The sequence below is a fragment of the Salvelinus alpinus genome, chromosome 25, assembly GCF_045679555.1.
Source record: "Salvelinus alpinus chromosome 25, SLU_Salpinus.1, whole genome shotgun sequence".
NCBI classification, from domain to species: domain Eukaryota; kingdom Metazoa; phylum Chordata; class Actinopteri; order Salmoniformes; family Salmonidae; genus Salvelinus; species Salvelinus alpinus.
In genome coordinates, this window is record NC_092110.1 from 16,298,455 (window position 1) to 16,363,315 (window position 64,861).

Genomic DNA, 64,861 nt, shown 5'->3' on the forward strand with positions numbered 1-64,861 from the left:
GCATTTCAAAGCAACAAGAACAAAGACTTATTTCAGGAAATTGCAAACATGTCCAAATTAACTGAGTTTATGAAATTAAACGACCACGAAGGGACTCGAACCCTCAATCTTCTGATTCGAAGTCAGACGCCTTATCCATTAGGCCACTCAGCCTGTTTCATCTACTCATATATGACATCATGCAGACGTTGTTTTGCCACAATAGACATGAAAATTGCGAACCTGTCCGAATGAGGAAAGCTAGTGATATTGAACAAGTACGAAGAGATGCTATCCCTCAATCTTGTGATGCATAATCAGACACAATATTACTCAGGCCTCACACTTTTAGATTATTAAATATTATAACAATGTCCTAGCTTTTCAAAGCAAGAAGAACAAAGCCTTATATCGGGAAATTGCGAACATGTCCAAAATAGCTGAGCTAATGAAATTAAACAACAACGAGGAGAGTCAAACCCTCAATCTTCTGATTTGAAGTCAAACACCTTATTCATTATGCAACACACTCTACTCCACATAATCCTATATGACATCATTCAGACGTTGTTTTGCAACAATAGACATCAAAATTGTGAACCGGTCCGAATGAGGAAAGCTAGTGATATTGAACAAGTATGAAGAGACGCTATCCCTCAATCTTGTGATGCAGAATCAGACACAATATTTAACGGGTCTCGCATTCTTAGATCATTGAAGTTGCATAACAATATCCTAGCATTTCAAAGCAACAAGAACAAAGACTGATTTCAGGAAATTGCAAACAAGTCTAAATTAACTGAGTTTATGAAATTAAACGACCACGAAAGAACTCGAACCCTCAATCTTCTGATTCGAAGTCAGACGCCTTATCCATTAGGCCACGCAGCCTGTTCCATATACTCCTATATGACATCATGCAGACGTTGTTTTGCCACAATAGACATGAAAATTGCGAACCTGTCCGAATGAGGAAAGCTAGTGATATTGAACAAGTACGAAGAGACGCTATCCCTCAATCTTGTGATGCATAATCAGACACAATATTACTCAGGCCTCGCACTCTTAGATTATTAAATTGTATAACAATGTCCTTGCTTTTCAAAGCAAGAAGAACAAAGCCTTATCTCGGGAAATTGCGAACATGTCCAAAATAGCTGAGCTAATGAAATTAAACAACAACGAGGAGAGTCAAACCCTCAATCTTCTGATTTGAAGTCAAACACCTTATCCATTATGCGACACACTCTACTCCACATAATTCTATATGACATCATTCAGACGTTGTTTTTGCCACAATAGACATGAAAATTGCGAACCTGTCCGAATGAAGAAAGCTAGTGATATTGAACAAGTACGAAGAGACGCTATCCCTCAATCTTGTGATGCATAATCAGACAAAATATTTCACGGGTCTCGCATTCTTAGATCATTGAAGTTGCATGACAATGTCCTAGCATTTCAAAGCAACAAGAACAAAGACTTATTTCAGGAAATTGCAAACATGTCCAAATTAACTGAGTTTATGAAATTAAACGACCACGAAGGGACTCGAACCCTCAATCTTCTGATTCGAAGTCAGACGCCTTATCCATTAGGCCACTCAGCCTGTTTCATCTAATCATATATGACATCATGCAGACGTTGTTTTGCCACAATAGACATGAAAATTGCGAACCTGTCCGAATGAGGAAAGCTAGTGATATTGAACAAGTACGAAGAGATGCTATCCCTCAATCTTGTGATGCATAATCAGACACAATATTACTCAGGCCTCGCACTCTTAGATTATTAAATTGTATAACAATGTCCTAGCTTTTCAAAGCAAGAAGAACAAAGCCTTATCTCGGGAAATTGCCAACATGTCCAAAATAGCTGAGCTAATGAAATTAAACAACAACGAGGAGAGTCAAACCCTCAATCTTCTGATTTGAAGTCAAACACCTTATCCATTAGGCGACACACTCTACTCCAAATAATCCTATATGACATCATTCAGACGTTGTTTTGCAACAATAGACATCAAAATTGTGAACCGGTCCGAATGAGGAAAGCTAGTGATATTGAACAAGTATGAAGAGACGCTATCCCTCAATCTTGTGATGCAAAATCAGACATAATATTTCACGGATCTCGCATTCTTAGATCATTGAAGTTGCATGACAATGTCCTAGCATTTCAAAGCAACAAGAACAAAGACTTATTTCAGGAAATTGCAAACAAGTCCAAATTAACTGAGTTTATGAAATTAAACGACCACGAAGGGACTCGAACCCTCAATCTTCTGATTCGAAGTCAGACGCCTTATCCATTAGGCCACGCAGCCTGTTTCATCTACTCATATATGACATCATGCAGATGTTGTTTTGCCACAGTAGACATGAAAATTGCGAACCTGTCCGAATGATGAAAGCTAGTGATATTGAACAAGTACGAAGAGACGCTATCCCTCAATCTTGTGATGCAGAATCAGACAAAATATTTCACGGGTCTCGCATTCTTAGATCATTGAAGTTGCATGACAATGTCCTAGCATTTCAAAGCAACAAGAACAAAGACTTATTTCAGGAAATTGCAAACAAGTCCAAATTAATTGAGTTTATGAAATTAAACAACCACGAAGGGACTCGAACCCTCAATCTTCTGATTCGAAGTCAGACGCCTTATCCATTAGGCCACGCAGCCTGTTCCATATAATCCTATATGACATCATGCAGACGTTGTTTTGCCACAATAGACATGAAAATTGCGAACCTGTCCGAATGAGGAAAGCTAGTGATATTGAACAAGTATGAAGAGACGCTATCCCTCAATCTTGTGATGCATAATCAGACACAATATTACTCAGGCCTCGCACTCTTAGATTATTAAATTGTATAACAATGTCCTTGCTTTTCAAAGCAAGAACAACAAAGCCTTATCTCGGGAAATTGCGAACATGTCCAAAATAGCTGAGCTAATGAAATTAAACAACAACGAGGAGAGTCAAACCCTCAATCTTCTGATTTGAAGTCAAACACCTTATCCATTATGCGACACACTCTACTCCACATAATTCTATATGACATCATTCAGACGTTGTTTTTGCCACAATAGACATGAAAATTGCGAACCTGTCCGAATGAAGAAAGCTAGTGATATTGAACAAGTATGAAGAGACGCTATCCCTCAATCTTGTGATGCAGAATCAGACACAATATTTAACGGGTCTCGCATTCTTAGATCATTGAAGTTGCATAACAATATCCTAGCATTTCAAAGCAACAAGAACAAAGACTGATTTCAGGAAATTGCAAACATGTCCAAATTAATTGAGTTTATGAAATTAAACGACCACGAAGGGACTCGAACCCTCAATCTTCTGATTCGAAGTCAGACGCCTTATCCATTAGGCCACTCAGCCTGTTTCATCTACTCATATATGACATCATGCAGACGTTGTTTTGCCACAATAGACATGAAAATTGCGAACCTGTCCGAATGAGGAAAGCTAGTGATATTGAACAAGTACGAAGAGACGCTATCCCTCAATCTTGTGATGCATAATCAGACACAATATTACTCAGGCCTCACACTTTTAGATTATTAAATATTATAACAATGTCCTAGCTTTTCAAAGCAAGAAGAACAAAGCCTTATATCGGGAAATTGCGAACATGTCCAAAATAGCTGAGCTAATGAAATTAAACAACAACGAGGAGAGTCAAACCCTCAATCTTCTGATTTGAAGTCAAACACCTTATTCATTATGCGACACACTCTACTCCACATAATCCTATATGACATCATTCAGACGTTGTTTTGCAACAATAGACATCAAAATTGTGAACCGGTCCGAATGAGGAAAGCTAGTGATATTGAACAAGTATGAAGAGACGCTATCCCTCAATCTTGTGATGCAGAATCAGACACAATATTTAACGGGTCTCGCATTCTTAGATCATTGAAGTTGCATAACAATATCCTAGCATTTCAAAGCAACAAGAACAAAGACTGATTTCAGGAAATTGCAAACAAGTCTAAATTAACTGAGTTTATGAAATTAAACAACCACGAAAGGACTCGAACCCTCAATCTTCTGATTCGAAGTCAGACGCCTTATCCATTAGGCCACGCAGCCTGTTCTATATACTCCTATATGACATCATGCAGACGTTGTTTTTGCCACAATAGACATGAAAATTGCGAACCTGTCCGAATGAGGAAAGCTAGTGATATTGAACAAGTACGAAGAGACGCTATCCCTCAATCTTGTGATGCAGAATCAGACACCATATTACTCAGGCCTCGCACTCTTAGATTATTAAATATTATAACAATGTCCTAGCTTTTCAAAGCAAGAAGAACAAAGCCTTATCTCGGGAAGTTGCGAACATGTCCAAATTAGCTGAGCTAATGAAATTAAAAAACAACGAGGAGAGTCAAACCCTCAATCTTCTGATTTGAAGTCAAACACCTTATCCATTAGGTGACACACTCTACTCCACATAATCCAATATGACATCATGCAGACGTTGTTTTACCACAATAGACAGGAAAATTGTGAACCGGTCCGAATGAGGAAAGCTAGTGATATTGAACAAGTATGAAGAGACGCTATCCCTCAATCTTGTGATGCAGAATCAGACAAAATATTTCACGGATCTCGCATTCTTAGATCATTGAAGTTGCATGACAATGTCCTAGCTTTTCAAAGCAACAAGAACAAAGACTTATTTCAGGAAATTGCAAACAAGTCCAAATTAACTGAGTTTATGAAATTAAACGACCAAGAAGGGACTCGAAACCTCAATCTTCTGATTTGTAGTTAGACGCCTTATCCATTAGGCCACGCAGCCTGTTCCATATACACCTATATGACATCATGCAGACGTTGTTTTGCCACAATAGACATGAAAATTGCGAACAATTCCGAATGAGGAAAGCTAGTGATATTGAACAAGTATGAAGAGACGCTATCCCTCAATCTTGTGATGCATAATCAGACACAATATTACTCAGGCCTCGCACTCTTAGATTATTAAATTGTATAACAATGTCCTAGCTTTTCAAAGCAAGAAGAACAAAGCCTTATCTCGGGAAATTGCGAACATGTCCAAAATAGCTGAGCTAATGAAATTAAACAACAACGAGGAGAGTCAAACCCTCAATCTTCTGATTTGAAGTCAAACACCTTATCCATTAGGCGACACACTCTACTCCACATAATCCTATGTGACATCATTCAGACGTTGTTTTGCAACAATAGACATCAAAATTGTGAACCTGTCCGAATGAGGAAAGCTAGTGATATTGAACAAGTATGAAGAGACGCTATCCCTCAATCTTGTGATGCAGAATCAGACAAAATATTTCACGGATCTCGCATTCTTAGATCATTGAAGTTGCATGACAATGTCCTAGCTTTTCAAAGCAACAAGAACAAAGACTTATTTCAGGAAATTGCAAACAAGTCCAAATTAACTGAGTTTATGAAATTAAACGACCACGAAGGGACTCGAAACCTCAATCTTCTGATTTGTAGTTAGACGCCTTATCCATTAGGCCACGCAGCCTGTTCCATATACACCTATATGACATCATGCAGACGTTGTTTTGCCACAATAGACATGAAAATTGCGAACAATTCCGAATGAGGAAAGCTAGTGATATTGAACAAGTACGAAGAGACGCTATCCCTCAATCTTGTGATGCATAATCAGACACAATATTACTCAGGCCTCGCACTCTTAGATTATTAAATATTATAACAATGTCCTAGCTTTTCAAAGCAAGAAGAACAAAGCCTTATATCGGGAAATTGCGAACATGTCCAAAATAGCTGAGCTAATGAAATTAAAAAACAACGAGGAGAGTCAAACCCTCAATCTTCTGATTTGAAGTCAAACACCTTATCCATTATGCGACACACTCTACTCCACATAATCCAATATGACATCATGCAGACGTTGTTTTACCACAATAGACATGAAAATTGTGAACCGGTCCGAATGAGGAAAGCTAGTGATATTGAACAAGTATGAAGAGACGCTATTCCTCAATCTTGTGATGCAGAATCAGACAAAATATTTCACGGATCTCGCATTCTTAGATCATTGAAGTTGCATGACAATGTCCTAGCATTTCAAAGCAACAAGAACAAAGACTTATTTCAGGAAATTGCAAACAAGTCCAAATTAACTGAGTTTATGAAATTAAACGACCACGAAGGGACTCGAAAGCTCAATCTTCTGATTTGAAGTTAGACGCCTTATCCATTAGGCCACGCAGCCTGTTCCATATACACCTATATGACATCATGCAGACGTTGTTTTGCCACAATAGACATGAAAATTGCGAACAATTCCGAATGAGGAAAGCTAGTGATATTGAACAAGTATGAAGAGACGCTATCCCTCAATCTTGTGATGCATAATCAGACACAATATTACTCAGGCCTCGCACTCTTAGATTATTAAATTGTATAACAATGTCCTAGCTTTTCAAAGCAACAAGAACAAAGCCTTATCTCGGGAAATTGCGAACATGTCCAAAATAGCTGAGCTAATGAAATTAAACAACAACGAGGAGAGTCAAACCCTCAATCTTCTGATTTGAAGTCAAACACCTTATCCATTAGGCGACACACTCTACTCCACATAATCCTATATGACATCATTCAGACGTTGTTTTGCAACAATAGACATCAAAATTGTGAACCGGTCCGAATGAGGAAAGCTAGTGATATTGAACAAGTATGAAGAGACGCTATCCCTCAATCTTGTGATGCATAATCAGACAAAATATTTCACGGATCTCGCATTCTTAGATCATTGAAGTTGCATAACAATATCCTAGCATTTCAAAGCAACAAGAACAAAGACTTATTTCAGGAAATTGCAAACAAGTCTAAATTAACTGAGTTTATGAAATTAAACGACCACGAAGGGACTCGAAACCTCAATCTTCTGATTCGAAGTCAGACGCCTTATCCATTAGGCCACGCAGCCTGTTTCATCTACTCATATATGACATCATGCAGATGTTGTTTTGCCACAATAGACATGAAAATTGCGAACCTGTCCGAATGAGGAAAGCTAGTGATATTGAACAAGTACGAAGAGACGCTATCCCTCAATCTTGTGATGCATAATCAGACACAATATTACTCAGGCCTCGCACTCTTAGATTATTAAATATTATAACAATGTCCTAGCTTTTCAAAGCAAGAAAAACAAAGCCTTATCTCGGGAAGTTGCGAACATGTCCAAATTAGCTGAGCTAATGAAATTAAACAACAACGAGGAAAGTCAAACCCTCAATCTTCTGATTTGAAGTCAAACACCTTATCCATTAGGCGACACACTCTACTCCACATAATCCTATATGACATCATTCAGACGTTGTTTTGCAACAATAGACATCAAAATTGTGAACCGGTCCGAATGAGGAAAGCTAGTGATATTGAACAAGTATGAAGAGACGCTATCCCTCAATCTTGTGATGCATAATCAGACACAATATTACTCAGGCCTCGCACTCTTAGATTATTAAATTGTATAACAATGTCCTAGCTTTTCAAAGCAAGAAGAACAAAGCCTTATCTCGGGAAGTTGCGAACATGTCCAAATTAGCTGAGCTAATGAAATTAAAAAACAACGAGGAGAGTCAAACCCTCAATCTTCTGATTTGAAGTCAAACACCTTTTCCATTAGGTGACACACTCTACTCCACATAATCCAATATGACATCATGCAGACGTTGTTTTACCACAATAGACATGAAAATTGTGAACCGGTCCGAATGAGGAAAGCTAGTGATATTGAACAAGTATGAAGAGACGCTATTCCTCAATCTTGTGATGCATAATCAGACAAAATATTTCACGGATCTCGCATTCTTAGATCATTGAAGTTGCATGACAATGTCCTAGCATTTCAAAGCAACAAGAACAAAGACTTATTTCAGGAAATTGCAAACAAGTCCAAATTAACTGAGTTTATGAAATTAAACGACCACGAAGGGACTCGAAACCTCAATCTTCTGATTTGAAGTTAGACGCCTTATCCATTAGGCCACGCAACCTGTTCCATATACACCTATATGACATCATGCAGACGTTGTTTTGCCACAATAGACATGAAAATTGCGAACAATTCCGAATGAGGAAAGCTAGTGATATTGAACAAGTATGAAGAGACGCTATCCCTCAATCTTGTGATGCATAATCAGACACAATATTACTCAGGCCTCGCACTCTTAGATTATTAAATTGTATAACAATGTCCTAGCTTTTCAAAGCAAGAAGAACAAAGCCTTATCTCGGGAAGTTGCGAACATGTCCAAATTAGCTGAGCTAATGAAATTAAAAAACAACGAGGAGAGTCAAACCCTCAATCTTCTGATTTGAAGTCAAACACCTTTTCCATTAGGCGACACACTCTACTCCACATAATCCAATATGACATCATTCAGACGTTGTTTTGCAACAATAGACATCAAAATTGTGAACCGGTCCGAATGAGGAAAGCTAGTGATATTGAACAAGTATGAAGAGACGCTATCCCTCAATCTTGTGATGCATAATCAGACAAAATATTTCACGGATCTCGCATTCTTAGATCATTGAAGTTGCATAACAATATCCTAGCATTTCAAAGCAACAAGAACAAAGACTTATTTCAGGAAATTGCAAACAAGTCTAAATTAACTGAGTTTATGAAATTAAACGACCACGAAGGGACTCGAACCCTCAATCTTCTGATTCGAAGTCAGACGCCTTATCCATTAGGCCACGCAGCCTGTTTCATCTACTCATATATGACATCATGCAGATGTTGTTTTGCCACAATAGACATGAAAATTGCGAACCTGTCCGAATGAGGAAAGCTAGTGATATTGAACAAGTACGAAGAGACGCTATCCCTCAATCTTGTGATGCATAATCAGACACAATATTACTCAGGCCTCGCACTCTTAGATTATTAAATATTATAACAATGTCCTAGCTTTTCAAAGCAAGAAGAACAAAGCCTTATCTCGGGAAGTTGCGAACATGTCCAAATTAGCTGAGCTAATGAAATTAAACAACAACGAGGAAAGTCAAACCCTCAATCTTCTGATTTGAAGTCAAACACCTTATCCATTAGGCGACACACTCTACTCCACATAATCCTATATGACATCATTCAGACGTTGTTTTGCAACAATAGACATCAAAATTGTGAACCGGTCCGAATGAGGAAAGCTAGTGATATTGAACAAGTATGAAGAGACGCTATCCCTCAATCTTGTGATGCATAATCAGACACAATATTACTCAGGCCTCGCACTCTTAGATTATTAAATTGTATAACAATGTCCTAGCTTTTCAAAGCAAGAAGAACAAAGCCTTATCTCGGGAAGTTGCGAACATGTCCAAATTAGCTGAGCTAATGAAATTAAAAAACAACGAGGAGAGTCAAACCCTCAATCTTCTGATTTGAAGTCAAACACCTTTTCCATTAGGTGACACACTCTACTCCACATAATCCAATATGACATCATGCAGACGTTGTTTTACCACAATAGACATGAAAATTGTGAACCGGTCCGAATGAGGAAAGCTAGTGATATTGAACAAGTATGAAGAGACGCTATTCCTCAATCTTGTGATGCATAATCAGACAAAATATTTCACGGATCTCGCATTCTTAGATCATTGAAGTTGCATGACAATGTCCTAGCATTTCAAAGCAACAAGAACAAAGACTTATTTCAGGAAATTGCAAACAAGTCCAAATTAACTGAGTTTATGAAATTAAACGACCACGAAGGGACTCGAAACCTCAATCTTCTGATTTGAAGTTAGACGCCTTATCCATTAGGCCACGCAACCTGTTCCATATACACCTATATGACATCATGCAGACGTTGTTTTGCCACAATAGACATGAAAATTGCGAACAATTCCGAATGAGGAAAGCTAGTGATATTGAACAAGTATGAAGAGACGCTATCCCTCAATCTTGTGATGCATAATCAGACACAATATTACTCAGGCCTCGCACTCTTAGATTATTAAATTGTATAACAATGTCCTAGCTTTTCAAAGCAAGAAGAACAAAGCCTTATCTCGGGAAGTTGCGAACATGTCCAAATTAGCTGAGCTAATGAAATTAAAAAACAACGAGGAGAGTCAAACCCTCAATCTTCTGATTTGAAGTCAAACACCTTTTACATTAGGCGACACACTCTACTCCACATAATCCAATATGACATCATGCAGACGTTGTTTTACCACAATAGACATGAAAATTGTGAACTGGTCCGAATGAGGAAAGCTAGTGATATTGAACAAGTATGAAGAGACGCTATTCCTCAATCTTGTGATGCATAATCAGACAAAATATTTCACGGATCTCGCATTCTTAGATCATTGAAGTTGCATGACAATGTCCTAGCATTTCAAAGCAACAAGAACAAAGACTTATTTCAGGAAATTGCAAACAAGTCCAAATTAACTGAGTTTATGAAATTAAACGACCACGAAGGGACTCGAAACCTCAATCTTCTGATTTGAAGTTAGACGCCTTATCCATTAGGCCACGCAGCCTGTTCCATATACACCTATATGACATCATGCAGACGTTGTTTTGCCACAATAGACATGAAAATTGCGAACAATTCCGAATGAGGAAAGCTAGTGATATTGAACAAGTATGAAGAGACGCTATCCCTCAATCTTGTGATGCATAATCAGACACAATATTACTCAGGCCTCGCACTCTTAGATTATTAAATTGTATAACAATGTCCTAGCTTTTCAAAGCAACAAGAACAAAGCCTTATCTCGGGAAATTGCGAACATGTCCAAAATAGCTGAGCTAATGAAATTAAACAACAACGAGGAGAGTCAAACCCTCAATCTTCTGATTTGAAGTCAAACACCTTATCCATTAGGCGACACACTCTACTCCACATAATCCTATATGACATCATTCAGACGTTGTTTTGCAACAATAGACATCAAAATTGTGAACCGGTCCGAATGAGGAAAGCTAGTGATATTGAACAAGTATGAAGAGACGCTATCCCTCAATCTTGTGATGCATAATCAGACAAAATATTTCACGGATCTCGCATTCTTAGATCATTGAAGTTGCATAACAATATCCTAGCATTTCAAAGCAACAAGAACAAAGACTTATTTCAGGAAATTGCAAACAAGTCTAAATTAACTGAGTTTATGAAATTAAACGACCACGAAGGGACTCGAACCCTCAATCTTCTGATTCGAAGTCAGACGCCTTATCCATTAGGCCATGCAGCCTGTTCCATATACTCCTATATGACATCATGCAGACGTTGTTTTGCCACAATAGACATGAAAATTGCGAACCTGTCCGAATGAGGAAAGCTAGTGATATTGAACAAGTATGAAGAGACGCTATCCCTCAATCTTGTGATGCAGAATCAGACAAAATATTTCACGGGTCTCTCATTCTTAGATCATTGAAGTTGCATGACAATGTCCTAGCATTTCAAAGCAACAAGAACAAAGACTTATTTCAGGAAATTGCAAACAAGTCCAAATTAACTGAGTTTATGAAATTAAACGACCACCAAGGGACTCGAACACTCAATCTTCTGATTCGAAGTCAGACGCCTTATCCATTAGGCCACGCAGCCTGTTCCATATACTCCTATATGACATCATGCAGACGTTGTTTTGCCACAATAGACATGAAAATTGCGAACCTGTCCGAATGAGGAAAGCTAGTGATATTGAACAAGTATGAAGAGACGCTATCCCTCAATCTTGTGATGCATAATCAGACACAATATTACTCAGGCCTCGCACTCTTAGATTATTAAATTGTATAACAATGTCCTAACTTTTCAAAGCAAGAAGAACAAAGCCTTATCTCGGGAAATTGCGAACATGTCCAAAATAGCTGAGCTCATGAAATTAAACAACAACGAGGAGAGTCAAACCCTCAATCTTCTGATTTGAAGTCAAACACCTTATCCATTAGGCGACACACTCTATTCCACATAATCCTATATGACATCATTCAGACGTTGTTTTGCAACAATAGACATCAAAATTGTGAACCGGTCCGAATGAGGAAAAATAGTGATATTGAACAAGTATGAAGAGACACTATCCCTCAATCTTGTGATGCAGAATCAGACACAATATGTCACGGTTCTCGCATTCTTTGATCATTGAAGTTGCATAACAATATCCTAGCATTTCAAAGCAACAAGAACAAAGACTTATTTCAGGAAATTGCAAACAAGTCTAAATTAACTGAGTTTATGAAATTAAACGACCACGAAGGGACTCCAAACCTCAATCTTCTGATTCGAAGTCAGACGCCTTATCCATTAGGCCACGCAGCCTGTTTCATCTACTCATATATGACATCATGCAGATGTTGTTTTGCCACAATAGACATGAAAATTGCGAACCTGTCCGAATGAGGAAAGCTAGTGATATTGAACAAGTACGAAGAGACGCTATCCCTCAATCTTGTGATACATAATCAGACACAATATTACTCAGGCCTCGCACTCTTAGATTATTAAATATTATAACAATGTCCTAGCTTTTCAAAGCAAGAAGAACAAAGCCTTATCTCGGGAAGTTGCGAACATGTCCAAATTAGCTGAGCTAATGAAATTAAACAACAACGAGGAGAGTCAAACCCTCAATCTTCTGATTTGAAGTCAAACACCTTATCCATTAGGCGACACACTCTACTCCACATAATCCTATATGACATCATTCAGACGTTGTTTTGCAACAATAGACATCAAAATTGTGAACCGGTCCGAATGAGGAAAGCTAGTGATATTGAACAAGTATGAAGAGACACTATCCCTCAATCTTGTGATGCAGAATCAGACACAATATGTCACGGTTCTCGCATTCTTTGATCATTGAAGTTGCATAACAATATCCTAGCATTTCAAAGCAACAAGAACAAAGACTTATTTCAGGAAATTGCAAACAAGTCTAAATTAACTGAGTTTATGAAATTAAACGACCACGAAGGGACTCGAACCCTCAATCTTCTGATTCGAAGTCAGACGCCTTATCCATTAGGCCACGCAGCCTGTTTCATTTACTCATATATGACATCATGCAGATGTTGTTTTGCCACAATAGACATGAAAATTGCGAACCTGTCCGAATGAGGAAAGCTAGTGATATTGAACAAGTATGAAGAGACGCTATCCCTCAATCTTGTGATGCATAATCAGACACAATATTACTCAGGCCTCGCACTCTTAGATTATTAAATTGTATAACAATGTCCTAACTTTTCAAAGCAAGAAGAACAAAGCCTTATCTCGGGAAATTGCGAACATGTCCAAAATAGCTGAGCTCATGAAATTAAACAACAACGAGGAGAGTCAAACCCTCAATCGTCTGATTTGAAGTCAAACACCTTATCCATTAGGCGACACACTCTACTCCACATAATCCTATATGACATCATTCAGACGTTGTTTTGCAACAATAGACATCAAAATTGTGAACCGGTCCGAATGAGGAAAAATAGTGATATTGAACAAGTATGAAGAGACACTATCCCTCAATCTTGTGATGCAGAATCAGACACAATATGTCACGGTTCTCTTATTCTTTGATCATTGAAGTTGCATAACAATATCCTAGCATTTCAAAGCAACAAGAACAAAGACTTATTTCAGGAAATTGCAAACAAGTCTAAATTAACTGAGTTTATGAAATTAAACGACCACGAAGGGACTCCAAACCTCAATCTTCTGATTCGAAGTCAGACGCCTTATCCATTAGGCCACGCAGCCTGTTTGATCTACTCGTATATGACATCATGCAGATGTTGTTTTGCCACAATAGACATGAAAATTGCGAACCTGTCCGAATGAGGAAAGCTAGTGATATTGAACAAGTACGAAGAGACGCTATCCCTCAATCTTGTGATACATAATCAGACACAATATTACTCAGGCCTCGCACTCTTAGATTATTAAATATTATAACAATGTCCTAGCTTTTCAAAGCAAGAAGAACAAAGCCTTATCTCGGGAAGTTGCGAACATGTCCAAATTAGCTGAGCTAATGAAATTAAACAACAACGAGGAGAGTCAAACCCTCAATCTTCTGATTTGAAGTCAAACACCTTATCCATTAGGCGACACACTCTACTCCACATAATCCTATGTGACATCATTCAGACGTTGTTTTGCAACAATAGACATCAAAATTGTGAACCTGTCCGAATGAGGAAAGCTAGTGATATTGAACAAGTATGAAGAGACGCTATCCCTCAATCTTGTGATGCAGAATCAGACAAAATATTTCACGGATCTCGCATTCTTAGATCATTGAAGTTGCATGACAATGTCCTAGCTTTTCAAAGCAACAAGAACAAAGACTTATTTCAGGAAATTGCAAACAAGTCCAAATTAACTGAGTTTATGAAATTAAACGACCACGAAGGGACTCGAAACCTCAATCTTCTGATTTGTAGTTAGACGCCTTATCCATTAGGCCACGCAGCCTGTTCCATATACACCTATATGACATCATGCAGACGTTGTTTTGCCACAATAGACATGAAAATTGCGAACAATTCCGAATGAGGAAAGCTAGTGATATTGAACAAGTACGAAGAGACGCTATCCCTCAATCTTGTGATGCATAATCAGACACAATATTACTCAGGCCTCGCACTCTTAGATTATTAAATATTATAACAATGTCCTAGCTTTTCAAAGCAAGAAGAACAAAGCCTTATATCGGGAAATTGCGAACATGTCCAAAATAGCTGAGCTAATGAAATTAAAAAACAACGAGGAGAGTCAAACCCTCAATCTTCTGATTTGAAGTCAAACACCTTATCCATTATGCGACACACTCTACTCCACATAATCCAATATGACATCATGCAGACGTTGTTTTACCACAATAGACATGAAAATTGTGAACCGGTCCGAATGAGGAAAGCTAGTGATATTGAACAAGTATGAAGAGACGCTATTCCTCAATCTTGTGATGCAGAATCAGACAAAATATTTCACGGATCTCGCATTCTTAGATCATTGAAGTTGCATGACAATGTCCTAGCATTTCAAAGCAACAAGAACAAAGACTTATTTCAGGAAATTGCAAACAAGTCCAAATTAACTGAGTTTATGAAATTAAACGACCACGAAGGGACTCGAAAGCTCAATCTTCTGATTTGAAGTTAGACGCCTTATCCATTAGGCCACGCAGCCTGTTCCATATACACCTATATGACATCATGCAGACGTTGTTTTGCCACAATAGACATGAAAATTGCGAACAATTCCGAATGAGGAAAGCTAGTGATATTGAACAAGTATGAAGAGACGCTATCCCTCAATCTTGTGATGCATAATCAGACACAATATTACTCAGGCCTCGCACTCTTAGATTATTAAATTGTATAACAATGTCCTAGCTTTTCAAAGCAACAAGAACAAAGCCTTATCTCGGGAAATTGCGAACATGTCCAAAATAGCTGAGCTAATGAAATTAAACAACAACGAGGAGAGTCAAACCCTCAATCTTCTGATTTGAAGTCAAACACCTTATCCATTAGGCGACACACTCTACTCCACATAATCCTATATGACATCATTCAGACGTTGTTTTGCAACAATAGACATCAAAATTGTGAACCGGTCCGAATGAGGAAAGCTAGTGATATTGAACAAGTATGAAGAGACGCTATCCCTCAATCTTGTGATGCATAATCAGACAAAATATTTCACGGATCTCGCATTCTTAGATCATTGAAGTTGCATGACAATGTCCTAGCATTTCAAAGCAACAAGAACAAAGACTTATTTCAGGAAATTGCAAACAAGTCCAAATTAACTGAGTTTATGAAATTAAACGACCACGAAGGGACTCGAAAGCTCAATCTTCTGATTTGAAGTTAGACGCCTTATCCATTAGGCCACGCAGCCTGTTCCATATACACCTATATGACATCATGCAGACGTTGTTTTGCCACAATAGACATGAAAATTGCGAACAATTCCGAATGAGGAAAGCTAGTGATATTGAACAAGTATGAAGAGACGCTATCCCTCAATCTTGTGATGCATAATCAGACACAATATTACTCAGGCCTCGCACTCTTAGATTATTAAATTGTATAACAATGTCCTAGCTTTTCAAAGCAACAAGAACAAAGCCTTATCTCGGGAAATTGCGAACATGTCCAAAATAGCTGAGCTAATGAAATTAAACAACAACGAGGAGAGTCAAACCCTCAATCTTCTGATTTGAAGTCAAACACCTTATCCATTAGGCGACACACTCTACTCCACATAATCCTATATGACATCATTCAGACGTTGTTTTGCAACAATAGACATCAAAATTGTGAACCGGTCCGAATGAGGAAAGCTAGTGATATTGAACAAGTATGAAGAGACGCTATCCCTCAATCTTGTGATGCATAATCAGACAAAATATTTCACGGATCTCGCATTCTTAGATCATTGAAGTTGCATAACAATATCCTAGCATTTCAAAGCAACAAGAACAAAGACTTATTTCAGGAAATTGCAAACAAGTCTAAATTAACTGAGTTTATGAAATTAAACGACCACGAAGGGACTCGAACCCTCAATCTTCTGATTCGAAGTCAGACGCCTTATCCATTAGGCCACGCAGCCTGTTTCATCTACTCATATATGACATCATGCAGATGTTGTTTTGCCACAATAGACATGAAAATTGCGAACCTGTCCGAATGAGGAAAGCTAGTGATATTGAACAAGTACGAAGAGACGCTATCCCTCAATCTTGTGATGCATAATCAGACACAATATTACTCAGGCCTCGCACTCTTAGATTATTAAATATTATAACAATGTCCTAGCTTTTCAAAGCAAGAAAAACAAAGCCTTATCTCGGGAAGTTGCGAACATGTCCAAATTAGCTGAGCTAATGAAATTAAACAACAACGAGGAAAGTCAAACCCTCAATCTTCTGATTTGAAGTCAAACACCTTATCCATTAGGCGACACACTCTACTCCACATAATCCTATATGACATCATTCAGACGTTGTTTTGCAACAATAGACATCAAAATTGTGAACCGGTCCGAATGAGGAAAGCTAGTGATATTGAACAAGTATGAAGAGACGCTATCCCTCAATCTTGTGATGCATAATCAGACACAATATTACTCAGGCCTCGCACTCTTAGATTATTAAATTGTATAACAATGTCCTAGCTTTTCAAAGCAAGAAGAACAAAGCCTTATCTCGGGAAGTTGCGAACATGTCCAAATTAGCTGAGCTAATGAAATTAAAAAACAACGAGGAGAGTCAAACCCTCAATCTTCTGATTTGAAGTCAAACACCTTTTCCATTAGGTGACACACTCTACTCCACATAATCCAATATGACATCATGCAGACGTTGTTTTACCACAATAGACATGAAAATTGTGAACCGGTCCGAATGAGGAAAGCTAGTGATATTGAACAAGTATGAAGAGACGCTATTCCTCAATCTTGTGATGCATAATCAGACAAAATATTTCACGGATCTCGCATTCTTAGATCATTGAAGTTGCATGACAATGTCCTAGCATTTCAAAGCAACAAGAACAAAGACTTATTTCAGGAAATTGCAAACAAGTCCAAATTAACTGAGTTTATGAAATTAAACGACCACGAAGGGACTCGAAACCTCAATCTTCTGATTTGAAGTTAGACGCCTTATCCATTAGGCCACGCAACCTGTTCCATATACACCTATATGACATCATGCAGACGTTGTTTTGCCACAATAGACATGAAAATTGCGAACAATTCCGAATGAGGAAAGCTAGTGATATTGAACAAGTATGAAGAGACGCTATCCCTCAATCTTGTGATGCATAATCAGACACAATATTACTCAGGCCTCGCACTCTTAGATTATTAAATTGTATAACAATGTCCTAGCTTTTCAAAGCAAGAAGAACAAAGCCTTATCTCGGGAAGTTGCGAACATGTCCAAATTAGCTGAGCTAATGAAATTAAAAAACAACGAGGAGAGTCAAACCCTCAATCTTCTGATTTGAAGTCAAACACCTTTTCCATTAGGCGACACACTCTACTCCACATAATCCAATATGACATCATGCAGACGTTGTTTTACCACAATAGACATGAAAATTGTGAACTGCTCCGAATGAGGAAAGCTAGTGATATTGAACAAGTATGAAGAGACGCTATTCCTCAATCTTGTGATGCATAATCAGACAAAATATTTCACGGATCTCGCATTCTTAGATCATTGAAGTTGCATGACAATGTCCTAGCATTTCAAAGCAACAAGAACAAAGACTTATTTCAGGAAATTGCAAACAAGTCCAAATTAACTGAGTTTATGAAATTAAACGACCACGAAGGGACTCAAAACCTCAATCTTCTGATTTGAAGTTAGACGCCTTATACATTAGGCCACGCAGCCTGTTCCATATACACCTATATGACATCATGCAGACGTTGTTTTGCCACAATAGACATGAAAATTGCGAACAATTCCGAATGAGGAAAGCTAGTGATATTGAACAAGTATGAAGAGACGCTATCCCTCAATCTTGTGATGCATAATCAGACACAATATTACTCAGGCCTCGCACTCTTAGATTATTAAATTGTATAACAATGTCCTAGCTTTTCAAAGCAACAAGAACAAAGCCTTATCTCGGGAAATTGCGAACATGTCCAAAATAGCTGAGCTAATGAAATTAAACAACAACGAGGAGAGTCAAACCCTCAATCTTCTGATTTGAAGTCAAACACCTTATCCATTAGGCGACACACTCTACTCCACATAATCCTATATGACATCATTCAGACGTTGTTTTGCAACAATAGACATCAAAATTGTGAACCGGTCCGAATGAGGAAAGCTAGTGATATTGAACAAGTATGAAGAGACGCTATCCCTCAATCTTGTGATGCATAATCAGACAAAATATTTCACGGATCTCGCATTCTTAGATCATTGAAGTTGCATAACAATATCCTAGCATTTCAAAGCAACAAGAACAAAGACTTATTTCAGGAAATTGCAAACAAGTCTAAATTAACTGAGTTTATGAAATTAAACGACCACGAAGGGACTCGAACCCTCAATCTTCTGATTCGAAGTCAGACGCCTTATCCATTAGGCCATGCAGCCTGTTCCATATACTCCTATATGACATCATGCAGACGTTGTTTTGCCACAATAGACATGAAAATTGCGAACCTGTCCGAATGAGGAAAGCTAGTGATATTGAACAAGTATGAAGAGACGCTATCCCTCAATCTTGTGATGCAGAATCAGACAAAATATTTCACGGGTCTCGCATTCTTAGATCATTGAAGTTGCATGACAATGTCCTAGCATTTCAAAGCAACAAGAACAAAGACTTATTTCAGGAAATTGCAAACAAGTCCAAATTAACTGAGTTTATGAAATTAAACGACCACCAAGGGACTCGAACACTCAATCTTCTGATTCGAAGTCAGACGCCTTATCCATTAGGCCACGCAGCCTGTTCCATATACTCCTATATGACATCATGCAGACGTTGTTTTGCCACAATAGACATGAAAATTGCGAACCTGTCCGAATGAGGAAAGCTAGTGATATTGAACAAGTATGAAGAGACGCTATCCCTCAATCTTGTGATGCATAATCAGACACAATATTACTCAGGCCTCGCACTCTTAGATTATTAAATTGTATAACAATGTCCTAACTTTTCAAAGCAAGAAGAACAAAGCCTTATCTCGGGAAATTGCGAACATGTCCAAAATAGCTGAGCTCATGAAATTAAACAACAACGAGGAGAGTCAAACCCTCAATCTTCTGATTTGAAGTCAAACACCTTATCCATTAGGCGACACACTCTACTCCACATAATCCTATATGACATCATTCAGACGTTGTTTTGCAACAATAGACATCAAAATTGTGAACCGGTCCGAATGAGGAAAAATAGTGATATTGAACAAGTATGAAGAGACACTATCCCTCAATCTTGTGATGCAGAATCAGACACAATATGTCACGGTTCTCGCATTCTTTGATCATTGAAGTTGCATAACAATATCCTAGCATTTCAAAGCAACAAGAACAAAGACTTATTTCAGGAAATTGCAAACAAGTCTAAATTAACTGAGTTTATGAAATTAAACGACCACGAAGGGACTCCAAACCTCAATCTTCTGATTCGAAGTCAGACGCCTTATCCATTAGGCCACGCAGCCTGTTTCATCTACTCATATATGACATCATGCAGATGTTGTTTTGCCACAATAGACATGAAAATTGCGAACCTGTCCGAATGAGGAAAGCTAGTGATATTGAACAAGTACGAAGAGACGCTATCCCTCAATCTTGTGATACATAATCAGACACAATATTACTCAGGCCTCGCACTCTTAGATTATTAAATATTATAACAATGTCCTAGCTTTTCAAAGCAAGAAGAACAAAGCCTTATCTCGGGAAGTTGCGAACATGTCCAAATTAGCTGAGCTAATGAAATTAAACAACAACGAGGAGAGTCAAACCCTCAATCTTCTGATTTGAAGTCAAACACCTTATCCATTAGGCGACACACTCTACTCCACATAATCCTATATGACATCATTCAGACGTTGTTTTGCAACAATAGACATCAAAATTGTGAACCGGTCCGAATGAGGAAAGCTAGTGATATTGAACAAGTATGAAGAGACACTATCCCTCAATCTTGTGATGCAGAATCAGACACAATATGTCACGGTTCTCGCATTCTTTGATCATTGAAGTTGCATAACAATATCCTAGCATTTCAAAGCAACAAGAACAAAGACTTATTTCAGGAAATTGCAAACAAGTCTAAATTAACTGAGTTTATGAAATTAAACGAACACGAAGGGACTCGAACCCTCAATCTTCTGATTCGAAGTCAGACGCCTTATCCATTAGGCCACGCAGCCTGTTTCACTTACTCATATATGACATCATGCAGATGTTGTTTTGCCACAATAGACATGAAAATTGCGAACCTGTCCGAATGAGGAAAGCTAGTGATATTGAACAAGTATGAAGAGACGCTATCCCTCAATCTTGTGATGCATAATCAGACACAATATTACTCAGGCCTCGCACTCTTAGATTATTAAATTGTATAACAATGTCCTAACTTTTCAAAGCAAGAAGAACAAAGCCTTATCTCGGGAAATTGCGAACATGTCCAAAATAGCTGAGCTCATGAAATTAAACAACAACGAGGAGAGTCAAACCCTCAATCTTCTGATTTGAAGTCAAACACCTTATCCATTAGGCGACACACTCTACTCCACATAATCCTATATGACATCATTCAGACGTTGTTTTGCAACAATAGACATCAAAATTGTGAACCGGTCCGAATGAGGAAAAATAGTGATATTGAACAAGTATGAAGAGACACTATCCCTCAATCTTGTGATGCAGAATCAGACACAATATGTCACGGTTCTCGCATTCTTTGATCATTGAAGTTGCATAACAATATCCTAGCATTTCAAAGCAACAAGAACAAAGACTTATTTCAGGAAATTGCAAACAAGTCTAAATTAACTGAGTTTATGAAATTAAACGACCACGAAGGGACTCCAAACCTCAATCTTCTGATTCGAAGTCAGACGCCTTATCCATTAGGCCACGCAGCCTGTTTCATCTACTCGTATATGACATCATGCAGATGTTGTTTTGCCACAATAGACATGAAAATTGCGAACCTGTCCGAATGAGGAAAGCTAGTGATATTGAACAAGTACGAAGAGACGCTATCCCTCAATCTTGTGATACATAATCAGACACAATATTACTCAGGCCTCGCACTCTTAGATTATTAAATATTATAACAATGTCCTAGCTTTTCAAAGCAAGAAGAACAAAGCCTTATCTCGGGAAGTTGCGAACATGTCCAAATTAGCTGAGCTAATGAAATTAAACAACAACGAGGAGAGTCAAACCCTCAATCTTCTGATTTGAAGTCAAACACCTTATCCATTAGGCGACACACTCTACTCCACATAATCCTATATGACATCATTTAGACGTTGTTTTGCAACAATAGACATCAAAATTGTGAACCGGTCCGAATGAGGAAAGCTAGTGATATTGAACAAGTATGAAGAGACACTATCCCTCAATCTTGTGATGCAGAATCAGACACAATATGTCACGGTTCTCGCATTCTTTGATCATTGAAGTTGCATAACAATATCCTAGCATTTCAAAGCAACAAGAACAAAGACTTATTTCAGGAAATTGCAAACAAGTCTAAATTAACTGAGTTTATGAAATTAAACGACCACGAAGGTACTCGAACCCTCAATCTTCTGATTCAAAGTCAGACGCCTTATCCATTAGGCCACGCAGCCTGTTTCATTTACTCTCATATGACATCATGCAGATGTTGTTTTGCCACAATAGACATGAAAATTGCGAACCTGTCCGAATGAGGAAAGCTAGTGATATTGAACAAGTACGAAGAGACGCTATCCCTCAATCTTGTGATACATAATCAGACACAATATTACTCAGGCCTCGCACTCTTAGATTATTAAATATTATAACAATGTCCTAGCTTTTCAAAGCAAGAAGAACAAAGCCTTATCTCGGGAAGTTGCGAACATGTCCAAATTAGCTGAGCTAATGAAATTAAACAACAACGAGGAGAGTCAAACCCTCAATCTTCTGATTTGAAGTCAAACACCTTATCCATTAGGCGACACACTCTACTCCACATAATCCTATATGACATCATTCAGACGTTGTTTTGCAACAATAGACATCAAAATTGTGAACCGGTCCGAATGAGGAAAGCTAGTGATATTGAACAAGTATGAAGAGACACTATCCATCAATCTTGTGATGCAGAATCAGACACAATATTTCACGGGTCTCGCATTCTTAGATCATTGAAGTTGCATAAAAATATCCTAGCATTTCAAAGCAACAAGAACCAGGACTTATTTCAGAAAATTGCAAACAAGTCTAAATTAACTGAGTTTATGAAATTAAACAACCACGAAGGGACTCGAACCCTCAATCTTCTGATTCGAAGTCAGACGCCTTATACATTAGGCCACGCAGCCTGTTTCATCTACTCATATATGACATCATGCAGACGTTGTTTTGCCACAATAGACATGAAAATTGCGAACCTGTCCGAATGAGGAAAGCTAGTGATATTGAACAAGTACGAAGAGACGCTATCCCTCAATCTTGTGATGCATAATCAGACAAAATATTTCACGGATCTCGCATTCTTAGATCATTGAAGTTGCATGACAATGTCCTCGCATTTCAAAGCAACAAGAACAAAGACTTATTTCAGGAAATTGCAAACAAGTCCAAATTAACTGAGTTTATGAAATTAAACGACCACGAAGGGACTCGAACCCTCAATCTTCTGATTCGAAGTCAGACGCCTTATCCATTAGGCCACGCAGCCTGTTCCATATACACCTATATGACATCATGCAGACGTTGTTTTGCCACAATAGACATGAAAATTGCGAACCTGTCCGAATGAGGAAAGCTAGTGATATTGAACAAGTATGAAGAGACGCTATCCCTCAATCTTGTGATGCATAATCAGACACAATATTACTCAGGCCTCGCACTCTTAGATTATTAAATTGTATAACAATGTCCTAGCTTTTCAAAGCAAGAAGAACAAAGCCTTATCTCGGGAAATTGCGAACATGTCCAAAATAGCTGAGCTAATGAAATTAAACAACAACGAGGAGAGTCAAACCCTCAATCTTCTGATTTGAAGTCAAACACCTTATCCATTAGGCGACACACTCTACTCCACATAATCCTATATGACATCATTCAGACGTTGTTTTGCAACAATAGACATCAAAATTGTGAACCGGTCCGAATGAGGAAAGGTAGTGATATTGAACAAGTAAGAAGAGACACTATCCCTCAATCTTGTGATGCAGAATCAGACACAATATTTCACGGGTCTCGCATTCTTAGATCATTGAAGTTGCATAACAATATCCTAGCATTTCAAAGCAACAAGAACAAAGACTTATTTCAGGAAATTGCAAACAAGTCTAAATTAACAGAGTTTATGAAATTAAACGACCACGAAGGGACTCGAACCATCAATCTTCTGATTCGAAGTCAGACGCCTTATACATTAGGCCACGCAGCCTGTTCCATATACACCTATATGACATCATGCAGACGTTGTTTTGCCACAATAGACATGAAAATTGCGAACCTGTCCGAATGAGGAAAGCTAGTGATATTGAACAAGTATGAAGAGACGCTATCCCTCAATCTTGTGATGCATAATCAGACACAATATTACTCAGGCCTCGCACTCTTAGATTATTAAATTGTATAACAATGTCCTAGCTTTTCAAAGCAAGAAGAACAAAGCCTTATCTCGGGAAATTGCGAACATGTCCAAAATAGCTGAGCTAATGAAATTAAACAACAACGAGGAGAGTCAAACCCTCAATCTTCTGATTTGAAGTCAAACACCTTATCCATTAGGCGACACACTCTACTCCACATAATCCTATATGACATCATTCAGACGTTGTTTTGCAACAATAGACATCAAAATTGTGAACCGGTCCGAATGAGGAAAGGTAGTGATATTGAACAAGTAAGAAGAGACACTATCCCTCAATCTTGTGATGCAGAATCAGACACAATATTTCACGGGTCTCGCATTCTTAGATCATTGAAGTTGCATAACAATATCCTAGCATTTCAAAGCAACAAGAACAAAGACTTATTTCAGGAAATTGCAAACAAGTCTACATTAACTGAGTTTATGAAATTAAACGACCACGAAGGGACTCGAACCCTTAGTCTTCTGATTCGAAGTCAGACGCCTTATACATTAGGCCACGCAGCCTGTTTCATCTACTCATATATGACATCATGCAGGCGTTGTTTTGCCACAATAGACATGAAAATTGCGAACCTGTCCGAATGAGGAAAGCTAGTGATATTGAACAAGTACGAAGAGACGCTATCCCTCAATCTTGTGATGCATAATCAGACAAAATATTTCACGGATCTCGCATTCTTAGATCATTGAAGTTGCATGACAATGTCCTCGCATTTCAAAGCAACAAGAACAAAGACTTATTTCAGGAAATTGCAAACAAGTCCAAATTAACTGAGTTTATGAAATTAAACGACCACGAAGGGACTCGAACCCTCAATCTTCTGATTCGAAGTCAGACGCCTTATCCATTAGGCCACGCAGCCTGTTCCATTTATACCTATATGACATCATGCAGACGTTGTTTTGCCACAATAGACATGAAAATTGCGAACCTGTCCGAATGAGGAAAGCTAGTGATATTGAACAAGTATGAAGAGACGCTATCCCTCAATCTTGTGATGCATAATCAGACACAATATTACTCAGGCCTCTCACTCTTAGATTATTAAATTGTATAACAATGTCCTAGCTTTTCAAAGCAAGAAGAACAAAGCCTTATCTCGGGAAATTGCGAACATGTCCAAAATAGCTGAGCTAATGAAATTAAACAACAACGAGGAGAGTCAAACCCTCAATCTTCTGTTTTGAAGTCAAACACCTTATCCATTAGGCGACACACTCTACTCCACATAATCCTATATGACATCATTCAGACGTTGTTTTGCAACAATAGACATCAAAATTGTGAACCGGTCCGAATGAGGAAAGCTAGTGATATTGAACAAGTATGAAGAGACACTATCCATCAATCTTGTGATGCAGAATCAGACACAATATTTCACGGGTCTCGCATTCTTAGATCATTGAAGTTGCATAAAAATATCCTAGCATTTCAAAGCAACAAGAACCAGGACTTATTTCAGAAAATTGCAAACAAGTCTAAATTAACTGAGTTTATGAAATTAAACAACCACGAAGGGACTCGAACCCTCAATCTTCTGATTCGAAGTCAGACGGCTTATCCATTAGGCCACGCAGCCTGTTTCATCTACTCATATATGACATAATGCAGATGTTGTTTTGCCACAATAGACATGAAAATTGCGAACCTGTCCGAATGAGGAAAGCTAGTGATATTGAACAAGTACGAAGAGACGCTATCCCTCAATCTTGTGATACATAATCAGACACAATATTACTCAGGCCTCGCACTCTTAGATTATTAAATATTATAACAATGTCCTAGCTTTTCAAAGCAAGAAGAACAAAGCCTTATCTCGGGAAATTGCGAACATGTCCAAAATAGCTGAGCTCATGAAATTAAACAACAACGAGGAGAGTCAAACCCTCAATCTTCTGATTTGAAGTCAAACACCTTATCCATTAGGCGACACACTCTACTCCACATAATCCTATATGACATCATTCAGACGTTGTTTTGCAACAATAGACATCAAAATTGTGAACCGGTCCGAATGAGGAAAAATAGTGATATTGAACAAGTATGAAGAGACACTATCCCTCAATCTTGTGATGCAGAATCAGACACAATATGTCACGGTTCTCGCATTCTTTGATCATTGAAGTTGCATAACAATATCCTAGCATTTCAAAGCAACAAGAACAAAGACTTATTTCAGGAAATTGCAAACAAGTCTAAATTAACTGAGTTTATGAAATTAAACGACCACGAAGGGACTCCAAACCTCAATCTTCTGATTCGAAGTCAGACGCCTTATCCATTAGGCCACGCAGCCTGTTTCATCTACTCATATATGACATCATGCAGATGTTGTTTTGCCACAATAGACATGAAAATTGCGAACCTGTCCGAATGAGGAAAGCTAGTGATATTGAACAAGTACGAAGAGACGCTATCCCTCAATCTTGTGATACATAATCAGACACAATATTACTCAGGCCTCGCACTCTTAGATTATTAAATATTATAACAATGTCCTAGCTTTTCAAAGCAAGAAGAACAAAGCCTTATCTCGGGAAGTTGCGAACATGTCCAAATTAGCTGAGCTAATGAAATTAAACAACAACGAGGAGAGTCAAACCCTCAATCTTCTGATTTGAAGTCAAACACCTTATCCATTAGGCGACACACTCTACTCCACATAATCCTATATGACATCATTCAGACGTTGTTTTGCAACAATAGACATCAAAATTGTGAACCGGTCCGAATGAGGAAAGCTAGTGATATTGAACAAGTATGAAGAGACACTATCCCTCAATCTTGTGATGCAGAATCAGACACAATATGTCACGGTTCTCGCATTCTTTGATCATTGAAGTTGCATAACAATATCCTAGCATTTCAAAGCAACAAGAACAAAGACTTATTTCAGGAAATTGCAAACAAGTCTAAATTAACTGAGTTTATGAAATTAAACGAACACGAAGGGACTCGAACCCTCAATCTTCTGATTCGAAGTCAGACGCCTTATCCATTAGGCCACGCAGCCTGTTTCACTTACTCATATATGACATCATGCAGATGTTGTTTTGCCACAATAGACATGAAAATTGCGAACCTGTCCGAATGAGGAAAGCTAGTGATATTGAACAAGTATGAAGAGACGCTATCCCTCAATCTTGTGATGCATAATCAGACACAATATTACTCAGGCCTCGCACTCTTAGATTATTAAATTGTATAACAATGTCCTAACTTTTCAAAGCAAGAAGAACAAAGCCTTATCTCGGGAAATTGCGAACATGTCCAAAATAGCTGAGCTCATGAAATTAAACAACAACGAGGAGAGTCAAACCCTCAATCTTCTGATTTGAAGTCAAACACCTTATCCATTAGGCGACACACTCTACTCCACATAATCCTATATGACATCATTCAGACGTTGTTTTGCAACAATAGACATCAAAATTGTGAACCGGTCCGAATGAGGAAAAATAGTGATATTGAACAAGTATGAAGAGACACTATCCCTCAATCTTGTGATGCAGAATCAGACACAATATGTCACGGTTCTCGCATTCTTTGATCATTGAAGTTGCATAACAATATCCTAGCATTTCAAAGCAACAAGAACAAAGACTTATTTCAGGAAATTGCAAACAAGTCTAAATTAACTGAGTTTATGAAATTAAACGACCACGAAGGGACTCCAAACCTCAATCTTCTGATTCGAAGTCAGACGCCTTATCCATTAGGCCACGCAGCCTGTTTCATCTACTCGTATATGACATCATGCAGATGTTGTTTTGCCACAATAGACATGAAAATTGCGAACCTGTCCGAATGAGGAAAGCTAGTGATATTGAACAAGTACGAAGAGACGCTATCCCTCAATCTTGTGATACATAATCAGACACAATATTACTCAGGCCTCGCACTCTTAGATTATTAAATATTATAACAATGTCCTAGCTTTTCAAAGCAAGAAGAACAAAGCCTTATCTCGGGAAGTTGCGAACATGTCCAAATTAGCTGAGCTAATGAAATTAAACAACAACGAGGAGAGTCAAACCCTCAATCTTCTGATTTGAAGTCAAACACCTTATCCATTAGGCGACACACTCTACTCCACATAATCCTATATGACATCATTTAGACGTTGTTTTGCAACAATAGACATCAAAATTGTGAACCGGTCCGAATGAGGAAAGCTAGTGATATTGAACAAGTATGAAGAGACACTATCCCTCAATCTTGTGATGCAGAATCAGACACAATATGTCACGGTTCTCGCATTCTTTGATCATTGAAGTTGCATAACAATATCCTAGCATTTCAAAGCAACAAGAACAAAGACTTATTTCAGGAAATTGCAAACAAGTCTAAATTAACTGAGTTTATGAAATTAAACGACCACGAAGGTACTCGAACCCTCAATCTTCTGATTCAAAGTCAGACGCCTTATCCATTAGGCCACGCAGCCTGTTTCATTTACTCTCATATGACATCATGCAGATGTTGTTTTGCCACAATAGACATGAAAATTGCGAACCTGTCCGAATGAGGAAAGCTAGTGATATTGAACAAGTACGAAGAGACGCTATCCCTCAATCTTGTGATACATAATCAGACACAATATTACTCAGGCCTCGCACTCTTAGATTATTAAATATTATAACAATGTCCTAGCTTTTCAAAGCAAGAAGAACAAAGCCTTATCTCGGGAAGTTGCGAACATGTCCAAATTAGCTGAGCTAATGAAATTAAACAACAACGAGGAGAGTCAAACCCTCAATCTTCTGATTTGAAGTCAAACACCTTATCCATTAGGCGACACACTCTACTCCACATAATCCTATATGACATCATTCAGACGTTGTTTTGCAACAATAGACATCAAAATTGTGAACCGGTCCGAATGAGGAAAGCTAGTGATATTGAACAAGTATGAAGAGACACTATCCATCAATCTTGTGATGCAGAATCAGACACAATATTTCACGGGTCTCGCATTCTTAGATCATTGAAGTTGCATAAAAATATCCTAGCATTTCAAAGCAACAAGAACCAGGACTTATTTCAGAAAATTGCAAACAAGTCTAAATTAACTGAGTTTATGAAATTAAACAACCACGAAGGGACTCGAACCCTCAATCTTCTGATTCGAAGTCAGACGCCTTATACATTAGGCCACGCAGCCTGTTCCATCTACTCATATATGACATCATGCAGACGTTGTTTTGCCACAATAGACATGAAAATTGCGAACCTGTCCGAATGAGGAAAGCTAGTGATATTGAACAAGTACGAAGAGACGCTATCCCTCAATCTTGTGATGCATAATCAGACAAAATATTTCACGGATCTCGCATTCTTAGATCATTGAAGTTGCATGACAATGTCCTCGCATTTCAAAGCAACAAGAACAAAGACTTATTTCAGGAAATTGCAAACAAGTCCAAATTAACTGAGTTTATGAAATTAAACGACCACGAAGGGACTCGAACCCTCAATCTTCTGATTCGAAGTCAGACGCCTTATACATTAGGCCACGCAGCCTGTTCCATATACACCTATATGACATCATGCAGACGTTGTTTTGCCACAATAGACATGAAAATTGCGAACCTGTCCGAATGAGGAAAGCTAGTGATATTGAACAAGTATGAAGAGACGCTATCCCTCAATCTTGTGATGCATAATCAGACACAATATTACTCAGGCCTCGCACTCTTAGATTATTAAATTGTATAACAATGTCCTAGCTTTTCAAAGCAAGAAGAACAAAGCCTTATCTCGGGAAATTGCGAACATGTCCAAAATAGCTGAGCTAATGAAATTAAACAACAACGAGGAGAGTCAAACCCTCAATCTTCTGATTTGAAGTCAAACACCTTATCCATTAGGCGACACACTCTACTCCACATAATCCTATATGACATCATTCAGACGTTGTTTTGCAACAATAGACATCAAAATTGTGAACCGGTCCGAATGAGGAAAGGTAGTGATATTGAACAAGTAAGAAGAGACACTATCCCTCAATCTTGTGATGCAGAATCAGACACAATATTTCACGGGTCTCGCATTCTTAGATCATTGAAGTTGCATAACAATATCCTAGCATTTCAAAGCAACAAGAACAAAGACTTATTTCAGGAAATTGCAAACAAGTCTAAATTAACAGAGTTTATGAAATTAAACGACCACGAAGGGACTCGAACCATCAATCTTCTGATTCGAAGTCAGACGCCTTATACATTAGGCCACGCAGCCTGTTCCATATACACCTATATGACATCATGCAGACGTTGTTTTGCCACAATAGACATGAAAATTGCGAACCTGTCCGAATGAGGAAAGCTAGTGATATTGAACAAGTATGAAGAGACGCTATCCCTCAATCTTGTGATGCATAATCAGACACAATATTACTCAGGCCTCGCACTCTTAGATTATTAAATTGTATAACAATGTCCTAGCTTTTCAAAGCAAGAAGAACAAAGCCTTATCTCGGGAAATTGCGAACATGTCCAAAATAGCTGAGCTAATGAAATTAAACAACAACGAGGAGAGTCAAACCCTCAATCTTCTGATTTGAAGTCAAACACCTTATCCATTAGGCGACACACTCTACTCCACATAATCCTATATGACATCATTCAGACGTTGTTTTGCAACAATAGACATCAAAATTGTGAACCGGTCCGAATGAGGAAAGGTAGTGATATTGAACAAGTAAGAAGAGACACTATCCCTCAATCTTGTGATGCAGAATCAGACACAATATTTCACGGGTCTCGCATTCTTAGATCATTGAAGTTGCATAACAATATCCTAGCATTTCAAAGCAACAAGAACAAAGACTTATTTCAGGAAATTGCAAACAAGTCTACATTAACTGAGTTTATGAAATTAAACGACCACGAAGGGACTCGAACCCTTAGTCTTCTGATTCGAAGTCAGACGCCTTATACATTAGGCCACGCAGCCTGTTTCATCTACTCATATATGACATCATGCAGGCGTTGTTTTGCCACAATAGACATGAAAATTGCGAACCTGTCCGAATGAGGAAAGCTAGTGATATTGAACAAGTACGAAGAGACGCTATCCCTCAATCTTGTGATGCATAATCAGACAAAATATTTCACGGATCTCGCATTCTTAGATCATTGAAGTTGCATGACAATGTCCTCGCATTTCAAAGCAACAAGAACAAAGACTTATTTCAGGAAATTGCAAACAAGTCCAAATTAACTGAGTTTATGAAATTAAACGACCACGAAGGGACTCGAACCCTCAATCTTCTGATTCGAAGTCAGACGCCTTATCCATTAGGCCACGCAGCCTGTTCCATTTATACCTATATGACATCATGCAGACGTTGTTTTGCCACAATAGACATGAAAATTGCGAACCTGTCCGAATGAGGAAAGCTAGTGATATTGAACAAGTATGAAGAGACGCTATCCCTCAATCTTGTGATGCATAATCAGACACAATATTACTCAGGCCTCTCACTCTTAGATTATTAAATTGTATAACAATGTCCTAGCTTTTCAAAGCAAGAAGAACAAAGCCTTATCTCGGGAAATTGCGAACATGTCCAAAATAGCTGAGCTAATGAAATTAAACAACAACGAGGAGAGTCAAACCCTCAATCTTCTGTTTTGAAGTCAAACACCTTATCCATTAGGCGACACACTCTACTCCACATAATCCTATATGACATCATTCAGACGTTGTTTTGCAACAATAGACATCAAAATTGTGAACCGGTCCGAATGAGGAAAGCTAGTGATATTGAACAAGTATGAAGAGACACTATCCATCAATCTTGTGATGCAGAATCAGACACAATATTTCACGGGTCTCGCATTCTTAGATCATTGAAGTTGCATAAAAATATCCTAGCATTTCAAAGCAACAAGAACCAGGACTTATTTCAGAAAATTGCAAACAAGTCTAAATTAACTGAGTTTATGAAATTAAACAACCACGAAGGGACTCGAACCCTCAATCTTCTGATTCGAAGTCAGACGGCTTATCCATTAGGCCACGCAGCCTGTTTCATCTACTCATATATGACATAATGCAGATGTTGTTTTGCCACAATAGACATGAAAATTGCGAACCTGTCCGAATGAGGAAAGCTAGTGATATTGAACAAGTACGAAGAGACGCTATCCCTCAATCTTGTGATGCATAATCAGACAAAATATTTCACGGATCTTGCATTCTTAGATCATTGAAGTTGCATGACAATATCCTAGCATTTCAAAGCAACAAGAACAAAGACTTATTTCAGGAAATTGCAAACAAGTCTAAATTAACTGAGTTTATGAAATTAAACGACCACGAAGGGACTCGAACCCTTAGTCTTCTGATTCGAAGTCAGACGCCTTATACATTAGGCCACGCAGCCTGTTTCATCTACTCATATATGACATCATGCAGGCGTTGTTTTGCCACAATAGACATGAAAATTGCGAACCTGTCCGAATGAGGAAAGCTAGTGATATTGAACAAGTACGAAGAGACGCTATCCCTCAATCTTGTGATGCATAATCAGACAAAATATTTCACGGATCTCGCATTCTTAGATCATTGAAGTTGCATGACAATGTCCTCGCATTTCAAAGCAACAAGAACAAAGACTTATTTCAGGAAATTGCAAACAAGTCCAAATTAACTGAGTTTATGAAATTAAACGACCACGAAGGGACTCGAACCCTCAATCTTCTGATTCGAAGTCAGACGCCTTATCCATTAGGCCACGCAGCCTGTTCCATTTATACCTATATGACATCATGCAGACGTTGTTTTGCCACAATAGACATGAAAATTGCGAACCTGTCCGAATGAGGAAAGCTAGTGATATTGAACAAGTATGAAGAGACGCTATCCCTCAATCTTGTGATGCATAATCAGACACAATATTACTCAGGCCTCTCACTCTTAGATTATTAAATTGTATAACAATGTCCTAGCTTTTCAAAGCAAGAAGAACAAAGCCTTATCTCGGGAAATTGCGAACATGTCCAAAATAGCTGAGCTAATGAAATTAAACAACAACGAGGAGAGTCAAACCCTCAATCTTCTGTTTTGAAGTCAAACACCTTATCCATTAGGCGACACACTCTACTCCACATAATCCTATATGACATCATTCAGACGTTGTTTTGCAACAATAGACATCAAAATTGTGAACCGGTCCGAATGAGGAAAGCTAGTGATATTGAACAAGTATGAAGAGACACTATCCATCAATCTTGTGATGCAGAATCAGACACAATATTTCACGGGTCTCGCATTCTTAGATCATTGAAGTTGCATAAAAATATCCTAGCATTTCAAAGCAACAAGAACCAGGACTTATTTCAGAAAATTGCAAACAAGTCTAAATTAACTGAGTTTATGAAATTAAACAACCACGAAGGGACTCGAACCCTCAATCTTCTGATTCGAAGTCAGACGGCTTATCCATTAGGCCACGCAGCCTGTTTCATCTACTCATATATGACATAATGCAGATGTTGTTTTGCCACAATAGACATGAAAATTGCGAACCTGTCCGAATGAGGAAAGCTAGTGATATTGAACAAGTACGAAGAGACGCTATCCCTCAATCTTGTGATGCATAATCAGACAAAATATTTCACGGATCTCGCATTCTTAGATCATTGAAGTTGCATGACAATGTCCTCGCATTTCAAAGCAACAAGAACAAAGACTTATTTCAGGAAATTCCAAACAAGTCCAAATTAACTGAGTTTATGAAATTAAACAACCACGAAGGGACTCGAACCCTCAATCTTCTGATTCGAAGTCAGACGCCTTATCCATTAGGCCACGCAGCCTGTTCCATATACACCTATATGACATCATGCAGACGTTGTTTTGCCACAATAGACATGAAAATTGCGAACCTGTCCGAATGAGGAAAGCTAGTGATATTGAACAAGTATGAAGAGACGCTATCCCTCAATCTTGTGATGCATAATCAGACACAATATTACTCAGGCCTCGCACTCTTAGATTATTAAATTGTATAACAATGTCCTAGCTTTTCAAAGCAAGAAGAACAAAGCCTTATCTCGGGAAATTGCGAACATGTCCAAAATAGCTGAGCTAATGAAATTAAACAACAACGAGGAGAGTCAAACCCTCAATCTTCTGATTTGAAGTCAAACACCTTATCCATTAGGCGACACACTCTACTCCACATAATCCTATATGACATCATTCAGACGTTGTTTTGCAACAATAGACATCAAAATTGTGAACCGGTCCGAATGAGGAAAGCTAGTGATATTGAACAAGTATGAAGAGACGCTATCCCTCAATCTTGTGATGCATAATCAGACAAAATATTTCACGGGTCTCGCATTCTTATATCATTGAAGTTGCATGACAATGTCCTAGCATTTCAAAGCAACAAGAACAAAGACTTATTTCAGGAAATTGAACAAGTATGAAGAGACGCTATCCCTCAATCTTGTGATGCAGAATCAGACACAATATTTCACGGGTCTCGCATTCTTAGATCATTGAAGTTGCATGACAATGTCCTAGCATTTCAAAGCAACAAGAACAAAGACTTATTTCAGGAAATTGCAAACAAGTCCAAATTAACTGAGTATATGAAATTAAACGACCACGAAGGGACTCGAACCCTTAGTCTTCTGATTCGAAGTCAGACGCCTTATACATTAGGCCACGCAGCCTGTTTCATCTACTCATATATGACATCATGCAGGCGTTGTTTTGCCACAATAGACATGAAAATTGCGAACCTGTCCGAATGAGGAAAGCTAGTGATATTGAACAAGTACGAAGAGACGCTATCCCTCAATCTTGTGATGCATAATCAGACAAAATATTTCACGGATCTCGCATTCTTAGATCATTGAAGTTGCATGACAATGTCCTCGCATTTCAAAGCAACAAGAACAAAGACTTATTTCAGGAAATTGCAAACAAGTCCAAATTAACTGAGTTTATGAAATTAAACGACCACGAAGGGACTCGAACCCTCAATCTTCTGATTCGAAGTCAGACGCCTTATCCATTAGGCCACGCAGCCTGTTCCATTTATACCTATATGACATCATGCAGACGTTGTTTTGCCACAATAGACATGAAAATTGCGAACCTGTCCGAATGAGGAAAGCTAGTGATATTGAACAAGTATGAAGAGACGCTATCCCTCAATCTTGTGATGCATAATCAGACACAATATTACTCAGGCCTCTCACTCTTAGATTATTAAATTGTATAACAATGTCCTAGCTTTTCAAAGCAAGAAGAACAAAGCCTTATCTCGGGAAATTGCGAACATGTCCAAAATAGCTGAGCTAATGAAATTAAACAACAACGAGGAGAGTCAAACCCTCAATCTTCTGTTTTGAAGTCAAACACCTTATCCATTAGGCGACACACTCTACTCCACATAATCCTATATGACATCATTCAGACGTTGTTTTGCAACAATAGACATCAAAATTGTGAACCGGTCCGAATGAGGAAAGCTAGTGATATTGAACAAGTATGAAGAGACACTATCCATCAATCTTGTGATGCAGAATCAGACACAATATTTCACGGGTCTCGCATTCTTAGATCATTGAAGTTGCATAAAAATATCCTAGCATTTCAAAGCAACAAGAACCAGGACTTATTTCAGAAAATTGCAAACAAGTCTAAATTAACTGAGTTTATGAAATTAAACAACCACGAAGGGACTCGAACCCTCAATCTTCTGATTCGAAGTCAGACGGCTTATCCATTAGGCCACGCAGCCTGTTTCATCTACTCATATATGACATAATGCAGATGTTGTTTTGCCACAATAGACATGAAAATTGCGAACCTGTCCGAATGAGGAAAGCTAGTGATATTGAACAAGTACGAAGAGACGCTATCCCTCAATCTTGTGATGCATAATCAGACAAAATATTTCACGGATCTCGCATTCTTAGATCATTGAAGTTGCATGACAATGTCCTCGCATTTCAAAGCAACAAGAACAAAGACTTATTTCAGGAAATTCCAAACAAGTCCAAATTAAATGAGTTTATGAAATTAAACAACCACGAAGGGACTCGAACCCTCAATCTTCTGATTCGAAGTCAGACGCATTATCCATTAGGCCACGCAGCCTGTTCCATATACACCTATATGACATCATGCAGACGTTGTTTTGCCACAATAGACATGAAAATTGCGAACCTGTCCGAATGAGGAAAGCTAGTGATATTGAACAAGTATGAAGAGACGCTATCCCTCAATCTTGTGATGCATAATCAGACACAATATTACTCAGGCCTCGCACTCTTAGATTATTAAATTGTATAACAATGTCCTAGCTTTTCAAAGCAAGAAGAACAAAGCCTTATCTCGGGAAATTGCGAACATGTCCAAAATAGCTGAGCTAATGAAATTAAACAACAACGAGGAGAGTCAAACCCTCAATCTTCTGATTTGAAGTCAAACACCTTATCCATTAGGCGACACACTCTACTCCACATAATCCTATATGACATCATTCAGACGTTGTTTTGCAACAATAGACATCAAAATTGTGAACCGGTCCGAATGAGGAAAGCTAGTGATATTGAACAAGTATGAAGAGACGCTATCCCTCAATCTTGTGATGCATAATCAGACAAAATATTTCACGGGTCTCGCATTCTTATATCATTGAAGTTGCATGACAATGTCCTAGCATTTCAAAGCAACAAGAACAAAGACTTATTTCAGGAAATTGAACAAGTATGAAGAGACGCTATCCCTCAATCTTGTGATGCAGAATCAGACACAATATTTCACGGGTCTCGCATTCTTAGATCATTGAAGTTGCATGACAATGTCCTAGCATTTCAAAGCAACAAGAACAAAGACTTATTTCAGGAAATTGCAAACAAGTCCAAATTAACTGAGTATATGAAATTTAACGACCACGGAGGGACTCGAACCCTCAATCTTCTGATTCGAAGTCAGACGCCTTATCCATTAGGCCACGCAACCTATTCCATAAACTCCTATATGACATCATGCAGACGTTGTTTTGCCACAATAGACATGAAAATTGCGAACCTTTCCGAATGAGGAAAGCTAGTGATATTGAACAAGTACGAAGAGACGCTATCCCTCAATCTTGTGATGCATAATCAGACACAATATTACTCAGGCCTCGCACTCTTAGATTATTAAATATTATAACAATGTCCTAGCTTTTCAAAGCAAGAAGAACAAAGCCTTATCTCGGGAAGTTGCGAACATGTCCAAATTAGCTGAGCTAATGAAATTAAACAACAACGAGGAGAGTCAAACCCTCAATCTTCTGATTTGAAGTCAAACACCTTATCCATTATGCGACACACTCTACTCCACATAATCCTATATGACATCATTCAGACGTTGTTTTGCAACAATAGACATCAAAATTGTGAACCGGTTCGAATGAGGAAAGCTAGTGATATTGAACAAGTATGAAGAGACGCTATCCCTCAATCTTGTGATGCATAATCAGACAAAATATTTCACGGGTCTCGCATTCTTATATCATTGAAGTTGCATGACAATGTCCTAGCATTTCAAAGCAACAAGAACAAAGACTTATTTCAGGAAATTGAACAAGTATGAAGAGACGCTATCCCTCAATCTTGTGATGCAGAATCAGACACAATATTTCACGGGTCTCGCATTCTTAGCTCATTGAAGTTGCATGACAATGTCCTAGCATTTCAAAGCAACAAGAACAAAGACTTATTTCAGGAAATTCCAAACAAGTCCAAATTAAATGAGTTTATGAAATTAAACAACCACGAAGGGACTCGAACCCTCAATCTTCTGATTCGAAGTCAGACGCCTTATCCATTAGGCCACGCAACCTGTTACATAAACTCCTATATGACATCATGCAGACGTTGTTTTGCCACAATAGACATGAAAATTGCGAACCTGTCCGAATGAGGAAAGCTAGTGATATTGAACAAGTACGAAGAGACGCTATCCCTCAATCTTGTGATGCATAATCAGACACAATATTACTCAGGCCTCGCACTCTTAGATTATTAAATATTATAACAATGTCCTAGCTTTTCAAAGCAAGAAGAACAAAGCCTTATCTCGGGAAGTTGGGAACATGTCCAAATTAGCTGAGCTAATGAAATTAAACAACAACGAGGAGAGTCAAACCCTCAATCTTCTGATTTGAAGTCAAACACCTTATCCATTATGCGACACACTCTACTCCACATAATCCTATATGACATCATTCAGACGTTGTTTTGCAACAATAGACATCAAAATTGTGAACCGGTTCGAATGAGGAAAGCTAGTGATATTGAACAAGTATGAAGAGACGCTATCCCTCAATCTTGTGATGCATAATCAGACAAAATATTTCACGGGTCTCGCATTCTTATATCATTGAAGTTGCATGACAATGTCCTAGCATTTCAAAGCAACAAGAACAAAGACTTATTTCAGGAAATTGAACAAGTATGAAGAGACGCTATCCCTCAATCTTGTGATGCAGAATCAGACACAATATTTCACGGGTCTCGCATTCTTAGCTCATTGAAGTTGCATGACAATGTCCTAGCATTTCAAAGCAACAAGAACAAAGACTTATTTCAGGAAATTGCAAACAAGTCCAAATTAACTGAGTATATGAAATTAAACGACCACGAAGGGACTCGAACCCTCAATCTTCTGATTCGAAGTCAGACGCCTTATCCATTAGGCCACGCAACCTGTTACATAAACTCCTATATGACATCATGCAGACGTTGTTTTGCCACAATAGACATGAAAATTGCGAACCTGTCCGAATGAGGAAAGCTAGTGATATTGAACAAGTACGAAGAGACGCTATCCCTCAATCTTGTGATGCATAATCAGACACAATATTACTCAGGCCTCGCACTCTTAGATTATTAAATATTATAACAATGTCCTAGCTTTTCAAAGCAAGAAGAACAAAGCCTTATCTCGGGAAGTTGGGAACATGTCCAAATTAGCTGAGCTAATGAAATTAAACAACAACGAGGAGAGTCAAACCCTCAATCTTCTGATTTGAAGTCAAACACCTTATCCATTATGCGACACACTCTACTCCACATAATCCTATATGACATCATTCAGACGTTGTTTTGCAACAATAGACATCAAAATTGTGAACCGGTTCGAATGAGGAAAGCTAGTGATATTGAACAAGTATGAAGAGACGCTATCCCTCAATCTTGTGATGCATAATCAGACAAAATATTTCACGGGTCTCGCATTCTTATATCATTGAAGTTGCATGACAATGTCCTAGCATTTCAAAGCAACAAGAACAAAGACTTATTTCAGGAAATTGAACAAGTATGAAGAGACGCTATCCCTCAATCTTGTGATGCAGAATCAGACACAATATTACTCAGGCCTCGCACTCTTAGATTATTAAATTGTATAACAATGTCCTAGCTTTTCAAAGCAAGAAGAACAAAGCCTTATCTCGGGAAATTGCGAACATGTCCAAAATAGCTGAGCTAATGAAATTTAACAACGAGGAGAGTCAAACCCTCAATCTTCTGATTTGAAGTCAAACACCTTATCCATTAGGCGACACACTCTACTCCACATAATCCAATATGACATCATGCAGACGTTGTTTTACCACAATAGACATGAAAATTGTGAATCGGTCCGAATGAGGAAAGCTAGTGATATTGAACAAGTATGAAGAGACGCTATCCCTCAATCTTGTGATGCAGAATCAGACACAATATTTCACGGGTCTCGCATTCTTAGATCATTGAAGTTGCATGACAATGTCCTAGCATTTCAAAGCAACAAGAACAAAGACTTATTTCAGGAAATTGCAAACAAGTCCAAATTAACTGAGTTTATGAAATTAAACGACCACTTAGGAGCTCGAACCCTCAATCTTCTGATTCGAAGTCAGACGCCTTATCCATTAGGCCACGCAACCTGTTACATATACTCCTATATGACATCATGCAGACGTTGTTTTGCCACAATAGACATGAAAATTGCAAACCTGTCCGAATGAGGAAAGCTAGTGATATTGAACAAGTACGAAGAGACGCTATCCCTCAATCTTGTGATGCAGAATCAGACACAATATTACTCAGGCCTCGCACTCTTAGATTATTAAATTGTATAACAATGTCCTAGCTTTTCAAAGCAAGAAGAACAAAGCCTTATCTCGGGAAAGTGCGAACATGTCCAAAATAGCTGAGCTAATGAAATGTAACAACAACGAGGAGAGTCAAACCCTCAATCTTCTGATTTGAAGTCAAACACCTTATCCATTAGGCGACACACTCTACTCCACATAATCCAATATGACATCATGCAGACGTTGTTTTACCACAATAGACATGAAAATTGTGAATCGGTCCGAATGAGGAAAGCTAGTGATATTGAACAAGTATGAAGAGACGCTATCCCTCAATCTTGTGATGCAGAATCAGACACAATATTTCACGGGTCTCGCATTCTTAGATCATTGAAGTTGCATGACAATGTCCTAGCATTTCAAAGCAACAAGAACAAAGACTTATTTCAGGAAATTGCAAACAAGTCCAAATTAACTGAGTTTATGAAATTAAACGACCACAAAGGGACTCGAAACCTCAAACTTCTGATTCGAAGTCAGACGCCTTACCCATTAGGCCACGCAACCTGTTACATATACTCCTATATGACATCATGCAGACGTTGTTTTGCCACAATAGACATGAAAATTGTGAACCGGTCCGAATGAGGAAAGCTAGTGATATTGAACAAGTATGAAGAGACGCTATCCCTCAATCTTGTGATGCAGAATCAGACACAATATTTCACGGGTCTCGCATTCTTAGATCATTGAAGTTGCATGACAATGTCCTAGCATTTCAAAGCAACAAGAACAAAGACTTATTTCAGGAAATTGCAAACAAGTCCAAATTAACTGAGTTTATGAAATTAAACGACCACGAAGAGACTCGAACCCTCAATCTTCTGATTCGAAGTCAGGCGCCTTATCCATTAGGCCACGCAACCTTTTACATATACTCCTATATGACATCATGCAGACGTTGTTTTGCCACAATAGACATGAAAATTGCGAACCTGTCCGAATGAGGAAAGCTAGTGATATGGAACAAGTACGAAGAGACGCTATCCCTCAATCTTGTGATGCAGAATCAGACACAATATTACTCAGGCCTCGCACTCTTAGATTATTAAATTGTATAACAATGTCCTAGCTTTTCAAAGCAAGAAGAACAAAGCCTTATCTCGGGAAATTGCGAACATGTCCAAAATAGCTGAGCTAATGAAATTTAACAACAACGAGGAGAGTCAAACCCTCAATCTTCTGATTTGAAGTCAAACACCTTATCCATTAGGCGACACACTCTACTCCACATAATCCAATATGACATCATGCAGACGTTGTTTTACCACAATAGACATGAAAATTGTGAATCGGTCCGAATGAGGAAAGCTAGTGATATTGAACAAGTATGAAGAGACGCTATCCCTCAATCTTGTGATGCAGAATCAGACACAATATTTCACGGGTCTCGCATTCTTAGATCATTGAAGTTGCATGACAATGTCCTAGCATTTCAAAGCAACAAGAACAAAGACTTATTTCAGGAAATTGCAAACAAGTCCAAATTAACTGAGTTTATGAAATTAAACGACCACAAAGGGACTCGAACCCTCAATCTTCTGATTCGAAGTCAGACGCCTTTCCCATTAGGCCACGCACCCTGTTACATACACTCCTATATGACATCATGCAGACGTTGTTTTGCCACAATAGACATGAAAATTGTGAACCGGTCCGAATGAGGAAAGCTAGTGATATTGAACAAGTATGAAGAGACGCTATCCCTCAATCTTGTGATGCAGAATCAGACACAATATTTCACGGGTCTCGCATTCTTAGATCATTGAAGTTGCATGACAATGTCCTAGCATTTCAAAGCAACAAGAACAAAGACTTATTTCAGGAAATTGCAAACAAGTCCAAATTAACTGAGTTTATGAAATTAAACGACCACGAAGGGACTCGAACACTCAATCTTCTGATTCGAAGTCAGGCGCATAATCCATTAGGCCACGCAACCTGTTACATACACTCCTATATGACATCATGCAGACGTTGTTTTGCCACAATAGACATGAAAATTGCGAACCTGTCCGAATGAGGAAAGCTAGTGATATTGAACAAGTACGAAGAGACGCTATCCCTCAATCTTGTGATGCAGAATCAGACACAATATTACTCAGGCCTCGCACTCTTAGATTATTAAATTGTATAACAATGTCCTAGCTTTTCAAAGCAAGAAGAACAAAGCCTTATCTCGGGAAATTGCGAACATGTCCAAAATAGCTGAGCTAATGAAATTTAACAACGACGAGGAGACTCGAACCCTCAATCTTCTGATTCGAAGTCAGACGCCTTATCCATTAGGCCACGCAACCTGTTACATATACTCCTATATGACATTATGCAGACGTTGTTTTACCACAATAGACATGAAAATTGTGAACCGGTCCGAATGAGGAAAGCTAGTGATATTGAACAAGTATGAAGAGACGCTATCCCTCAATCTTGTGATGCAGAATCAGACACAATATTTCACGGGTCTCGCATTCTTAGATCATTGAAGTTGCATGACAATGTCCTAGCATTTCAAAGCAACAAGAACAAAGACTTATTTCAGGAAATTGCAAACAAGTCCAAATTAACTGAGTTTATGAAATTAAACGACCACAAAGGGACTCGAAACCTCAATCTTCTGATTCGAAGTCAGACGCCTTTCCCATTAGGGCACGCAACCTATTACATATACTCCTATATGACATCATGCAGACGTTGTTTTGCCACAATAGACATGAAAATTGTGAACCGGTCCGAATGAGGAAAGCTAGTGATATTGAACAAGTATGAAGAGACGCTATCCCTCAATCTTGTGATGCAGAATCAGACACAATATTTCACGGGTCTCGCATTCTTAGATCATTGAAGTTGCATGACAATGTCCTAGCATTTCAAAGCAACAAGAACAAAGACTTATTTCAGGAAATTGCAAACAAGTCCAAATTAACTGAGTTTATGAAATTAAACGACCACGAAGGGACTCGAACCCTCAATCTTCTGATTCGAAGTCAGACGCCTTATCCATTAGGCCACGCAACCTGTTACATATACTCCTATATGACATCATGCAGACGTTGTTTTGCCACAATAGACATGAAAATTGCGAACCTGTCCGAATGAGGAAAGCTAGTGATATTGAACAAGTACGAAGAGACGCTATCCCTCAATCTTGTGATGCAGAATCAGACACAATATTACTCAGGCCTCGCACTCTTAGATTATTAAATTGTATAACAATGTCCTAGCTTTTCAAAGCAAGAAGAACAAAGCCTTATCTCGGGAAATTGCGAACATGTCCAAAATAGCTGAGCTAATGAAATTTAAAAACAACGAGGAGACTCGAACCCTCAATCTTCTGATTCAAAGTCAGACGCCTTATCCATTAGGCCACGCAACCTGTTTCATATACTCCTATATGACATTATGCAGACGTTGTTTTGCCACAATAGACATGAAAATTGTGAACCGGTCCGAATAAGGAAAGCTAGTGATATTGAACAAGTATGAAGAGACGCTATCCCTCAATCTTGTGATGCAGAATCAGACACAATATTTCACGGGTCTCGCATTCTTAGATCATTGAAGTTGCATGACAATGTCCTAGCATTTCAAAGCAACAAGAACAAAGACTTATTTCAGGAAATTGCAAACAAGTCCAAATTAACTGAGTTTATGAAATTAAACGACCACGAAGGGACTCGAAACCTCAATCTTCTGATTCGAAGTCAGACGCTTTATTCATTAGGCCACGCAACCTGTTACATATAATCCTATATGACATCATGCAGACGTTGTTTTGCCACAATAGACATGAAAATTGCGAACCTGTCCGAATGAGGAAAGCTAGTGATATTGAACAAGTACGAAGAGACGCTATCCCTCAATCTTGTGATGCAGAATCAGACACAATATTACTCAGGCCTCGCACTCTTAGATTATTAAATTGTATAACAATGTCCTAGCTTTTCAAAGCAAGAAGAACAAAGCCTTATCTCGGGAAATTGCGAACATGTCCAAAATAGCTGAGCTAATGAAATTTAACAACAACGAGGAGACTCGAACCCTCAATCTTCTGATTCGAAGTCAGACGCCTTATCCATTAGGCCACGCAACCTGTTACATATACTCCTATATGACATTATGCAGACGTTGTTTTACCACAATAGACATGAAAATTGTGAACCGGTCCGAATGAGGAAAGCTAGTGATATTGAACAAGTATGAAGAGACGCTATCCCTCAATCTTGTGATGCAGAATCAGACACAATATTTCACGGGTCTCGCATTCTTAGATCATTGAAGTTGCATGACAATGTCCTAGCATTTCAAAGCAACAAGAACAAAGACTTATTTCAGGAAATTGCAAACAAGTCCAAATTAACTGAGTTTATGAAATTAAACGACCACAAAGGGACTCGAAACCTCAATCTTCTGATTCGAAGTCAGACGCCTTTCCCATTAGGGCACGCAACCTATTACATATACTCCTATATGACATCATGCAGACGTTGTTTTGCCACAATAGACATGAAAATTGTGAACCGGTCCGAATGAGGAAAGCTAGTGATATTGAACAAGTATGAAGAGACGCTATCCCTCAATCTTGTGATGCAGAATCAGACACAATATTTCACGGGTCTCGCATTCTTAGATCATTGAAGTTGCATGACAATGTCCTAGCATTTCAAAGCAACAAGAACAAAGACTTATTTCAGGAAATTGCAAACAAGTCCAAATTAACTGAGTTTATGAAATTAAACGACCACGAAGGGACTCGAACCCTCAATCTTCTGATTCGAAGTCAGACGCCTTATCCATTAGGCCACGCAACCTGTTACATATACTCCTATATGACATCATGCAGACGTTGTTTTGCCACAATAGACATGAAAATTGCGAACCTGTCCGAATGAGGAAAGCTAGTGATATTGAACAAGTACGAAGAGACGCTATCCCTCAATCTTGTGATGCAGAATCAGACACAATATTACTCAGGCCTCGCACTCTTAGATTATTAAATTGTATAACAATGTCCTAGCTTTTCAAAGCAAGAAGAACAAAGCCTTATCTCGGGAAATTGCGAACATGTCCAAAATAGCTGAGCTAATGAAATTTAAAAACAACGAGGAGACTCGAACCCTCAATCTTCTGATTCAAAGTCAGACGCCTTATCCATTAGGCCACGCAACCTGTTTCATATACTCCTATATGACATTATGCAGACGTTGTTTTGCCACAATAGACATGAAAATTGTGAACCGGTCCGAATAAGGAAAGCTAGTGATATTGAACAAGTATGAAGAGACGCTATCCCTCAATCTTGTGATGCAGAATCAGACACAATATTTCACGGGTCTCGCATTCTTAGATCATTGAAGTTGCATGACAATGTCCTAGCATTTCAAAGCAACAAGAACAAAGACTTATTTCAGGAAATTGCAAACAAGTCCAAATTAACTGAGTTTATGAAATTAAACGACCACGAAGGGACTCGAAACCTCAATCTTCTGATTCGAAGTCAGACGCTTTATTCATTAGGCCACGCAACCTGTTACATATAATCCTATATGACATCATGCAGACGTTGTTTTGCCACAATAGACATGAAAATTGCGAACCTGTCCGAATGAGGAAAGCTAGTGATATTGAACAAGTACGAAGAGACGCTATCCCTCAATCTTGTGATGCAGAATCAGACACAATATTACTCAGGCCTCGCACTCTTAGATTATTAAATTGTATAACAATGTCCTAGCTTTTCAAAGCAAGAAGAACAAAGCCTTATCTCGGGAAATTGCGAACATGTCCAAAATAGCTGAGCTAATGAAATTTAAAAACAGCGAGGAGACTCGAACCCTCAATCTTCTGATTCAAAGTCAGACGCCTTATCCATTAGGCCACGCAACCTGTTACATATACTCCTATATGACATTATGCAGACGTTGTTTTGCCACAATAGACATGAAAATTGTGAACCGGTCCGAATAAGGAAAGCTAGTGATATTGAACAAGTATGAAGAGACGCTATCCCTCAATCTTGTGATGCAGAATCAGACACAATATTTCACGGGTCTCGCATTCTTAGATCATTGAAGTTGCATGACAATGTCCTAGCATTTCAAAGCAACAAGAACAAAGACTTATTTCAGGAAATTGCAAACAAGTCCAAATTAACTGAGTTTATGAAATTAAACGACCACGAAGGGACTCGAAACCTCAATCTTCTGATTCGAAGTCAGACGCTTTATTCATTAGGCCACGCAACCTGTTACATATAATCCTATATGACATCATGCAGACGTTGTTTTGCCACAATAGACATGAAAATTGCGAACCTGTCCGAATGAGGAAAGCTAGTGATATTGAACAAGTACGAAGAGACGCTATCCCTCAATCTTGTGATGCAGAATCAGACACAATATTACTCAGGCCTCGCACTCTTAGATTATTAAATTGTATAACAATGTCCTAGCTTTTCAAAGCAAGAAGAACGAAGTCTTATCTCGGGAAATTGCGAACATGTCCAAAATAGCTGAGCTAATGAAATTTAACAACAACGAGGAGAGTCAAACCCTCAATCTTCTGATTTGAAGTCAAACACCTTATCCATTAGGCGACACACTCTACTCCACATAATCCAATATGACATCATGCAGACGTTGTTTTACCACAATAGACATGAAAATTGTCAATCGGTCCGAATGAGGAAAGCTAGTGATATTGAACAAGTATGAAGAGACGCTATCCCTCAATCTTGTGATGCAGAATCAGACACAATATTTCACGGGTCTCGCATTCTTAGATCATTGAAGTTGCATGACAATGTCCTAGCATTTCAAAGCAACAAGAACAAAGACTTATTTCAGGAAATTGCAAACAAGTCCAAATTAACTGAGTTTATGAAATTAAACGATCACGAAGGGACTCGAACCCTCAATCTTCTGATTCGAAGTCAGACGCCTTATCCATTAGGCCACACAACCTGGTACATATACTCCTATATGACATCATGCAGACGTTGTTTATCCACAATAGACATGAAAATTGTGAACCTGTCCGAATGAGGAAAGCTAGTGATATTGAACAAGTACGAAGAGACGCTATCCCTCAATCTTGTGATGCAGAATCAGACACAATATTACTCAGGCCTCGCACTCTTAGATTATTAAATTGTATAACAATGTCCTAGCTTTTCAAAGCAAGAAGAACAAAGCCTTATCTCGGGAAATTGCGAACATGTCCAAAATAGCTGAGCTCATGAAATGAAAAGACAACGAAGGGACTCGAAACCTCAATCTTCTGATTCGAAGTCAGACGCCTTATCCATTAGGCCACGCAGCCTGTTCCATATACTCCTATATGACATCATGCAGACGTTGTTTTACCACAATAGACATGAAAATTGTGAACCGGTCCGAATGAGGAAAGCTAGTGATATTGAACAAGTATGAAGAGACGCTATCCCTCAATCTTGTGATGCAGAATCAGACACAATATTTCACGGGTCTCGCATTCTTAGATCATTGAAGTTGCATGACAATATCCTAGCATTTCAAAGCAACAAGAACAAAGACTTATTTCAGGAAATTGCAAACAAGTCCAAATTAACTGAGTTTATGAAATTAAACGACCACGAAGGGACTCGAACCCTCAATATTCTGTTTCGAAGTCAGACGCCTTATCCATTAGGCCACGCAACCTGCTACATATACTCCTATATGACATCATGCAGACGTTGTTTTGCCACAATAGACATGAAAATTGCGAACCTGTCCGAATGAGGAAAGCTAGTGATATTGAACAAGTACGAAGAGACGCTATCCCTCAATCTTGTGATGCAGAATCAGACACAATATTACTCAGGCCTCGCACTCTTAGATTATTAAATATTATAACAATGTCCTAGCTTTTCAAAGCAAGAAGAACAAAGCCTTATCTCGGGAAGTTGCGAACATGTCCAAAATAGCTGCGCTAATGAAATGTAACAACAACGAGGAGAGTCAAACCCTCAATCTTCTGATTTGAAGTCAAACACCTTATCCATTAGGCGACACACTCTACTCCACATAATCCAATATGACATCATGCAGACGTTGTTTTACCACAATAGACATGAAAATTGTGAACCGGTCCGAATGAGGAAAGCTAGTGATATTGAACAAGTATGAAGAGACGCTATCCCTCAATCTTGTGATGCAGAATCAGACACAATATTTCATGGGTCTCGCATTCTTAGATCATTGAAGTTGCATGACAATGTCCTAGCATTTCAAAGCAACAAGAACAAAGACTTATTTCAGGAAATTGCAAACAAGTCCAAATTAACTGAGTTTATGAAATTAAACGATCACGAAGGGACTCGAACCCTCAATCTTCTGATTCGAAGTCAGACGCCTTATCCATTAGGCCACGCAACCTGCGAAATATACTCCTATATGACATCATGCAGACGTTGTTTATCCACAATAGACATGAAAATTGTGAACCTGTCCGAATGAGGAAAGCTAGTGATATTGAACAAGTACGAAGAGACGCTATCCCTCAATCTTGTGATGCAGAATCAGACACAATATTACTCAGGCCTCGCACTCTTAGATTATTAAATTGTATAACAATGTCCTAGCTTTTCAAAGCAAGAAGAACAAAGCCTTATCTCGGGAAATTGCGAACATGTCCAAAATAGCTGAGCTCATGAAATTAAAAGACAACGAAGGGACTCGAACCCTCAATCTTCTGATTCGAAGTCAGACGCCTTATCCATTAGGCCACGCAGCCTGTTCCATATACTCCTATATGACATCATGCAGACGTTGTTTTACCACAATAGACATGAAAATTGTGAACCGGTCCGAATGAGGAAAGCTAGTGATATTGAACAAGTATGAAGAGACGCTATCCCTCAATCTTGTGATGCAGAATCAGACACAATATTTCACGGGTCTCGCATTCTTAGATCATTGAAGTTGCATGACAATATCCTAGCATTTCAAAGCAACAAGAACAAAGACTTATTTCAGGAAATTGCAAACAAGTCCAAATTAACTGAGTTTATGAAATTAAAAGACCACGAAGGGACTCGAACCCTCAATATTCTGATTCGAAGTAAGACGCCTTATCCATTAGTCCACGCAACCTGCTACATATACTCCTATATGACATCATGCAGAGGTTGTTTTGCCACAATAGACATGAAAATTGCGAACCTGTCCGAATGAGGAAAGCTAGTGATATTGAACAAGTACGAAGAGACGCTATCCCTCAATCTTGTGATGCAGAATCAGACACAATATTACTCAGGCCTCGCACTCTTAGATTATTAAATATTATAACAATGTCCTAGCTTTTCAAAGCAAGAAGAACAAAGCCTTATCTCGGGAAGTTGCGAACATGTCCAAAATAGCTGCGCTAATGAAATGTAACAACAACGAGGAGAGTCAAACCCTCAATCTTCTGATTTGAAGTCAAACACCTTATCCATTAGGCGACACACTCTACTCCACATAATCCAATATGACATCATGCAGACGTTGTTTTACCACAATAGACATGAAAATTGTGAACCGGTCCGAATGAGGAAAGCTAGTGATATTGAACAAGTATGAAGAGACGCTATCCCTCAATCTTGTGATGCAGAATCAGACACAATATTTCATGGGTCTCGCATTCTTAGATCATTGAAGTTGCATGACAATGTCCTAGCATTTCAAAGCAACAAGAACAAAGACTTATTTCAGGAAATTGCAAACAAGTCCAAATTAACTGAGTTTATGAAATTAAACGATCACGAAGGGACTCGAACCCTCAATCTTCTGATTCGAAGTCAGACGCCTTATCCATTAGACCACGCAACCTGGTACATATACTCCTATATGACATCATGCAGACGTTGTTTATCCACAATAGACATGAAAATTGTGAACCTGTCCGAATGAGGAAAGCTAGTGATATTGAACAAGTACGAAGAGACGCTATCCCTCAATCTTGTGATGCAGAATCAGACACAATATTACTCAGGCCTCGCACTCTTAGATTATTAAATTGTATAACAATGTCCTAGCTTTTCAAAGCAAGAAGAACAAAGCCTTATCTCGGGAAATTGCGAACATGTCCAAAATAGCTGAGCTCATGAAATTAAAAGACAACGAAGGGACTCGAACCCTCAATCTTCTGATTCGAAGTCAGACGCCTTATCCATTAGGCCACGCAGCCTGTTCCATATACTCCTATATGACATCATGCAGACGTTGTTTTACCACAATAGACATGAAAATTGTGAACCGGTCCGAATGAGGAAAGCTAGTGATATTGAACAAGTATGAAGAGACGCTATCCCTCAATCTTGTGATGCAGAATCAGACACAATATTTCACGGGTCTCGCATTCTTAGATCATTGAAGTTGCATGACAATATCCTAGCATTTCAAAGCAACAAGAACAAAGACTTATTTCAGGAAATTGCAAACAAGTCCAAATTAACTGAGTTTATGAAATTAAACGACCACGAAGGGACTCGAACCCTCAATATTCTGATTCGAAGTAAGACGCCTTATCCATTAGTCCACGCAACCTGCTACATATACTCCTATATGACATCATGCAGACGTTGTTTTGCCACAATAGACATGAAAATTGCGAACCTGTCCGAATGAGGAAAGCTAGTGATATTGAACAAGTACGAAGAGACGCTATCCCTCAATCTTGTGATGCAGAATCAGACACAATATTACTCAGGCCTCGCACTCTTAGATTATTAAATATTATAACAATGTCCTAGCTTTTCAAAGCAAGAAGAACAAAGCCTTATCTCGGGAAGTTGCGAACATGTCCAAAATAGCTGCGCTAATGAAATGTAACAACAACGAGGAGAGTCAAACCCTCAATCTTCTGATTTGAAGTCAAACACCTTATCCATTAGGCGACACACTCTACTCCACATAATCCAATATGACATCATGCAGACGTTGTTTTACCACAATAGACATGAAAATTGTGAACCGGTCCGAATGAGGAAAGCTAGTGATATTGAACAAGTATGAAGAGACGCTATCCCTCAATCTTGTGATGCAGAATCAGACACAATATTTCATGGGTCTCGCATTCTTAGATCATTGAAGTTGCATGACAATGTCCTAGCATTTCAAAGCAACAAGAACAAAGACTTATTTCAGGAAATTGCAAACAAGTCCAAATTAACTGAGTTTATGAAACTAAACGACCACGAAGGGACTCGAAACCTCAATCTTCTGATTCGAAGTCAGACGCCTTATCCATTAGGCCACGCAACCTTTTACATATACTCCTATATGACATCATGCAGACGTTGTTTTACCACAATAGACATGAAAATTGTGAACCGGTCCGAATGAGGAAAGCTAGTGATATTGAACAAGTATGAAGAGACGCTATCCCTCAATCTTGTGATGCAGAATCAGACACAATATTTCACGGGTCTCGCATTCTTAGATCATTGAAGTTGCATGACAATGTCCTAGCATTTCAAAGCAACAAGAACAAAGACTTATTTCAGGAAATTGCAAACAAGTCCAAATTAACTGAGTTTATGAAATTAAACGACCACGAAGGGACTCAAACCCTCAATCTTCTGATTCGAAGTCAGACGCCTTATCCATTAGGCCACGCAACCTGCGAAATATACTCCTATATGACATCATGCAGACGTTGTTTTGCCACAATAGACATGAAAATTGCGAACCTGTCAGAATGAGGAAAGCTAGTGATATTGAACAAGTATGAAGAGTCGCTATCCCTCAATCTTGTGATGCAGAATCAGACACAATATTACTCAGGCCTCGCACTCTTAGATTATTCAATTGTATAACAATGTCCTTGCTTTTCAAAGCAAGAAGAACAAAGCCTTATCTCGGGAAATTGCGAACATGTCCAAAATAGCTGAGCTAATGAAATTAAACGACCACGAAGGGACTCGAAACCTCAATCTTCTGATTCGAAGTCAGACGCCTTATCCATTAGGCACGCAGCCTGTTACATATAGTAAAGATGGCGCCGACCGAGATGGCCGCCTCGCTTCGCGTTCCTTGGAAAATATGCAGTATTTTGTTTTTTTATGTGTTATTTCTTACATCGGTACCCCAGGTAATCTTAGGTTTCATTACATACAGTCGGGAGGAACTACTGAATATACGATTAACGTCAACTCACCATCGTTATAACCAGGAATATGACTTTCCCGAAACGGATCCAGTGTTTTGCCTTCCACCCAATACAATGGATCTGATCCCAGCCGGGGACCCTATGCGACGCCGTAAAAGGGGCAAACGTAGCGGTCTCTTGGTCAGGCTCCGGAGACGGGCACATCGCGCTCCACTCCCTAGCATACTACTCGCCAATGTCCAGTCTCTTGACAATAAGGTTGATGAAATCCGAGCACGGGTAACATTCCAGAGAGACATCAGGGATTGCAACGTGCTCTGCTTCACGGAAACATGGCTAACTCAAGAGACGCTAACGGAGTCGGTGCAGCCAGCTGGTTTCTTCACGCATCGCGCCGACAGAAACATACATCTTTCTGGTAAGAAGAGGGGCGGGGGGGTATGCCTTATGATTAACGAGACGTGGTGTGATCATCATAACAACACACAGGAACTCAAGTCATTCTGTTCACCTGATCTAGAACTCCTCACAATCAAATGTCGACCGCATTATCTACCAAGGGATTCTCTTCGATCATAATCACAGCCGTATATATTCCCCCCCAAGCAGACACATCGATGGCCCTGAACGAACTTTATCTGACTCTTTGTAAACTGGAAACCACACACCCTGAGGCTGCATTCATCGTAGCTGGGGATTTTAACAAGGCTAATCTAAAAACAAAACTCCCTAAATTCTATCAGCATATCGATTGTGCTACCAGGGCTGGTAAAACCCTGGATCATTGTTATACTAACTTCCGCGACGCATATAAGGCCCTCCCCCGCCCTCCTTTCGGAAAAGCTGACCACGACTCCATTTTGTTGATTCCAGCCTACAAACAGAAACTAAAACAACAAGCTCCCGCGCTCAGGTCTGTTCAACGCTGGTCCGACCAATCTGATTCCACGCTTCAAGACTGCTTCGATCACGCGGATTGGAATATGTTCCGCATTGCGTCCAACAACAACATGGACGAATATGCTGATTCGGTGAGCGAGTTCATTAGGAAGTGCATTGACGATGTCGTACCCACAGCAACGATTAAAACATTCCCAAACCAGAAACCGTGGATTGACGGCAGCATTCGCGTGAAACTGAAAGCGCGAACCACTGCTTTTAACCAGGGCAAGGTGACCGGAAACATGACCGAATACAAACAGTGTAGCTATTCTCTCCGCAAGGCAATCAAACAGGCTAAGTCCCAGTACAGAGACAAAATAGAGTCGCAATTCAACAGCTCAGACACAAGAGGTATGTGGCAGGGTCTACAGTCTATCACGGATTACAAAAAGAAAACCATCCCCGTCGCGGACCAGGATGTCTTGCTCCCAGACAGGCTAAATAACTTTTTTGCCCGCTTTGAGGACAATACAGTGCCACTGACACGGCCCGCTACCAAAACCTGCGGGCTCTCCTTCACTGCAGCCGAGGTGAGTAAAACATTTAAACGTGTTAACCCTCGCAAGGCTGCAGGCCCAGACGGCATTCCCAGCCGCGTCCTCAGAGCATGTGCAGACCAGCTGGCTGGTGTGTTTACGGACATATTCAATCAATCCTTATCCCAGTCTGCTGTTCCCACATGCTTCAAGAGGGCCACCATTGTTCCTGTTCCCAAGAAAGCTAAGGTAACTGAGCTAAACGACTACCGCCCCGTAGCACTCACTTCCGTCATCATGAAGTGCTTTGAGAGACTAGTCAAGGACCATATCACCTCCACCCTACCGGACACCCTAGACCCACTCCAATTTGCTTACCGACCCAATAGGTCCACAGACGACGCAATCGCAACCACACTGCACACTGCCCTAACCCATCTGGACAAGAGGAATACCTATGTGAGAATGCTGTTCATCGATTACAGCTCAGCATTTAACACCATAGTACCCTCCAAACTCGTCATCAAGCTCGAGACCCTGGGTCTCGACCCCGCCCTGTGCAACTGGGTCCTGGACTTCCTGACGGGCCGCCCCCAGGTGGTGAGGGTAGGTAACAACATCTCCACCCCGCTGATCCTCAACACTGGGGCCCCACAAGGGTGCGTTCTGAGCCCTCTCCTGTACTCCCTGTTCACCCACGACTGCGTGGCCATGCACGCCTCCAACTCAATCATCAAGTTTGCGGATGACACTACAGTGGTAGGCTTGATTACCAACAACGACGAGACGGCCTACAGGGAGGAGGTGAGGGCCCTCGGAGTGTGGTGTCAGGAAAATAACCTCACACTCAACGTCAACAAAACAAAGGAGATGATTGTGGACTTCAGGAAACAGCAGAGGGAGCACCCCCCTATCCACATCGACGGGTCAGTAGTGGAGAAGGTGGAAAGTTTTAAGTTCCTCGGTGTACACATCACGGACAAACTGAATTGGTCCACCCACACAGACAGCGTTGTGAAGAAGGCGCAGCAGCGCCTCTTCAACCTCAGGAGGCTGAAGAAATTCGGCTTGTCACCAAAAGCACTCACAAACTTCTACAGATGCACAATCGAGAGCATCCTGTCGGGCTGTATCACCGCCTGGTACGGCAACTGCTCCGCCCACAACCGTAAGGCTCTCCAGAGGGTAGTGAGGTCTGCAGAACGCATCACCGGGGGCAAACTACCTGCCCTCCAGGACACCTACACCACCCGATGTCACAGGAAGGCCATAAAGATCATCAAGGACAACAACCACCCAAGCCACTGCCTGTTCACCCCGCTATCATCCAGAAGGCGAGGTCAGTACAGGTGCATCAAAGCAGGGACCGAGAGACTGAAAAACAGCTTCTATCTCAAGGCCATCAGACTGTTAAACAGCCACCACTAACATTTAGCGGCCGCTGCCAACATACTGACTCAACTCCAGCCACTTTAAAAATGGGAATTGATGGAAATTATGTAAAAATGTACCACTAGCCACTTTAAACAATGCCACTTAATATAATGTTTACATACCCTACATTACCCATCTCATATGTATATGTATATACTGTACTCTATATCATCTACTGCATCTTGCCATCTTTATGTAATACATGTACCACTAGCCACTTTAAACTATGCCACTTTATGTTTACATACCCTACAGTACTCATCTCATATGTATATACCGTACTCTATACCATCTACTGCATCTTGCCTATGCCGTTCTGTACCATCACTCATTCATATATCTTTATGTACATATTCTTTATCCCTTTACACTTGTGTGTATAAGGTAGTAGTTGTGGAATTGTTAGGTTAGATTACTTGTTGTTATTACTGCATTGTCGGAACTAGAAGCACAAGCATTTCGCTACACTCGCATTAACATCTGCTAACCATGTGTATGTGACTAATAAAATTTGATTTGATTTGATTTGATATACTCCTATATGACATCATGCAGATGTTGTTTTACCACAATAGACATGAAAATTGCGAACCTGTCCGAATGAGGAAAGCTAGTGATATTGAACGAGTACGAAGAGACGCTATCCCTCAATCTTGTGATGCATAATCAGACACAATATTACTCAGGCCTCGCACTCTTAGATTATTAAATATTATAACAATGTCCTAGCTTTTCAAAGCAAGAAGAACAAAGCCTTATCTCGGGAAGTTGCGAACATGTCCAAAATAGCTGAGCTAATGAAATTAAACAACAACGAGGAGAGTCAAACCCTCAATCTTCTGATTTGAAGTCAAACACCTTATCCATTATGCGACACACTCTACTCCACATAATCCTATTGGACATCATTCAGACGTTTTTTTGCAACAATAGACATCAAAATTGTGAACCGGTCCGAATGAGGAAAGCTAGTGATATTGAACAAGTATGAAGAGACGCTATCCCTCAATCTTGTGATGCATAATCAGACACAATATTTCACGGGTCTCGCATTCTTAGATCATTGAAGTTGCATAACAATATCCTAGCATTTCAAAGCAACAAGAACAATGCATTATTTAGGGTAATTGCGAACGTGTCCAAATTAGCTTACCTAATGAAATTTGACAAACACGAAGGAACTCAAACCCTCAGTCTTTGATGCCAGATCAGACACCTTATCCATTAGGCCACACAGTCTACTCCATATGCTACTATATGACATCATACAGACTTTGGTTTGCAAAATAGACATCAGAATTGTGAACCTGTCCGAATGAGGAAAGCTAGTGATATTTAACAAGTACGAAGAGACACTATCCCTCAATCTTGTGATAAAGAATCAGACACAATATTACTCAGGCCTTGCAGTCTTAGATTATTAAAACTGCATAACAATGTCTTAACTTATCAATGCAACAGGAGTCATGTCTTAACTAGGGAAATATGGAAAGTGTCCAAATTAGCTGAGCTACTGAAATTAAACAACCACGAAAGGACCTGTGCCCTCAATCTTCTGATTCAAAGTCAGACACCTTATCCATTAGGTCACACAGTCTACTCCATGGACGGCTATATGACATCATACAGCCTTTACTTTGCAAAAATAGGCGTAGCAAAATTGTTAACCTGTCTGAATGAGGAAAGATAGTGATATTTAATAAGAAGAGCAACATGAGACATCTTATGTAGGGAAATTGGGAACCTAGCTAAATGAGTAAAGCTAATGATATGTATAAACTACAAACAGACATTATCCCTCTATCTATTTATTTATTTGAAGTCAGATGCCTTATCCATTATGCAGAGCAGTCTGTGATGAATAAACCTCCATAACAATATATGGAACCTATCTACAATGAGTAAAGCTAGTGATATTTAACAAGTACAAAGATACTCTATCCTTCAATCTGGTGATGCAGAATCAGTGTTAACTTCTTATGGCTGGGGGGCAGTATTGAGTAGCTTGGATGAATAAGGTGCCTAGAGTAAACTGCCTGCTACTCAGGCCCAGAAGCTAAGATATGCATATTATTAGTACATTTGGATAGAAAACACTCTAAAGTTTCTAAAACAGTTTGAAAGATGTCTGTGAGTATAACAGAACTCATATGGCAGGCAAAAACCTGACAAAAAAATCCAACCAGGAAGTGAGAAATCTGAGGTTTGTAGTTTTTCAACTCTTTGCCTATCCAAGATACAGTGTAAATTTGATCCGATTGGACTTCCTAGGGCTTCCACTAGATGTCAACAGTCTTTAGAACCTTGTTTGAGGCTTCTACTGTGAGGGGGAGAGAATGAGAGCTGTTTCAACCAGAGGTCTGGCAGAGTGCCATGAGCTCAGTCTCGCGCGCTCCCGTGAGAGTTAGCTGCGTTCCATTGCATTTCTAAAGACAAAGGAATTCTCCGGTTTAACTTCTTAGCGCTAGGGGTCAGAATTCTTTTGAATTTAAAAAAAAAATAACGTGCCCAACGTAAACGGACATTTTCTCTGGCCCAGATCGTAGAATATGCATATAATTTACAGATTAGGATAGAAAACACTCCAAAGTTTCCAAAACTGTCAAAATATTGTCTGTGAGAATAAGAATACTTATTCTGCAAGCAAAAACCTGAGAAAATGTAACCCGGAAGTGATATTTAAAATTTTAAAAACTGTGTTCCCTGGCCCGTCTAACCTCCATTTAAAGGGGTATCAACCAGATTCCTTTTCCAATGGCTTCCTCAGGCTGTGTCCAGGCTTTAGACATAGTTTCAGGCTTTTATTTTCCAGTTTCAACTGTTCTGCCTGCTGTTATGGAACCCCTACCTGTTCAACTCTTAATGATCGGCTATGAAAAGCCAACTGACTTTTATTCCTGATTATTATTTGACCATGCTTGTCATTTATGAACATTTTGAAAATCTTGGCTCTCTCTAATTCTCTCCTTCTCTCTTTCTTTCTCTCTCTCGGAGGACCGGAGCCCTGGGACCATACGTCAGGACTACCGGGCATGATGACTCCTTGCTGTCCCCAGTCCGCCTGGCCCTGCTGCTATTCCAGTTTCAACTGTTCTGCCTGCGGTTATGGAACCCCTACCTGTCCCAGACCTGCTGTTTTCAATTCTTAATGATCGGCTATGAAAAGCCAACTGACATTTATTCCTGATTATTATTTGACCATGCTTGTCATTTATGAACATTTTGAAAATCTTGGCTCTCTCTAATTCTCTCCTTCTCTCTCTCTTTCTCTCTCTCGGAGGACCTGAGCCCTGGGACCGTGCGTCGGGGCTGCCGGGCGTGATGGCTCCTTGCTGTCCCCAGTCCACCTGGCCTTGCTGCTATTCCAGTTTCAGCTGTTCTGCCTGCGGTTATGGAACCGCCACCTGTCCCGGACCTGCTATTTTCAACTCTTGATGATCGGCTATGAAAAGCCAACTGAAAATTATTCATGATTATTATTTGACCATGCTTGTCACTTATGAACATTTTGAACATCTTGGCATAGTTCTGTTATAATCTCCACCCAGCACAGCCAGAAGAGGACTGGCCACCCCTCATAGCCTGGTTCCTCTCTAGGTTTCTTCCTAGGTTTTGGCCTTTCTAGGGAGTTTTTCCTAGCCACCGTGCTTCTACACCTGCATTGCTTGCTGTTTGGGGTTTTAGGCTGGGTGTCTGTACAGCACTTCGAGATATTAGCTGATGTACGAAGGGCTATATAAAATAAACTTGATTTGATTTGATGATTATTTTGAAAAATGAACGAGTTTTTTCAAAACTAGTCAAGTGTCCTCCGAATATTTCCTGCGCGCGCGGGAGGAGCTCACCATTCAAGTCTCTTATTGAATAGGTTATGCTCCGGTTGAAATATTATCGATTATTACATTTACATTTAAGTCATTTAGCAGACGCTCTTATCCAGAGCGACTTACAAATTGGAAAGTTCATACATATTCATCCTTATGTTTGTTAAAGACAACCTGAGGATTGATTATAAAAAACATTTTAAATGTTTCTGTCGAACGGAACACGGCTTTTGTTTTCTCAACATAATGCGCAACCCAAATGGCGTTTTTTTGTGATAAAAGTAATATTTATCGAACAAAAAGAAGATTTGTTGTGTAACTGGGAGTCTCCTGAGTGGAAACATCCGAAGATTATCAAAGGTAAGTGATTAATTTTATTGCTTTTCTTACTTTCGTGACCAAGCTAACCAAGCTAATATAAGGCTAAGCTGTTGTAGCATTGAAAGCTACACTCACAAAAGCTTGGATTTCTTTCGCTGTAAAATATATTTTCAAAATCTGCACGATAGGTGGATTAACAAGCTAAGCTGTGTTTTAGTATATTTCACTTGTGATTGCATGATTATAAATATTTTTAGTAATATTTATGCATTTGGCGCCCTGCAATTCTAGCGGTTGTTTAGGAAAGTGATCCCGTACTAGGGATGCGTAGCGCAGAGAAGTTAAACATTATTGAAGATTTATGTTAAAAACATCCTAAAGATGTAATCTATACATCGTTTGACATGTTTCTACGAACTGTAATGGAACTTTTTGACTTTGTCTGGAGCTAGTGCTCGCGCCTCATGAATTTGGATTTGTGACCTAAACGCGCGAACAAAAAGGAGGTATTTGGACATAAATGATGGACTTATCGAACAAAACAAACATTTATTGTGGAACTGGGATTCCTGGGAGTGCATTCTGATGAAGATCATCAAAGGTAAGTGAATATTTATAATGCTATTTCTGACTTCTGTTGACTCCACAACATGGCGGGTACCTGTATGGCTTGTTTTTGTGTCTGAGCGCCGTACTTAGATTATTGCATGGTGTGCTTTTTCCGTCGTTAATTTTTTTTCTCCAAATCTGACACAGCGGTTGCATTAAGGAGAAGTGGATCTAAAATTCCATGTGTAACACTTGTATTTTCATCAACATTTATGATGAGTATTTCTGTAAATTGATGTGGCTCTCTGCAAAATAACCGGATGTTTTGGAAGCAAAACATTACTGACCGTAACGCGCCAATGTAAACTGAGATTTTTTGATATAAATATGAACTTTATCGAACAAAATATACATCTATTGTGTAACATGAAGTCCTATGAGTGTCATCTGATGAAGATCATAAAAGTTTAGTGATTCATTTTATCTCTATTTCTGCTTTTTGTGACTCCTCTCTTTGGCTGGAAAAATGGCTGTGTTTTTCTGTGACTAGTTGCTGACCTAACATAATCGTTTGGTGTGCTTTCATCGTAAAGCCTTTTTGAAATCGGACACTGTGGTGGGTTTAACAACAAGTTTATCTTTAAAATGGAGTAAAATACTTGTATGTTTGAGGAATTTTATTTATGAGATATCTGTTCTTTGAATTTGGCACCCTGCACTTCCACTGGCTGTTGTCGTATCGATCCCGTTAGCGGGATTTCAGCTGTAATAAGTTTTAACGGTGTGTACTGGAGGCGAAGTCAGGTGCAGGAGAGTAGAGTGTAGTGAACAGGCACACTTTTTATTCCGGTCCAACGAAAGCACAAAAGTACATAAATGTGCCCAAACACGGAACATAGACAAAAAGTATGGCGCGTAACAATACCCACATAACATAAATACGTCCAGCGGTGACGGTGAAACTCCCGCAGCAGTTCAGGGTCCAAAACATCCTCAACCGGGACCCAGCACCTCTCCTCTGGACCGTACCCCTCCCACTCCACGAGGTACTGAAGGCCCCCCGCCCGACGCCTCGAATTCAGGATGGAACGAACGGAGTACGCCGGGACCCCCTCGATGTCCAGAGGGGGCGGATCGACTATCCAGAGCGTGTACCGGGAAAGGTACACTACAGGAATACTGGGGATCCCTAAACTAAGGGCTAACACTCTGTCCATAAAATTCCCAGCTGCGCCTGAATCGACGAGCCCCTTATGCTGGGAATATAGGGAAAACTCAGGGAAACCAACAGGTACAAACAGGTGGTCAACAGAGGACTCTGGATGAGTGTGGTGCAGACTCACCTGGGATGACGCCAGAGTGCCCTGCCTGCTGCTTCGACTCCCAGAGGGACAGACACGGCACCGACCGGCAGTGTGCCCTCTGCGGCCACAGATGGTGCACGTGATGGCCCCTCCTCCAGCCTCCCTACGCGCAGCCCCTCCTGACTCCATGGGCACCGGAGCAGGGGAGCTGGAAGATGGAACCGACAGAGCCCCATCTGTACGTCCGCGGGTAACCAGCAGGTTATCCAACCGGATGGACAAATCCACCAGTTGGTCAAAGGTGATGGTGGCATCCCTGCAGGCCAGCTCACATCAGACGTCCTCGCGCAGGCTGCATCGGTAGTGGTCGATGAGGGCCCTGTCATTCCAGCCTGCTCCGGCGGCCAAGGTCCGGAATTCCAGGGCGAACTCCTGGGCGCTCCTCGTCCCCTGCCTCTAAGGGAAGAGCCGTTCCCCCGCCTCTCTACCTTCGGGCGGATGGTCGAAGACGGCCCGGAAGCGGCGGGTGAACTCCTCGAAATGGTCCAACGCCGCATCTCCTTCTCCCCACACAGCGTTTTCCCACTCCAGAGCTCTCCCCGAGAGGCATGAGACGAGGGTGGACACTCTCTCCCTTCCCGAGGGAGCTGGGTGAACGGTGGCCAGGTAGAGGTCCAGTTGTAAAAGGAACCCCTGGCACTGTGCTGCCGTCCCATCATACTCCCTGGGAAGGGAGAGAAGCATCCCACTGGGACCGGCTCCGGACGGAACGGGTAGAGGTAACACCAGTTGCGCAGGTCGAGGCACTGGAGAGACTTCCTGTCTCTCCCAGCGGTCCATGGTCTGGACAACGCGATCCATCATGGCACCAAGATGATGTAACATTGCAGAGTGTTTCTGGAGGCGCTCCTCGACTCCTCTAACCGGGGTACCTGCTCCTGCTGACTCCATGGTGGTGTGAAATTCTGTAGTGTGATTAGGGAATGAAAACCAGGTGTGTATGGAACAAGACAAAACAAATGGAAATATGAAAAATGGAGCAGCGATGGCTAGAAATCCGGTGACGTCGATCGCCGAACGCCGCCCGAACAAGGAGAGGAGCCGACTTCGGCGGAAGTCGTGACAATCAGACACAATATGTCTCAGGCTTCGCAGTCTGAGACTATTACATCTGTATAACAATGTCGAAGCTTTCCTAAGCAACAAGAGACGTCTTATGTAGGGAAATTGGGAACCTATCTACATGAGTAAAGCTAGTGATATTTAACAAGCACGAAGAGCCTCTATCCTTCAATCTTGTGATGCAGAACCAGACGCAATATTTCTCAGGCCTCGCAGTCTGTGAATATTAAACTTACTTAAATATGTTCTAAATTTTCCATGCAACAAGAGATATGTCTTATGTAGGGAAATTGGGAACATGTCCAAATTAGCTGAGCTAATCAAATTAAATGACCACGAAGGGACTCGAACCCTCAATCTTGTGATCAGGGTTGGGTCAGTTACTTTCTAAATGTAATCCATTACAGTTACTAGTTACCTGTCCAAAATTGTAATCAATAACTTTTGGATTACCCAAACTCAGTAACGTAATCTGATTACATTCAGTTACTTTTAGATTACTTTCCCCTCAAGAGGCATTAGAAGAAGACAAAAATGTATGTTACCAATTGAACAACATCTATTGGAGGATAAATCAATGTTAAAGTTTACGTAGCTGGCCATATATAGATGTTCAATTTTACTTTCATGGGTTGGTTATGTTGGCTTCTTCTAACCCATAGCTTTCTACTACATATAATAATACAATTAGATTACATCTTTACATTAAAAACCAAAGACTATCTGAATTCCAGTCATTCCAATAAATGTTATATCCCTTGATCTTCAAGAATAGGACTTGGAAATATGGAAGTATAGATTAGCCAAATTGTTACCTGAGCATAACCCCAAAACTAAGGACTTAGCCAGCCCTACTCTGTTGTTTATGATTTTGTTGTCATGGAGGACTGATTGGGCTCATTGATTCGAACTGAAAAATAAATGCTGCGCTCATGGAATGGCATGCTTTGAGCGCTACATAAAAGTGCTATTTACATGTGGAAAATGAATGCCATGTGCTGCTTTTGCTAAAGGCCTATTGTTTACATTTTTGTTGGTGACACTTTGATATCTTGATAATATGCAGCTGTTTAAAGGGCAAATCCACAGATTAAACATTAACAAAATCGCCACCCCGAAAAAGCTGAGGGATGGACTAGAGAAATATAACCACTCTCGGATTAATAGACAGAGATATGGATGCAAGGACTGACCATCCATGATGTCCAAATTATTGCTTTAACCATGTTATGTTAACATTTACAATGTTTAAAAACATTGGAGAAAAACAAGCTTATATTTTGGGTTCTCATGGAGTGTGACAGTTGAACTAAGCTCATGAGCCATGTATAAGTTATATTATTCAAGAATCAGTGGATATATATACAGTACATGCGGAGGGAAGTAAGCATCATGTGTCTTTCATCTGCTGCAGTAAGTTTCCATGGCCGATGTCACGCCCTGACCTTAGAGAGCCTTTTTTTTTCTCTATTTGGTTAGGTCAGGGTGTGATTTGGGTGGGCATTCTAGTTTTCAATTTTTTTGTTGGCCGGGTATGGTTCCGAATCAGAGGCAGCTGTCTATCGTTGTCTCTGATTGGGAATCATACTTAGGCAGCCTGTTTTCCACCCTAGTTTGTGGGATCTTGTCTTTGTATAGTTGCTGTTTAGTGCTACAGAGCTTTTCGTTCGTTTGTATTTTTGATTTTTGTCATTTTAAATAAAAGTAATTATGTACGCACGCCTACCACGCTGCACCTTGGTCTCCTTCTAACGACGGACGTAACAGCCGACCAATGCTTCTACGGTCCTCACTGTTGCCCATTTCTTTGTGCTTCTTCAAAAGAGCTTGGACAGCACATCTGGAAACCCCTGTCTGCCTTGAAATTTCTGCCTGGGAGAGACCTTGTTGATGCAGTATAACTACCTTGTGTCTTGTTGCTGTGCTCAGTCTTGCCATGGTGTTTTGACAGTAAACTGTCTTCAGCAACCTCAACTTGACAGTAAACTGTCTTCAGCAACCTCACCTTGTTAGCTGAGTTTGGCTGTTCCTCACCCAGTTTTATTCCTCCTACACAGCTGTTTCTGTTTCAGTTAATAATTGTGTTACAACCTACATATTGATGATCATTAGCACCTGTTTGATATAATTGTTTAATCATACACCTAACTATATGCCTACAAAATCCCTGAAGATGACCTACCTGCCGAGTTCCTTCAAAAACTGCGTGCAAGTGTACCTACAAGA

General features: G+C 39.6%; 20 non-coding genes across 20 annotated transcripts; all 20 read right to left on the minus strand.

Annotated features, from left to right (window-relative positions):
• Positions 1-2,232: 2,232 nt before the first annotated feature.
• trnar-ucg (transfer RNA arginine (anticodon UCG)) lies at positions 2,233-2,305 on the minus strand. The gene has a single exon. It is a non-coding gene; the product is annotated as a tRNA-Arg (tRNA).
• A 286-nt stretch (positions 2,306-2,591) lies between these two features.
• On the minus strand, positions 2,592-2,664 carry trnar-ucg (transfer RNA arginine (anticodon UCG)). Its single transcript has one exon. It is a non-coding gene; the product is annotated as a tRNA-Arg (tRNA).
• Positions 2,665-8,687: 6,023 nt separating this feature from the next.
• trnar-ucg (transfer RNA arginine (anticodon UCG)) lies at positions 8,688-8,760 on the minus strand. The gene has a single exon. It is a non-coding gene; the product is annotated as a tRNA-Arg (tRNA).
• A 2,436-nt stretch (positions 8,761-11,196) lies between these two features.
• Positions 11,197-11,269, minus strand: trnar-ucg (transfer RNA arginine (anticodon UCG)). Its single transcript has one exon. It is a non-coding gene; the product is annotated as a tRNA-Arg (tRNA).
• Positions 11,270-12,989: 1,720 nt separating this feature from the next.
• Positions 12,990-13,062, minus strand: trnar-ucg (transfer RNA arginine (anticodon UCG)). Its single transcript has one exon. It is a non-coding gene; the product is annotated as a tRNA-Arg (tRNA).
• Positions 13,063-16,574: 3,512 nt separating this feature from the next.
• Positions 16,575-16,647, minus strand: trnar-ucg (transfer RNA arginine (anticodon UCG)). The gene has a single exon. It is a non-coding gene; the product is annotated as a tRNA-Arg (tRNA).
• Positions 16,648-22,310: 5,663 nt separating this feature from the next.
• Positions 22,311-22,383, minus strand: trnaq-uug (transfer RNA glutamine (anticodon UUG)). The gene has a single exon. It is a non-coding gene; the product is annotated as a tRNA-Gln (tRNA).
• Positions 22,384-23,386: 1,003 nt separating this feature from the next.
• Positions 23,387-23,459, minus strand: trnar-ucg (transfer RNA arginine (anticodon UCG)). The gene has a single exon. It is a non-coding gene; the product is annotated as a tRNA-Arg (tRNA).
• A 1,720-nt stretch (positions 23,460-25,179) lies between these two features.
• On the minus strand, positions 25,180-25,252 carry trnar-ucg (transfer RNA arginine (anticodon UCG)). Its single transcript has one exon. It is a non-coding gene; the product is annotated as a tRNA-Arg (tRNA).
• Positions 25,253-28,764: 3,512 nt separating this feature from the next.
• Positions 28,765-28,837, minus strand: trnaq-uug (transfer RNA glutamine (anticodon UUG)). Its single transcript has one exon. It is a non-coding gene; the product is annotated as a tRNA-Gln (tRNA).
• Positions 28,838-31,633: 2,796 nt separating this feature from the next.
• On the minus strand, positions 31,634-31,706 carry trnar-ucg (transfer RNA arginine (anticodon UCG)). The gene has a single exon. It is a non-coding gene; the product is annotated as a tRNA-Arg (tRNA).
• Positions 31,707-33,068: 1,362 nt separating this feature from the next.
• trnar-ucg (transfer RNA arginine (anticodon UCG)) lies at positions 33,069-33,141 on the minus strand. Its single transcript has one exon. It is a non-coding gene; the product is annotated as a tRNA-Arg (tRNA).
• A 1,003-nt stretch (positions 33,142-34,144) lies between these two features.
• Positions 34,145-34,217, minus strand: trnar-ucg (transfer RNA arginine (anticodon UCG)). Its single transcript has one exon. It is a non-coding gene; the product is annotated as a tRNA-Arg (tRNA).
• Positions 34,218-35,370: 1,153 nt separating this feature from the next.
• Positions 35,371-35,443, minus strand: trnar-ucg (transfer RNA arginine (anticodon UCG)). The gene has a single exon. It is a non-coding gene; the product is annotated as a tRNA-Arg (tRNA).
• Positions 35,444-37,313: 1,870 nt separating this feature from the next.
• Positions 37,314-37,386, minus strand: trnar-ucg (transfer RNA arginine (anticodon UCG)). Its single transcript has one exon. It is a non-coding gene; the product is annotated as a tRNA-Arg (tRNA).
• A 1,661-nt stretch (positions 37,387-39,047) lies between these two features.
• trnar-ucg (transfer RNA arginine (anticodon UCG)) lies at positions 39,048-39,120 on the minus strand. Its single transcript has one exon. It is a non-coding gene; the product is annotated as a tRNA-Arg (tRNA).
• Positions 39,121-43,497: 4,377 nt separating this feature from the next.
• trnar-ucg (transfer RNA arginine (anticodon UCG)) lies at positions 43,498-43,570 on the minus strand. Its single transcript has one exon. It is a non-coding gene; the product is annotated as a tRNA-Arg (tRNA).
• A 1,720-nt stretch (positions 43,571-45,290) lies between these two features.
• trnar-ucg (transfer RNA arginine (anticodon UCG)) lies at positions 45,291-45,363 on the minus strand. Its single transcript has one exon. It is a non-coding gene; the product is annotated as a tRNA-Arg (tRNA).
• A 2,078-nt stretch (positions 45,364-47,441) lies between these two features.
• trnar-ucg (transfer RNA arginine (anticodon UCG)) lies at positions 47,442-47,514 on the minus strand. Its single transcript has one exon. It is a non-coding gene; the product is annotated as a tRNA-Arg (tRNA).
• Positions 47,515-48,875: 1,361 nt separating this feature from the next.
• Positions 48,876-48,948, minus strand: trnar-ucg (transfer RNA arginine (anticodon UCG)). The gene has a single exon. It is a non-coding gene; the product is annotated as a tRNA-Arg (tRNA).
• Positions 48,949-64,861: the final 15,913 nt, after the last annotated feature.